The sequence below is a fragment of the Quercus suber genome, unplaced genomic scaffold, assembly GCF_002906115.3.
Source record: "Quercus suber isolate HL8 unplaced genomic scaffold, Cork oak 2.0 scaffold_965, whole genome shotgun sequence".
NCBI classification, from domain to species: Eukaryota; Viridiplantae; Streptophyta; class Magnoliopsida; order Fagales; family Fagaceae; genus Quercus; species Quercus suber.
Window position 1 is genome coordinate 113,352 of NW_027070385.1, and position 72,089 is coordinate 185,440.

A 72,089-nucleotide genomic window follows, 5' to 3' on the forward strand; every position below is an offset into this window, starting at 1 on the left:
AAGCTCATCTTTCCTTCTGCTATCACGCGGATTCTACGCCATTTTTCTGTTCCCTTTCCTGTGTCCGACCACTTCACACACATATCTGCCATAGACGCCACTACCGTAAAACGTAGTGAGGCACAGTTCAGGTCGAGACAGCCAGGTGCCACTCCTCCCTCCCGTTCAGCGCCATCCAAATCCGCTCCATCTACATCTGCTCCTTCTTCCTCTTCGAGCGATGTCTCCCTTGGTGATATTATGGCGTAGCTGCAGCGCATGGACACTCGCCTTGATACACTCGCTGCTGAGTTGTATCAGGTGAATGTTCGTGTGGGTCGTATTGCACGACGGCAGGCGATCATGGGTGGATTTGCTCCAGAGGCTACTCCTTCACCATCTACTCTAGCAGCGTCAGATTCTGAGGATGATGAGGATGATGATGATGATGATGATGGGGATGCTAGCTCTGCCGATGAGATGTCTACATGACACTCTATCCTTTGTCACTCGTGACAAAAAGGGGGAGTAGTTTGGGCTATGAGAGTAGTCATCTTAGGGGGAGACTTAGTATAGGACATTTTTGATAGGGGGAGTGTTATCATATTTTTGAGGGATGTAGTGAGGCTCTATGTATTTTTTTCTTATCTCTTAGATACATTGGTCTTGTATATGAGGTCCTTTGACCATCTTTACATACATTGTACTTATCTTATCTCTTATATATGTTGATGTATGTTTCTTTCACCTCTCTCTTCATGTGTTGTTTCTTTTCTATCTTTATACACATGTTCTTTATTCTTGTATGAAATCTATTTATTTCTGTTTCACACAAGATGTCTTGATGAGTTTTGTTTAAAGTGTTTCAGAAATACAGGTTGTCAAAGTCTACTTATCATAAGCTCTCTTCTTGCAAAGTTTTTCAAGAGTTTGTGTTAGGATAGATTTTATTGTATTCAATAAGTGAATATGAGTTGAGTGTTTTATGACTTCTCTCATATGCTCATTTGTTTGTTGTGGTTTTGTCACGGATTGCCAAAGGGGGAGATTGTTAGGACATATATGTTTTAACTTGTTTAAGAACATATGTCACTTAGTTATGTAAATTGGCTAATCCTTTGACAAAATGCACTCTGCTTGTAATTGGGTAGTTCTAGGTATTTTTAATACTTCAAGAAACAATGTTTCAAGGTCAAGTGTTGAAGTCATCAAGTCTGTCCAAGAGAAAGCAAGTTGAAGTGCAGAATTTATAAAGCTCGACACCTCTCGACAACTACCTCGACACCTGCTATCTGTCGAGATTTAAAAAGTCAGATTTCCAATCTGATTTTTTTGGGATCCGTGAATATGTTTTTGGGCCTTCTTTTCTTCTAACCCTAAACATATAAAAGGATTATTTTAAGAGCCGTTTTGGGTGACACAAGTCGCATTAGCATTGAGCAATCTCTGTTTAAGCAAATTGTGATCAACAGACGAAGTTCTTGACCTAGTTCATCTTCCATCAAGAAGTTGCTATGTATTTGCACCATAGGGTTTTGTAACCAAGCATCTTCCTGCTATTCATCATAAAGGATGATCTGAAGAACTTTGCAACCAACCATTCCTTCTCAGTTGGTGTTCTGAAGTCGCGTACTTGGATCCGCGCATTGGTTAGTCACGTACTTGGGAGCTGTGCATCAAAGGTGGAGACTGTCACTACAGATCAAGTCCAATTGGGTATTGGGGTAAGGGTTCAACTGTAGGTTGGTAAGGTACTTGGGATTCCTTTACTTGTAACCGCTTGATTTGATAACAGTGGAGTTTCGGGAGTGGTGACCTGAAAATCACCCGGTGGGGTTTTTGCCATTAGGGTTTTCCCCATTCGTAAACAAATCACCGAGTTATTTATTTTCCGCTGCATATTTAGTTGATTGGTGATTTGTTTGTGCTTCCGTAAAATTGCATGATTAATTGATTAATTAAGTACTTGGCTAAATTAATTAATTAGGGTTAATCACAAGGGGTCATTCAGATTGTGACCTATCAGGGATAAGCCTCTTATATGTGAGGACTTCTTTTCTTTTATCCCACAATATCTTAGGGTATACCATAACTTTAGAGTCATCCCTTCTATTTTTATATCTTTTATTTGTCCTTTAGAATTAGGTGAACACATGGTCTATGGTTGAACAAACAAGAGATATATAAAGGGTATCCTTTGTGATAGGGTCTAGGATCTCTCTAGTGTAGGTAGGCTCCCTAAGGCTAAAGGGATAGATAAGTAGGTCACTCACAACTTGGTGGGCTATGATTCCAACCGAAGGCCTAAGTGGACCCCATAGTGGATTGGTAGCAAACCTTTAATGTACTCAATGCCCATTATAGGCGATGGCACTGATTGTGAGTTGGTGGGATAAACTTTGGAAGATTTGGGTTTGAATGGAGCCTTCCACCTTCCCACTCATCACCAACCAAGGTTAAGGGACAAAATAATAAGTGAATGTGTGTGCAAACAAGTATTGAAATTTTTTTTATTAAGGTTAAGAAACAAGACTCATAGAAACTAAACTCACAATCCCCAGCAGAGTCGCCACTGTGGATACAAGGGGTCGTTTTGGAGTCATTCTAAACTCACACACACACTAAACATGCATCTAACAAACAACGTGGCATCTTTAACCCTAAACAAGCATACTTATCTATCTACAAAGTAACAGAGAGCCAAACACACAAATGAAACCCTAGCATTCATCTAACATGGCACCAAAGCATATTCAAGGTAGCAACATGTATAATCAAATCAAGGCAGAAACATAAGCATAAGGAAAGATCCAAGTAACATGTGATTCATCCAAGCACTCATATTCATCTCTAACTCCAAAACAAGAACATGTCATAAATGCATGAACATTTCAGATGCATGACTTACCTTTTACTTACCTTTTACTTACCTTGCAGTAACTCAGCACCAATGGCATTATGTATGAGCATGTGAATGCATGTTCATGGCATTCAATTTTGAACAACCTTATGCACGCATGTCATAAGCATGTGTACACAAGTCAAATTTGGCCTATGTACGCAGGCCTCTGTCTGCATATGCAAGCATTTACCCAGGAACCCTAATTTGGATTTCTGCTTTGTTTGGTTGCTTATTTCACATATTTTGCCTCTATTTAAGTCCTTTTTACAAACATATCTGTATCTAAGTTCCTATTTCATATTTGGATTAGGGTTTTCTTGTTTAAGATTCTATGTACATGCATTCACATGCTCATACATGATGCCATAGGTGCTATATTACTGAAAGGTAAGTAAATGTATGTCATGCATTGGTATGAATATGCATTTGATGATGTATATTGTTTGAATATTTGTTTTATGTCTTTTAATTCCAGTTACATGCTTTATATAATTTTGTGATTACCATAATACCTTGCTGCCATGACTGAGTTGCTGCCTCGTTTTAGATGTATGATATAATAGGGTTTTCACGTGCTAGATGAATGCTAGGGTTTGTATATGTGTGTGGTTGGGTTCCTTATGCTTTATGAATGGATATGTATGTGTTTTGGGATGAATGATGCCATGTTGTATAATTAGATGTATGCTAGTGTGTGTGTGAGTTGGAATACAAGTGTTGAACATGATTTTATCAAGGTTGAGACGTAAGACACAGTGATTAGGGTTGAGCGATCTTGAGTACCTAACACCTTCCCAAGAACGTACCTAAACTCCAAACCCATATCTCTGTTAGTAAAACCAATGGTTCTTCCTCGAGAGGACACTATATATATAGTTCTTAGACCAATGTAAAAACTAGGTTAGCGACTTCAACACTCCTCCGTTGTGTCCATAGCTTATGCCTTAGAGAGTTGTTCTAGTTTCATTGCGTTACACTTACCCCTATTCCACACTTAGTTAAGCAGGATAAAAGCAATCTAGCCGTAAGTTTTAATTTGGGGGTCTAAACAAGCAATAGTGTTTTCACACTATTCTGTGCTTTCAAATTGATCGTAACTTTTTGGAATTGAGGATTTTCAATTATGTTTTGTTGGCTTTAATTCCACATCAAATTTGATTGTAATTCTTCAATCATTTCCTTGTATTTTTGTGGAATTAAATGTAATGAGTTCAGTGTGGAAATTGGTGAAAAACTATGAAGAACAGAGCATCTCGCAACTGACTTGCACTGACTTGCGACTATTGCAACTCGTAAAAGGTCTCGTGAGGAGCACATGTGAAAGTTCAAACGTCTCAAGTTTATTTTGCGAGTGTCTCGCGACTTGGCCAACCCACAATATGACTCGCGAAATGCACTGACAGGTGGAATTCTTTGTGTTTCCCTCATTTCTTTACCCACACTATAAAAGCCCACATTACCCACAAAATTGTAAGGAGAGTTTCATAGAGAAAACCCTAGAAATCCATTGGAGAGATAGAGATTGCATACCTACAATCCTCTACACATTTCTCTTAGTTTTCTTCACTCTCTAATTTCATATATTTTGAGAGGTTTGTTAGGACATATGTGATTCACTTGTTAGGAACAGATGTGACTATTTTATGTAATTGGCTAATCCTTTTACAAAGCACACTTTACTTGTATTTGGGTAGATCTAGGATAAGTTTAATACTTCAAGAAACTTTGTTTCAAGATTAAGTGTTGAAGCCATGCAAGTTTGTCCAAGAAAAAAGCTGAAGAATTGACCGTCATTAAAGCTCGACAGCTAGCAGCTATCGAGCTTAAGAAGCTATTCTAGCCTCGTGGCTCGACAGCTGCTCGACAGATGGCTATTTGTCGAGGTTTAAGAAAAACATATTTTCAGTTCTGTTTTAACTCTAATCCATGATTATGTGCTTGGGCTTTCTTCTCTCACAACCCTAGACATATAAAAGAATTATTTTAAGGGCCGTCAAAGAGGACACAAGCTGAACAACTGTTGAACAAAGTTTGTTCAAGCAAATTGTGACTAGAGACAGATTTTTGCTCTAGTTCATCATTCTTGTGAAGAAGTTGCTGTGTTTGTGCACCGTAGGGTTTTGTAACTAAACATCTTCTTGATCTTCATCGTCTAGATGAATTGAAGAACTTTGCAGGCAACAACCTTCTCTAGTTGGTGATTGAAATCGCGTACTGAGATCCACGCAATTCGTTAGTCACATACTGGGAACTATGCATTAAAAAGAGAGATTGTCACTACAGAACAAGTCTAATTGGGTATTGGGGTAAGGGTTCAACTGTAGGTTGGTATAAGGTATTAGGATTCCTTTACTTGTAACTGCTTATTTTGATAATAGTAGATTCTTGGGAGTGGGGACCTTAAAATCACCTAGTGGGGTTTTTGCCGTTTAGGTTTTTCACAAATCACCGTATCAATTTATTTTTCACTCACTTAGTTTAATTAGTGATTTGTTTGTGCTACCACGCTTTGCATGTTAATTTGATTAATTAATAAACTTGGCTAATTAATCAATTAATTAATCACAATGGGTCAATACGTTTTTGCCCTATCAAGGTTTTTAGCCCAAACACAAACCACACCTATCTTGAGAGTCATGAGTTGCTTTGGAGCTTCTAGGAAGCATTGGGTCATGCCATTCTATGGTGGATGCAATTGGTGATAATTGCGGGATCTAGAAAACTAGTGAAGACAAGGCTCGATAAAGCCCATAGGTAGCTGAGACTTGAAGAGTCTAAGTACAGAAGGTAGTCTACAATGTTTTTGTTAAGGACATATTTTATGTAATTGCCTAATCTTTTGAAAAAACACACTTTACTTGTAATTGGGTAGATCTAGGATGTGTTTAATACTTCAAGGAACATGTTGTTCAAGTCTAGTATTAAAGCCATGAAGATTGGACCAAGAAACAAGTGAAGAAAAGGTGTTCATTAAAGCTGGACAGATAGCTCGACACCTGCGGACAAATAGCCCAACAACTGCTCGACACCTCTCGACAGCTGACTATCTATCAAGCTTCTTAAGGTGTTTCTTATCACAATCTCGACACCTTCTAGACAGCTGGTGGATCGATCGAGAAAGCTCCTGTCCCCTCGACAGCTCCTCGACACCTAGCTATCTATCGAGGTTTAAAGCTCAACACCTCCTCGACACCTGCTATCTATCAAGGTTACAAAAATCAGAATTTTTAGATTTGATTTTTGGGCCGGGCTTTTGTATTTGTGTAGGGTTTCTTTTCTCACAACCCTAGACCTATATAAGGCTTATTTTAGAGGCCGTCACATAAGAGAATACAAGGATAACATATTCAAAAGGTGACTGATGCCTTATTCTCTCTGAAAAAAGTTACTGCGTCTTTATGCCTTAGAGTTTTGTAACGAAGTGCTTCTTGATCTTCATTGTTGATGAAGTGAAGAACTTTGCAGCTAACATTCTTCTTTCTCAAGTTGGTGAGTGAGTCACGTACTGGGATTCGTGCAAAGGAGTTAGTCACGTACTGGGATCTGTGCAACAAAAGGGTGACGTTCATATATTGAAGAGTTCAGAGGTTCTGAAGCGGTAGAAGGTTTTTGCTGTGAGTTCATCTACGGGGATTGTAAAGTCTATGGACAAAGGTTTTGTACTAGATCTGAAACTTCTCTTTACTATAGTGGATTGCTTTCTGGGAAGGTTTCCCCCCAGGTTTTTTACTGTGAAACTGGTTGGTTTTATTGGTTTTCGTAGGTCATCATATCTTGTCTTATTTATTTTTTCCGCTGCATGATTTTGACATGATATTGATGTTTGTTTGTTTTAACAAGTTTTATTCATAATAAATCTAATTAACAACTTGGGTTTAAAACTTGTTAATTCTATCAACCGGGGTCTAAATTTCCCAACAAGTGGTATCAGAGCAGGTTCACTCTGATTGGATTAATTTCCTGAGTGTGATCCTTGACCCCTGTTGTCATGAATTGTGGACAATCTCTTTTAATTAAAAGTTTTTTTGTAGGCTCTAGGTGAACAGGTATGGCAAGCTGTTGAAGTTGGCTAGATTAAGCCAAAGGAAGCGCCGGTGGATTGGGATGATGTAATAATCGTAGTGGCGAATTTCAACAGTAGAGCCTTGAATGCTTTGTTCTGTGGGGTGACTAATGAGGAATTCAAAAAAATATCATCCACGGAAGTTGCCAAGGAAGCATGGGCCATTCTTGAGACCACCTATAAAGGTACCAAGGCAGTAAAGACTGTAAAGATTCAACAACTCACTAGTAGTTTTGAAGAAATAAGGATGGAGGAGGATGAGACCTATGATGAGTTTTATGCCAAACTCAAGGATATTGTGAATTCTGCCTTCAACCTTGGAGAATGTATTGCAGAATCCAAAATTGTGAGAAAAATCCTTAGGTCCTTACTTTAAAGATTCCATGCCAAGATCACTGCCATTGAAGAAGTAAAGGACATTGATCAAATTCCTTTGACTGAGCTTGTAGGGAATCTTCAAACCTATGAGATGGGATTAGACTCAATTGGAAAAGGTGGAAAGAGTAAAAACTTGGCTCTTAAGGATATAGAGGAAGAGATTGAGGACTCTAAAGATGAAGGTGAAAGTGAAGATGAGGATGAGGATCTAACTTTCATAATTGATGAGATTATCAAGCTTCTTCAGTTTAGGAAAAAGGATAAGGGCAAACCTCCTAGGAAACCTAAATCCTCTAGGAAGGGCAAGAATGAGAAACCCCTTATTCAATGCCATGAGTGCAAAGGTTTTGGTCATATGAGGATAGAGTGTCCAAACTATCTCATGAAGGAAAAGACCGAGAAATCAAAAGATAAAGGGTAGGTTGCTACCTGGAGTGATACTAAGGATGACTCTTCTGATGAGTTTGTAGATGAATGTCATCACATTATGGCCTTTGCTGCCACAACTGATAAGGTGATTGTAGAGAGTGCTAGTGACAGTGCGGATTCTTCTTCTGATGAAGTATCCAAGAAGATGACCCTTCAGGAAGCCTATGATAAGTTATGCACTGAATTTATAAAATCTGAGAAAAGTTCTCATCTTTATTGAAAAGAGCTTAATGAGGTAAAAACTGAGAAATCTGATCTATTAGTCAAACTAGATGAGACTACAAGGTTAGTTAAGACTCTTATTGTGGAGAACACCTCATTAGAAGAGAATGTCAAGAATCTTAAGGTTGAGTTTAGTCAAGCTAGAACTCAAATAGAGAGGATGTCTAGTGCAAAGCTTGGTAAGGTCTTAAGTGCTCAAAAGCCTAGTTCTGATAAGACTGACTTAGGATATGTTGTTTCCTCCAGCCCCTCCTCGTCTATGGCTCCTGGATCAAGGACTGTCTTTGTGCCCCAATCTGAGAAAGGTAATAAAGGTATGAAATTCAAAACTGTTTTGGCTAATTCTAAATCTTTTGTTAAACCTCATGTTTGTCACCATTGTGGTGTGTCTGGACACATTCATCCTAATTGCTTTAAGTTGTATCCTCAAAAGCAATTATCCAAACGGTCACAAGTTTCCTCTCAAGGACCTACACCTTTGTTTGGAGATATATTAAAAGTCTTGAGCTTTTTAACTCAATTTTAGGAGAATTTTAGTTCTTCTATGTCTTTTAATAGACATACTAGGACACGTGCCTTTTCATCTTCACGGTCAAAGACTCATGCTGTGTGGATGAGAAAGGAGCCTAAGACTTAATTGTCTTTTCTGTTTGTCCTCTACTTTGATTCATTCTATCTAAAGTAGGACTTCATTTGCTTGATTTCTTATCTGTTTTTGGAATCATGTTTTCATGCATCTGCATTTTTCTATCATGCCTTCATGCATATGCATTTTTCTTTCATGCATTCATGTTGTTTATCTATTTTTGTTTGGTTGTTTAGTTTTTATTTTGTTTTGTTTTCAAAAAAAAAAAATACAAAAAAATACAAAAACAGTGTATGTGTACATTGGTACTTGTGTACCTTCGATGGCCATTGAAAAAAAGTCTTCTAAACTTTGTAACTTTTGTAGCTTAGATGAGCATCTTTATGCACAACTAAGCAAGTTAGCTTTGTGACTCTTGTTTGTAATGAGTAAGATTAAGTTATCTCTTGGACTTAACACTCATATCACTCTTTTTGACAGATAGGACTAGAAAATCTTAAGAGAAAGGCATAAATAATCATCTCACCACTGTTGCCCGCCAATCATGAATGACATTTGTATGCTTCAGCATAGCAAAAGTGCAGTGTCATAGACACTTGTATGCTTTGGCATAGCAAAAGTGTAATGTCTATGCTAAACATGTTGGGTATTTCTTTTCTATCTTATATATGCCCATGCATGATATGCTTAAAAGAAAATATGCAAAGAAAAATAAAAAGCAAAAAGATTAAAAATGCTTTAAATATGATTGCAAGCGTGTTTTCTAGGAGATGTGGGAGTTATAGGCTGTACCTCAAAGGTGATAGTCCCCATCAAACATTTATGATTGTGTGTGAGTTAACGTTATTTTCTCATATCCCAGATCGTCATAACATGTATACACATATGCAATCTTGCGATGTTTTTCACACACAACACACAATATTCTTTGCTACTCTTGATACATGTGCAGGTACAATGTGATTTGGCCATCACAAGTGTTTATATATGTTAATGTATGCTCACTAAACTGTCTTGACTTGTTTTTGAAAAATAAAATTTCTTAGACTTGTTTAGTGTGTGTATGTGTTTTGGGATCTATGTGCTTAACATTTTTCTTGTTGAGAGATTTTTTTTTCACACGTTTTGCATCCTTCTTTTATTTTTTCATCCATAGCATCTTGTTTCATTACATTCATGCATTTATATGGATTTCTTTGTGCCTCCTTAATCATCCTTGATCATCTTTATATTTCTCTGGTGAAGCTTTCTAACTTCTTGTACCCTTTGTCAATCATGACAAAAAGGGGAAGAAATTGTGGAGACTTTGTGGTTTCTATTTAAGATTCTACAAGTTAGGGGGAGAAATACATTCCTTTGTTAGGGGGAGATGTGTTTTATCTTGTTAAGGGGAGTACTTACTTCCTTCTTCTTGTACTTTGGGTCTTGTGACCATTGTTTACATACATTGAACTTATCTTCTTTATATGTTAATGTATGTTTCTTTCACCTACCTCTACATGTGTTGTTTCTTTTTTATCTTTATACATATGTTTCTTATACTTGTATGCAATCTATTATTTCAGTTTCACACTAAGATGCCTTGATGAGTTTTGTTTAAAGTGTTTCAGAAATACAGGTTGTCAAAGTCTACTTACCATAAACTCTCTTCTTGCAAAGTTTTTCAAGAGTTTGTGTTAGGATAGATTTTGTTGTATTCAACAAGTGAATATGAGTTAAGTGATTTATGACTTCTCTCATATCCCATTTGTTTGTTGTGGTTTTGTCACGGATTGCCAAAGGGGGAGATTGTTAAGGACATATTTTATGTAATTGGCTAATCTTTTAACAAAACGCACTTTACTTGTAATTGGGTAGATCTAAGATGTGTTTAATACTTCAAGAAACATGTTGTTCAAGTCTAGTATTAAAGCCATGAAGATTGGACCAACAAATAAGTGAAAAAAATGTGTTCATTAAAGTTGGATAAATAGCTCGACACCTATGGACAGATAGCCCGACAGCTGTTCGACAGCTGGCTATCTATCGAGCTTTTTAAGGTGTTTCTTATCGCAATCTCAACACCTTCTCGACAGTTGGTGGATCGATCAAGAAAGCTCCTGTCCCCTCGACAGCTCCTCGACACCTACCTATCTATCGAGGTTTAAAGCTCGACACCTCCTTGACACCTGCTAATCTATCGAGGTTACGAAAATCAGAATTTTCAGATCTAATTTTTGGGCCAGGCTTTTGTATATGTGTAGGGTTTCTTTTCTCACAACCCTAGACCTATATAAGGCTTATTTTAGAGGTTGTCACATAAGAGAATACAAGGAGAACATATTCAAAAGGTGACCGATGCCTTCTTCTCTCTGAAAGAAGTTACTGCGTCTTTACGCCTTAGGGTTTTGTAACCAAGTGCTTCTTGATCTTCATTATTGATGAAGTGAAGAAATTTGCAGCCAACATTCTTCTTTCTCAAGTCGGTGAGTGAGTCACGTACTGGGATTCGTGCAAAGGAGTTAGTCACGTACTGGGATCCGTGCAACAAAAAGGGTGGCGTTCATATATTGAAGAGTTCAGAGGTTCTAAAGCGGTAGAAGGTTTCTGTTGTGAGTTCATCTACAGAGATTGTAGAGTCTAGGGACAAAGGTTTTGTACTAGATCTGAAACTTCTCTTTACTATAGTGGATTGCTTTTTGGGAAGGTTTCCCCCTAGGTTTTTTACTATGAAACTGGTTGGTTTCATTGGATTTCCTAGGTCATCATATCTTGTCTTATTTATTTTTTCCGTTGCATGATATTGATGTTTGTTTGTTTTAACAAGTTTTATTTATAATAAATCTAATTAACAACTTGGGTTTAAAACTTGTTAATTCTATCAACCGGGGTCTAAATTTTCCAACAGTTTTGAACATAAAAATCATGTGTTACACAATAGCTTGTTTGAATCTAATTCCTTGATTAAAAAATATAAGAGAAGGAATAGACATTTGTGTAATAAGCTTGATAAGCTCAAAAGTAAGTTTTACTCAAAGGATTCACATGAGGATAAAAAATTGAGTGAATCTTGTTTTGAAAATCAAGAATTCCTTTCACATATGTGTCTTTTTGTTCATACTGCTTTGAAAGTCTTTAATTTGTGGTACCTTAACAGTGGATGTTCTAGACATATGACCGGTGACAATTTTCTCTTCAAAAATCTTAAGGAGAAAGAAGATGGATATGTTACGTTTGGTGATGGTAGTTGCTCTCAAGTACTTACGAAAGGAACAGTTGAAATTCTAGACTTAGCTTTGTTGACCGATGCCCTTTATGTCAAAGGTTTAAAGGCAAATTTGTTGTGTATAACCCAAATCTGTGATGAAGAATTATTGGTCCAATTTTCAAAGAAAGGATGTGTAATCTTAAATGAAGGAGTTCAAGTCTTGATGGGTCTTAGAACTATCGGCAATTGCTATGGTGTGGTTCCTAAGCTAAATGTGTCATGTCGGAGTGCCCGTGTTACTTTGATGGAATTATGGCCTCAACATCTTGGCCATGCAAATTATAAGCAAGTGGAAAAAGTTTCAAACTTGAAGCAGTTGTTGGGTTGCCAGAGTTTGGTAAAGTTGAGAAGACTATTTATGGTCCATGTTAAATGGGAAAGCAAACTATGACCAATCATCCCAAAGTGAATATCATTGTCACATCTCATCCTCTAGAACTTCTTCATGTTGATCTAATAGGTCCTACAAGAACTGAAAGTTTGGGCGGGAAGAGGTACATTATGGTTGTTGTTGATGACTTCTCAAGATACTCTTAGGTTGAGTTTCTTAGAGAAAAGTCAGAGACATGTGAGAAGATGGAGAAACTTTGTAGGAGGCTTCAAGTGAAAAAGGAGTTCCCATTGCCAAAATTAGAAGTGATCATGGAAAAGAATTTGAGAATGCTAAATTTGAATCCATTTACAACGAGAACGAAATCATGAAAGAATTTTTTGCCCGAAGATGCCTTAATGGGGTTGTAGAAAGGAAGAATTGTGTAATTCAAGAGATGGCTAGGGTGATGCTTCTAAACAAGAACATACCTCGAAAGTTTTGGGGTGAAGCCATGAATACATCTTGCCATATTGGAAATTGAATCTTCTTCCAAGCGGGTACAGAGAAAACTTCATACGAAATATGGAAAGGAAAGAAGCCTAAAGTGAAATACTTTCTAGTGTTTGGAAGCAAGTATTTTATTCTAAATGATTGAGAAAATCTTGGGAAATTTGATGCCAAGAGTGATGAAGGAATCTTCCTTGGGTACTCCTTGAATAGTTGTGCAGAAAGAGTGTTTAACAAAAGAATCAAGACGGTTATGTAGTCAATCAATGTTGTTGTGGATGATACTTTTCCCAAGAAGGCTATTGAAGATGGTGGTGATGCTACAAACTCCATGAAAAATGATGATGATAATTCTTCTCAAGATGGTGGAGCAAAAAAGGAATCACCCTGAAAAAGAATCTTCACCGATTTCATCTAAATGAGAAACAAGATCAACTCAAATGTGATCAAGTCTCCTCACTTCATTGATTTAGCCCCCACTATCTCGTGATGACAATTCAATCACAATCCCATCTACCTTAAAAAGACTATCATCTAGAGTAAAAAAACTTGATTCATCCTACAAGTAACATAATTAAGGATATTCAAAGGGACTTTGTATTACAAGAGGTACAGTGAACCATGTGACATACCATTGTTATCTTGCTCAATTTGAACCCAAGAAAGTTGAAGAAGCCTTGCAAGATGAAAATTGGGTGGACTCTATGCATCAAAAGTTACATCAATTTGTGAGAAATGATGTGAGGGAACTTGTGCCTTTTCCTAATGATACCAATGCTATTGGTTAAGAATGGATATTCAAAAACAAGACTGATGAGGGTGGTGAATTTGTGAGAAACAAGTCTCGATTGGTGGCTCAAGGCTATACTCAAGTTAAGGGCATAGACTTTGATGAAACATTTGCTCCCATAGCAAGCTTAGAGTCGATTCAAATTCTCTTATCTATAGCTTGTACCATGAATTTCAAGCTCTACCAAATGGATGTAAAAAGTGTCTTTCTTAATGGAGTCCTTCTAGAGGAAGTGTTTGTTGAGCAACCAAAAGGATTTCAAGATCCTTATTTCCCGAATCATGTGCTTTTCTTGAAGAAGGCCCTATATGGGTTGAAGCAAGCCCCTAGAGCTTGGTATGACTAACTCACTACATATCTTTTGGAGCATAATTTTGAGAGAGGTCAAGCTGATCACACTCTTTTTGTAAAATGGAGTTTAAAGGCTTTTCTAGTAGCCCAAGTGTATGTAGATGACACTATGTTTGGTTCAATTGTTGATTCTCTTGCTCATGATTTTTCAGAAGAAATGAAGAAGGAATTTGAAATGAGCATGGTTGGGGGAGCTTAGCTACTTTCTTACTTTACAAATGGGGGGAGCTTAACTACTTTCTTACTTTACAATTGGGGGGAGCTTAACTACTTTCTTACTTTACAATTGAAACAATGGAAAGATGGAATCTTCATATCTCAAGCCTAACTTCTTGCTTGGCCAGCTTTGCCCCTAGGTTTGAGCATTTTGTTTCTCGTATGCCTCCTGTTAAGGTTCTCACTCACAATACCCGTGCAATGTGGGTGAAGAAGGGTACTCATGCATGATCCCTCTAATACGACCATGCATTAATTCTTTCCATGAATAGAGACATAGTTTCATGTATACTCATCTATGCCTTTCTTGCTAGAAATGTGATTTTGTCGTCATGCTTTTCCTTTAGCATGTTACTTTTACTTGCTTTTTTTAAAAGTGTTGCTTTTTATCTTACTTTCTTGCATTTTTTTTGTATGTGTAAAAATCCAAAATCACGTAAAAAATACAAAATCCAAAAAGTTTGATCATATTTGTTTAAGCACACATCATGTAAAGTTTAGCCCTAGTGCCTTCGTACTAATGGCATAGTCTATTTACGATCTTAGTCTTGTTATGTATGCACATATATTGAATATGAGTGAAATCTAGAAATCTATGTTTGATTGTTGTAAATAGATCTTCAAGCTTGTCATGCATGTTTGACCAATATTCTTGATTGATCTTGACACATTTGTAGACTTGTTCTTATATATCTCCTCACATTTAATTTTCTGTCAAAAAACTCTTCAAATGCCAATCTCTAAAAGAAGAAAGAGCTGCAAAAGCCTTGCTTCAAAAACTAGTTAGACTAGGAAAAGGTGGAGCAAAATGTATTCAAAAATCATGATACCAAAGCCAAAAGCTTATTCTTCAAAGAAATATAAAAAATTTCAAGGCATCATTACTCAAAAAGTGAGTGTATTGTTAAAAGTATGAAAATTGAAGCCAAATGAAAAGCTTTCAATCAATGCAAACTCTTTCGTGAGGGGTCATATACGTTCATTTCTATTCATGAAATATGTCTCTTGACTTAGTGCCATTTGTGTATGACTTGATTGAATTGATCATTGAAGCTTCATGCTAGACTATGGACAAATTCTTACTTAATATTCACACATAATACACAAGTCAAACGTTCAATGAATATCTATTTTATTTGTGTGATTTTACGTGTTTGAATTTGATGTGTGTGTGCTTACGATTATCATGATTAAATCAAAAAGCATTTTGTTGGCTTTTAAGTAATTTGGAATTAATGTATTAGAACTCTAATTTGTATTGTTGGCAAACCATGATCAAAACAGATGTTAGTCTTGTTTTTACTTTCTCAAAGTATCGGTCTTTTATGTAAAGTTGGAATCGAGCTGTTGCAGAATTCATTGTGCAATTCGGTCTGGCTCGATCAATCGAGAATTAGACTCGATCAATCGAAAGTCAGCCAGATTGTTTTTTCTACAGAATTTCCAACTCAGCCTTAAAGCCCATATGACGTGTAGGGTTTTATGTTTTGCCCTAGGTATAAAAGGCAAAACCCTAGCCACGTTTTAGAGGTTGCTCTATTTGCTCTATGTGTGAATCTCTTGTGAGATTTGAAAGGTGCTTGCCTTCACACATGCTTAGGATTATCAAGAAGGAGATTTCTTCAAAAGCTTGATGATCATACAGTTGCTGCCATAAGAGCTTAACGATACGCAAGCGAGAGTGCTTGTACTTGCTAGAGAATCCAAGAAAGAAGGAGTCTGTGGTCTCGAAGCTTACACATGGTCGTGTCAGTAAGTTTCTACTGGTGGGTAGCATGAGGATGTTAGTGGTCTAAGTCGCTATTGTAAAATTTCGATTCATTCATAGTGGATTCAGGTTTACCTTGAGGATAGCTAGGTTAAATCCTCCCCAGGTTTTTTACCGGTTTGGTTTTCCTGGGTCATCATATCTTTTTGTTCTTTATATTCCGCACTTTACATTAATATGATTATATGATTGTGTTAACCTAGATTTAGAATTTGGACTAAGTAATAATTTGATTTATTAACTAGGTTAATCCAATTTTGTTTTAAGGGGTCTAAAACCAAACACATTTTTTATCATTTTTTTTTGGAAGTGATTTGAATCACTTATGTTTTCCAAAATTTTTGTGCAAAAATTTTTTGTTTGGCTGTTCCACGACTCATTTTGCGAGTGCTCCAAGTCCCAGCCAAGCTGCGAAAATTTTTGGTCCAAATCTCAATTTTTTTCAAAATCTTAAACAGAGAGTGTCGCGACTTGGACCTAACCCGTGAAATTTCTTTTGAGAAATTTTTGTTTAGCCTGTTTGGCAAGTAGATTCGTGACTCACAAAATGCGTGAAAAGACAATTTTTAAAGGCTCGAAGTTTCAATTTTTCAAAAACTTTGTCTTTTAGTTTCTCACAGCTCCCACTCCCCAAATCCTTGTTTTTCATTAAAACTCAATCAAAATCTCTTGGATTTCACTTCTTGGACTCTCTAAGGTAATTTCTGACATCTTTTCACTTTCAAATCCTTAGTTTTTGTCTAGATTGCTTAAAAGCTAAGGCTGGGTTTATTTTTCAATGGGGGTTAGGAAAACTTAATTTTTTTGGTCAAATTTTTTATTGGGCTTTGTCCCATTTGTGTTTGTGTTGTGGTTGTTGGCCCCTTATGGCATTTGGATCATGTATTGAGGGCATATTTCACTATGTTCATGCATTTCATCACACATAGGCTGCGTATGTGCATGTTAGGTGTTGATATAATGCCTCTATGGTATTGTTTTCACTCATTTGAACTCTAGTGAGTACCAAACTTTGGGGTTTATCATGTTTACTTATTTGTAACATGTTTGCATTATTAGTTGCGTATTCTACACACTTTGCTCCTCATGTGCTTGTTCATGCATCGCACTATTACACCGTTTGCACACACCCTTTCACCCATGCCATGCCATGTTCTAATTCATACTCTTGCACCTTTTTGATCATCTAGCATCCATAACATGTCATTTTACTTAATTTATGCTCTTTAAACTTAGTTTTTAGGGTGTTTTGCTATGTTTTTGTACTAACTTGCATTTAATCAAGTTTGTTGCCATTTTGTATATGGTCTGTGTTGGTGTGTTTGTTTTGTACATGGCTCCTAAAACTACTACTCAGAAGAAGTCCACTACAACTAACTTTAAGAAGTGTCTTAGACAAACATTTGACCATGTCAAGTATAGAAATACAAACGCATATGTTGCATACACTAATGTATACAAGGAGGCTATGATCTTAGTGGAAAGGGAAGTGGATCTTGAGTCACTCTTTTTGACCTTCATTTTGGAAATCTTTGTAAACTATTGATTTACAACTATGTTTATGTTAGCTTTATTCCATGATAAAAAATGTTGTAATTGCTTTAATTTTGTTCCTTGTATTTTGTGGGATTTTATTATATTGGATTTAGTATTAAGTTGGTGAATTCTCAAGCTTAATTGAAGATCAAGTGGATTTCACGAGAAGCTCGCAAGAAGCTAACCCGCAAAGTTGCCATGTGAGAAGCACATGACTGGAAGCTGAAGAGCTGTGCCAAGTTGTCAATTTCGCGAGTATTTCGCAGGTAAGGCCTTTCCGCGAGATACCCACAAGACACTCTGCCTGGAAGATTTTTAAGTGTGATTTTCTTACCCTTCACCCATACTATATATATACCCTCATTACCCACAAAAATTGTAAGGAGGCTATTCAGAGAGAAAAACCCTAGATAAGTTTTCTACAACACACATACCCATCTTTTAGAGAGAGAGCTACTCATCTTTAGTGAGAAATCATTCTAGCATCTTCTCCTTCCCTCTCCCATTGTCATACCTTGAGAGAAGATTTGTACCCAAACACAACCCACACCTTTTTAGAGTGTAAAAAGTGTTTTGGAGCTTGGGAAGCTTTGGGGATTTGCCAAAAGAAGCCAGTAAGGCTTGGCGGATGCAATCATGCATATTACAGGATCCGAAATGCTAAACAAGACAAGGTTCTAAGAAGCCTTATTGGAGTAGGAGCTTAGAGGGCTTAGGTGCATTGGGTAGATTAGGCTTGGAGGGTTGCTTATTATTCGTGTATCCCAACTTATTGTCTAGTGGATCGATTTACCGCTTTGAGGGTGGTGGAGAGGTTTTCGCTGAGTTCTACAGTTTCCTCTTTAATAACACATCTTGGTGTTATCTTGTGGTTGCATCTCTTTTCCCTTACTCTTGTGCTTTACTTTTATTATTTGTTGTTCATGTTTACGCACCAGAGTATTATCGGTTGATTGCGCTTCGTTTACTCTTGTTTCCACACTTAGATAAGTTAAAGTAAAAGCAATATAGCCGTAATTTTTAAAATTGGGGTCTAAACAGCTCGTGTGGTTTCACACATTTTTGAGCTTTCAATCTTTAGGACTAAAGATAGGAGTCCACTTCTGACCAAGTTTGGAGATGTCTATGATCCTTTTGTGAGAGAGTTCTTCTCCAATGACATTGCACATGAAAGGAACTTGGACTGTTGGGTTAAAGGAAAAGAGTTTCAAGTATCTCCCACCTCTCACAAAGATCTTCTTCAGATTCTTCTAGTCATACTAGAGTCTACAATTTCGTATGCTGAACAAAGAACTTGATAGCCACTATAGTAAAGGACCTTGGTGGCAAACAAACCACTCATGTTCAAACAATGCACACTGTCAACTTCACTCCAAAAGTCAGAGATCCTACTTATATTATGATCTTCAACCTTTATCCTATCAAGAATTTGATAAGCTTGAAGCAAGCAAGAACTCTATTCCTTCATGATCTTTTCAAGAAGAAGGAAATTGACATCTGTGTGCATATCTTCTACTTGCTTGCCCACTATGTGAAGAAGAAGAAGCAGAGGATGACTCTTCCCCTTACTAGATTGATAATGAGGATTCTCATTAAGAACAAGGTTCAATTCCCTACTAAGTGGACTTCATTGAAGAGAGAGGATCCAATCACCGATGCAACCATGTTAAGGAGTAAACTTTGCCTTTTAGGTGCTGAAAAGCAGTCAAAAAGGAAGAAGTCTTAGGCTGGAACATCTACAGCTGAAGGAGGCAACACAAAGAAGAGATTGATCAGTTCACTCTTAAAGGAGAAGATATTCCTCCTCTCTCACCTCAGCCATAGCCATAGGCTTCAGATCTCCTTGATCAAATTCTTGCAAGAATGGACCAAATGCAGAGGTCCATTGATGATAATGCAGCTTAGTCCTGAGATCAATTTGATTACCTCCAACAGCAAGTTACTTCCATTATAGATCACTTTAGAGATATAGGTGGTCCTGAAGTATAGCATCTTTGGCCATTCCAGTCAAAAAGGAGTAGTATTAGCTTGAGGGGAAGTAGAGGAGTGGAGTTTCTTAGAGCTGCCATTCCATTTCTTTTCTTTGGCTCTATTTGTTTTAGTTGTTATGTTTTCAGTACTTTAGTTTAACTATGTTTACTTTAGTACAGTATTTATAGTTTTTGTACTTGGTTTTTATAACCTTTTTATGATGAATTCAACTTTTCTATAGTTTTCTTGCTTTAGTTTGCTTTATTGCATCATACTCTTGTTGGACATGCACTTAGTTTTGCTATGTGCCTTATTGCTTGCATGTCCAGATGTTCATTTACTTGTTAAATGTTCATTGTAGTCATTTCTTAATAATTATTCATGTTTGATCAAGTTGTTTCTCATTTTATTCTTTTGGTATCTACTTGATTGCTTTCTTTACTTGTTCTATATACTTACCTTGATTTCTACTTGTCTTAATTGTAATGAGTTTACTTGTTATATGCAAGTGTTTCAGGTTACAGGTATATATGTTTTAAGTTCTTCACAGGTTTTTGAGTTAGGTGTGAGTGATTTTTGTATTTGTTCCCAATCTCATATTTTAAGTCTAGAGTTTGTTTAGGGGTTTTGTCAAGGAATAGCCAGAAGGGGAGATTGTAAGGTTGTGATTTTCAATTTTGTTTTGTTGACTTAAATTCCATGTCAAATTTGATTTTAATTCTTCAACCATTTTCTTGTATTTTTGTGGGATTAAATGTAATGGGTTCAATGTGGAAATTGGTGAAGAACTGTGAAGAACAGAGCATCTTGTGATTGGCTCACGACTGACTTGTGACTAGTGCAACCTATGAAAGGTCACGTAAGCAGCATATGTGGAAGTTCAAACATCTCAAGTGTTAGGTGTATTTCACGAGTGTCTCGCGACTTGGCCAACCCATGACATCACTCATGAGATGCATTGACAAGTGGAATTCTGTGTGTTTCACTCATTTCTTTACCTACACTATAAAAGCCTATATTACCCACAAAATTGTAAGGAGAGTTTCAAAGAGAAAACCCTTGAAATCCGTTGGAGAGTTAGAGATTGCATACCTACAATCCTCTACACATTTCTCTTAGTGTTCTTCACTCTCTTCCCTCTCTAATTCCATATCCTTTGAGAGGTTTTTAGCCCAAACACAAACCACACTCATTTTAAGTGTTGTGAGTTGCTTTGGAGCTTTTGAAAAGCATTGGGTCATACCATTCTATGGTGGATGCAATTGGTGATAATTGTGGGATCCGAAAAACTAGTGAAGACAAGGCTCGATGAAGCCCATTGGTAGCTGAGACTCAGAGGGTCTAGTATAGAGGGTAGTCTAGGCTTGGAGGGTCTAAATTGTAATCCTTGTACTCCAACTTATTTAATAGTGGATCGATTAGGCTTGGAGGGCCACAGAGAGGTTTTTACGTCGAGCACTTCGGTTTTCTTCTTCAATAACACATCGCAGTGTTATCTTGTGTTTGCTTCTCTCTTCCATATACTCCTTGTGTTTTCTTAATTTTTAATTATGTATGCCCATGCACTAGGTAGTAGCCTCAGTTGATTGTGCTTGTATTTGTTACATCGAGCTTTTAGTTGTGATAAAGAAATTTTTTTTATTGACTCATTATATAGTTTGAGTAGGTTGATATCATGATACGTTGCGACTAAACTAATTTTTGATATTTCAAAATGTATATGTTTTTTTTACTCTAATTAGTTTATTTTTCTTTATAATATTTGTACAACATTCTCCAAAATTGTCTTACATAAAACATTATAAAATTATCTGTGCATCGCACGGGTAACTTACTAGTATATTATAAAAGTGGGATAAAAAAAACTAGTGAATGCCTATTACAATGACACTTATTCATTTTCAAAACATATTATAATGACACGTGATAACTTCTTATATTTAATTGGTATGATTTGGACAAACAATATATACCACATATCAAAAAAATATTTGTACATGTTTATATGTTTGCCATAATCTTATACAAATGGCATATAATTTAAAATTTTGAATGAAGTGAATGCATTTTTTTAGTTTGGTATTTAAGTTCACATTTTTATTCTTATTTATCACCATTAATTCATAATTTGTCATTTGTCTATTTATTTTCCTAACAATTCTCCTTCCAAATGCTATTCAAGTATTTTGGTCTAAAAAATATTATTTAATTCAATAATGTTAGATTTTAGATCCCTGTAAACTAGATTGTTTAACCTAATTAATTAACCAAGTGAATACTTAGGTTTATTATTTAGATCTGGGTTAAAACAATAAAATCATATCATGTAAAGCAACAGAAAATAAAGAACACAATGATAAGATCATCCAAGAAAACCAAACCAGTAAAAAAACCTAGGGAGGATTTAACTTAGCTATCCTCAAGGTAAAAAGCAAATCCACTATAGAGAATCAAAGTTTACAATAAAACTTAGACCACTAACATCCTACTGCTACCACATGTAGAACTTACTGACACGACCACGTGCAAGCTTCAAATCTATGTACTCCTTCTCTATTAGGCCTTTGCAACCCAAGCACAAACACTTGTGACTTTGAGACTCCACTCAAAGGTTTTGGATCTCTTTAGACGTTGATCTTGTATGCAACAACTTCTACAACACCGGATCTTGAGATTCTCCAAGGAATAATACCGATAGAAGACTTTAGAAGCTTTTGGGTACAAAACCCTAGATCTACAAAAGAGGCACAAGATGCACTCTAATCTCTCTAAAAAACTCTGAAAAGCCTCTATAAAAATGTGCTTAGGATTTCATTTATATACTAGTAGTGTTTTACTTGAAACCCAATACGTTTAAGCAGAGTTTGAGCTAAAATAAAATTCTGCAGATACATGTTTCGATTGATCGAGCCTATCTTTCGATCGATCGAACCAGGTAGTTTTTGAACTCTTCTTTCTGCAGCGTACTTGTTCTTGAATCTTAACTTGAATCACCTTGAGCACTATCTAATAATACCTATAGACTCTAAGATCTATATCTAGACAAGTTTTTGTTCATGATTTGCCAATTGTTCTAAACTTTTAGAACCTAAAAAATAATATATGTGTAATCTAATTATGTAAGATATTAGATATTATAAAAACTAGTATGTAACCCGTGGGATTGGATATATTATTTATCATAAGTTTATTCATGTTTAAAAGACTTAGTTAAGTATAAATTGATATTATTAAGCATAAAATTTGATTAACAAAACTTAGTAGTATGTTTTTATGACACTCCCAAAGTATTCAATAATTTTTTTTGTTTTATGGCACCAAAAAGAAAACAATCATTAAAGTTTTCTCGTTAAATTAGAGCAATGTTAAATGATTCAAATTTTTTGGGATGAAAATGAGAGGGTAGATGAAATCTTAAAACGGAATTTTTTTTTTTTTTTTTTTTTTTTTTAATATTCCATGAGACGTAATGACAAACTTTTGATAATCACAAGGATAAGGTTTATCACACTTTGAATTTTCCACAATCGATAAGCATTCGTTTTTGCAAACCATGAAGGGAATCATAATTGTAAAACTTTTGCCAAGCTTAACAAACAATTAATTAGAAAACAGAAGATTGCATCTTATTATTTAAGTGATGCTACAATTAGGGAAAAAAATAAAATAAAAGAGAGTTAAAGTAGCCTATGCACCAACTTAAAAATTTCAAGGTCAATTAAGCATCTTTTGCACGTAACAACAAATTCTTCATAACGGTAAGGATAAGGTTCATCGCGATTCCAATGTCCCATTCCACTTTTGTGACACGCTTAAAAGTTTGGAATTTTATACAGGGTGGTTCCCGCAGCAAGTAGTCGAAGCATCTTCCGGCATTTTAGAATCCAATGCTTCCCATGTTCATCATTTAAAATTTCCAAAAGGTTATTAACGCCTTTAGGATTTGACTCACAAAGTAGCATGATTCCATGAATATAAGTTGGAATAAAATTTTCACCTGGAAGAGTTTTTTCAATTAATCTTTTCCTTCAACAACTTCTTCATTCAAAAGTATTTGTAGGTTCTCACTATCAATAGCGCATCAGGATTTTCTGCTTCATAGCATGAAAATATTAGGATTTTTTCTTTGTCATGCAGTAGAGTTGGATGGGTGAAATATGGAGTCAGTTGAATTCGTTGGAGGACTAATTTGTTTTCCGTTAATTTGTTGAAGCATTTGCAACTAATTAAGAAAAAAGGAAAAATTAAATTAATAGACTACATAATTAAATAGAGTGAAATAAATAAGTAGATAAAAATTAAAAAAAAAAAAAAGTTTTTGATATCTCAACTTAATGTTTCCCAGGTGTGTTGCCGAATCTTTGCCCACTTTTGAAAAGATTTCAACCAATATGTCATTAGGAAGTTTTTTTAAAGTATTCATTTTTTTTTTTTTTTGAAATAGTGTTATAACATTTGATATACTATATATAAGAAAATGATTCTTTTAAGGTTCATAGTATCATATTTAATAACAATACATAATAATAATGTGTTTTAGAATTTTGAAATGATTATACATGAATTTGATAGTGAAGTGGTTAAATTCATATAGAATTTTGTGTTGTCATTGGTTCTTAATGAATTTAATTATTTCTATCTGTTAATGAATGTAAGACAAAGCAGTTCAATGAATCAAATCAAAACGAAAATAAATGTAAAACATTGAATCTTAATTGAAACTCATGTTGAAAAGCTATATGAGACATCATGGTTCTATTCATTTGGTCTTTTATTACCAGAAGAGTGGGAGGTACTAAATTCATTCACGTACTCCCAAAACTTTTAGGATTACTTAATTTTGTTCCCACGGAAAATTAAAAAAAGAAACGTGGAAAAGACTCAAAAGTTTTCCTTCTGGTGTATGGATTAGTGCGGTTCTTAGAAGAGCATGTCCTTCTAGTTAATGGAGAACAAAAGAGTCAAGGTTTTAATGTGTTGGTCGGGCTTTTCCTTAGTGGAACAAAGATTGGTACATGGTTACTTTCCTTTACTCATAGTATTTATCAAATTATAAATAAATAAATAAAGAGAATATAAAATTTACTAAAATTCAAACTAAGGGTAGTCACCTACATAAGTGCAAGTTGTCACCATAAGTTAGGTTGGAAGCATTAATTTGTGGGTTCAAATTATAAAAGTTTTAATGGTGTGCTTAAGGCACAAATGCTTATTGTTAGCGGCTGGGTTATTTTTTATAGCAAGAAGTGACATTCAATCTACCAATGCCACAATGTTGTCGTCTTGTTGTAACTTCTTTTGTAGGAGGTTTCCTATTATCAATCATCTTTGTGCGTTGGGAAGTTTTGGATTTTGTTTTTCATTGTAGGTTTAGTTGTATAAAGTCAACAAAAACATAATTGTACTTAATAATTGTCACAAGTCCAAACCTAAGATACCGGACGTAGTTGTGATAAGAAAGTACCATATAATAAGACTATGATCATGTGCTCCACAGCTACCATTTACCACTATAGCTTCTTTAAAATGCCATCTAAATTATTTAATAATAGTAGTGGTAATAACTAATAGAAGCAAAGTCAACCAAAAAAGTTCTTGCAGGTTATTGAGGCATAATACGTTAGAAGAACATTCTTTTTATTATTAGCTCGTCTATCACAAGGTCAAACCTAAGATATCGGATGTAGTTGTGATAAGAAAGTACCATATAATAAGACTATGATCATGTGCTCCACAGCTACCATTTACCATTATAGCTTCTTTAAAATGCCATCTAAATTTTTTAATAATAGTAGTGTAATAACTAATAGAAGCAAAGTCAATCAGTTGGTATGGTAGAACTTAGAAGAAGTTGTAGAGAAAAAGTTCTTGCAGGTTATTGAGGCATAGTACGTAAGAGGAACATTCTTTTTATTGTAATTAGCTCGTCTAATGGTAGGAGGATATTCGCTGTTTGTTTTTTATGGCCGGTTAGATTACCCTCTGTGAAGTGTGAACTAATTGCATGTACCCTTTCCTATGAATAATTAGCATTTTGTGTTCATATCAATTAGCTAAGTGTGTTCCATAAAACCAAAAAAGAAAAAAGAAGAAAAAGATCGCTGTGACAATTAATGACCAATGATTTGAATTATAAAGTAGTTAAATGCCAATTAATCCAAAATCTATGAAAGAGACATAAATGGATGAGTCTAAAGTGTAAACCGTTGCACCTTGCAAAATGGTTTTTTTTTTTTTTTTCCCTTAACAACAGGTTCAGATATTCTTTTACTGATGTGGGATTATGGTACTGAAGGACCTATATACCATTTTTATTATTGTCATAAAAATGATATGGATGCATCGTAACACCTCCGAAATTTTGCAGGTGTTGCATAAGGCTATGAAGGGTTTGGGGACTGATGACACCACCCTTATAAGGGTAATTGTGACAATGACTTAGATTGATATGTAGTACATAAAAGCTGAATAGCTAAAGAAATACAAGAAGACATTGAATGATGTACCTGCAATTACATATATGTACTTACATATTTGTATTGTAAGAATTCCAATTAAAACAAAGTAGAAATTAATTATAGTAAAAAGTTTCTTCTATATGTGATATAAAATCAACTGAAATGTAAACAATCATAATGCATCATGAAATGGTACAGCTGAAATTCTGTGAAGTTCAAGCAACTTATAAGAAGCTGTCCAATACATAGGAAACACAAACACATTTAGTGCTAAACAACCAGTGCACTGTTGGTTATATTTGGTTTTGTATCTCATACAAAACACATAGCGGAAGCAATAAACAAAAATCTATTTCATTCATGATTGATAACTTGCATTATGTAAATTTCAGAATTTGCGTACCTTGGTGCGGTGAAATTCAAAACAAAAGATTATAAGTCCTTGGGAACGCTTTTAATCTTCACTCCAATTCCACTTTACGCCCAAGAAGTGTGGTCTCTCAATCAATTACCAAGGGAGAATAACTGAGTGGTTTCACTCGCACATACACACCACTTCACAATGGTGTCTCACTTTTTCTCTAATCACTAATAAAAAAAAACTGTATGCCTCTCCCTTTATATATAATTGATTATCTAATTGGGCCAGCCTATTGGGCCTTTCCAATTGGGCTTTAATGTGTGGCTTGGAGTGGGACCAAAAGGACCAATAAGACACTAGCTCTAATGGGCCTTGGGCTTTTCTGTCAACTCTTGACCAGTCCAAAGTTACCATTAATTATATTTAATACCACTATATAAATATAATTGCACTCTAGGCCTTATTAATAAATTATATCCCAAAACTTTATTATACATGCAACCCCTTCATAAAATATTCGTAGTAATTCAAAGTCATAAATATAAACTGTCACTTTGAAGATTACTACGTCTTAATCCTTGAGTACCCGATTTAATCCTTTTAAGTTATTCATTATATATTTATGAAATCCAATTTCATAAATATATACTTTAGTAATTTCTTACCAAAGTGGTTAGGCCTAACTCTCTGAATAACTAAACCCATTAAACTTATCTCAAGGGAATATTTTAAATCTCTGTTAAGAGACTATGAATTCCATCTTGAGAATATATGTTCCATCAACACGCAATGTGACTGCCCAACATACTGAGGTTTTGACCGTTACTTTAGATCTCACTCCTGATATATCAAAGCAACCTACACTTCATGATTAGGTCCATTATTCTCTCAGGATTAAGAGTTCATGCAAATATAAGTCGTGAGATTTATTATTCAATTGACAATCGTTAGGAGAATAATAAATCTCATAGCGGTCCAGTTCAATATGTCTTAACTCTTAAAACATATTAACACATCAACTAGAAGTCTCCACTTCCATGATCAAGACAAATCATCTTAGTTGATATGTTATAATCTTCGCAGATGAAATGCCCAATTTCATCACCGACTATGAACTAAAATTCTGAGTTTACAAAGAATTTGTGACTTATATCTTCTATGACTAAATCACATAAATCACATACTATGCATCTCATGGACTAAATGATAATGTCCGAATATTCATGTTACCATTATTTTAGATAATAATAAAACAACTTTATTCATCACAACATTAAGTCATACATAATGTCATACATAGCATCATACAATAGGATTTAAGGGCATTAATCCTAACATGCACCATTCCAAGTCTCTCCAAATCATAATCAAAACAAAATCCACCACCATTGTTAAGTTATAGTAACTTAGTTTATACAAATGCACAACTTAATGCACAAGTTTTATTTTTCCATATCTATTAGATAATAGAAGTAAAATTATTAGGACATATGATATGCAATCACTTCTTCTTCTTATTCTGGGAGCTGCCTGTGTTGTTGTTAGAAGTTTGCTTAGAGGTTCTTTTTTTTTGCAAGATCTTTCTGCACAGTAAGGAGAGAATAGATTTTTCAGATTCATTGTTCGTTGTGCATAAATGTTTAAATTTCTAATAAGGATAACAAAAAAAATTTATTAGTAAGAAAGGTTATGATCAAGCAATTAATAATGAGTTTGTCTTCTTACCAATTGTGTTTTTTCAAAGACTTCATCTATTAGGTTGTCATCAGTTACATCCTTCAAGCTTGTAAGTAATTTAATATCTGAAGCAGCAATAGGATTGTTTGCAATAGGTTGGTGATGGCTGAACAGTGTTTCTGATGGTTTAATCTGAATGTTGTCAGCAACAATATTTTCTGAGTGTTTGTTAGACTCAGATTTAAAGACACTTGTGACAGTGTAAACTTCCCATCCCTCTTTGACATTGTAATCATCGACTTTTATTTGGAATGTATAAGATTTTCCAAGCAAGTTTTGAATTTCTTGAGGCACTTTATTTGGCTCTTGATTCTGCACAATATGATGAAAAGCCCATAAATTGTTAGCATAATAAAAAGATTAGGTTTAAGCATAAAATTGAAAGTGGTTAAGATTAGATTTGATACTTTTAAAGAAAGTTCCATAGCAGTTTTTTGAATTATTTTTTCTGCATCTTTATCAAAAAGAACAAAAGAAGCTGTCCCAGTATGATCCTTCACTTGGATTTGTAGTTTGTAACTATATATAATAATGAGAGAAGTTAGAAAGTGTAATAAGGTCATTTTTACATTTATAATTAAAGCAATTATCATTTTGTTTTCCTATGCAGTCATTTGAACAGTTATATGGTATAAACAATGAAGAATTTGGTCACCTAGGCATAAGGAACTGAGATTCAGAATTACAACTATTACACCAAAAAATATTATTTTGTTGTTTTACTTTTCGCTTGCAAAGTTGACATGAGATATAATTCCACCCAAATTCTGTTTCTATGTTTACAATATCAGCATAACAGGTAAAAAATCTTTCCTGCATAATCAGTCATTCTAGTTAGTTTCAATTGAATAATAAAGATTTAGATTTGAAATAGTTCAAAATAAAGAAAACCTTGACTCCTTCCACCCATTCCAATGCTTTAATTTCTGCCAATGACATCATAGTTTGCAATAGCAATTCTGATTTAGATTTGGGTTTTTTGTCACGTGCTGGAATAGATCGAACAACATTATCGTATTCATTCTCAACAACTTTATATCTGAAGAAAGCAAGAGATCAAAAAAAAAAAAAATTTAAAAATGCATTCATAATCCATCATAGAGAATTAGTAAAGTAAATGTTTATGAACCTGTCAATGAGCTCAGAAACCTCTGTAATGTCCAAATTGACGTAAACTTTACTTGCACTTGTGGTGTTAAGATTCAGTTTACCTTTAAAAAAAACCATAAAACACATTGAAGAATTTGTTATACACAAATTTTTTTTTATTATTATATAAAAAGTATTATATATACATATACTACCTATCTTTCGATACCTTGGAATGCTTTTACAGTTGTTGAAGTAACAATAATTATATAAGGACCTTTATCTTCTTTGAAGTCATTTTCAATAATTGTTTCAGCACTTTCATCCCACAATGATATTTTTAGCTCTTTGTCCCTAATGGTACATTACAGCATTCAAAAGACATTAAAAACTGAGATTTGCTACTATTCATAATTAAATACAGTAGTTAAAATAGAAAAAGGCTACTGCTAGTCTGACTTATGCCCAGAGTTCAGAGAAGTCATCAACCAGATCAACTACCAGCAGGCCTCAACAATCCTAGTGTTAGTAATTCAAAGGGTGGAAAACTTGAAAAAAACGAATAAGCAATCCACCTATATATTTACACAACCATATAAATAAGTGATCACATAAAGCAATTGGGAACATTGTTAAATAATTTTCACATTTTTAACACTCAATAGCATGGTTTCATGGCAGGCCTGCCAAAATCACATGCCATAACCAATACCTATTGTAGCATTGAGTCCAATATTACTTAAACCATCTCTATTAAATACTCATGGGTTCAGAGACTGATATAATAGGTTGAGATGACAATTACTTCTTATTGATTTTATCAAACTCAGCCATAAATGGGAGGAAAATGAAATGTTCCTTACTTAGGTAGTAGAATGTGAAGATTTCTTATATTTGTAGAGCCGCTGTCAAAGTGAACTTGTTCAATGGGTCCAACAGCAGTAAGTTTGCCAATCAGATCTGCAAGTATGTACACGTAAAAAATAATGTTTGAAGAATGAATTCTGATTAATTAAAATGGGGAAGAGGTGAAGTAAAACATAATTTACCTGTTAGGTAAGAATTGTCATTCAAACGATTGTTGATACAATTATATGTTGCAAATTCAAAGGCATGCATAGGTATGAGTTCACTTTCTTCATTGCACTCCTTAACCGAAGTTGTTAAGAGGAAAATGATGTTCAGGTCATTTGAAACCGGTCTATACCCTTTATTTGTCACGATTACTTTAAAGTTTGAAATGATAAAGGTTCCTCCTTCATGTAGGATGGCACTAAATTTTTGAAACACGTTCTTTCTTACAATTGCATGCATTAAGTTTTCCTGTAAAAAGGAAAATAGAATTCAAAAGTCAGCTTATATATTATATAACAAATACAATGAATAGTTGAAAGATTGAAGCATTTTATTGTTGTCAAGTATGATAACCTTTTCATCGATAAAGATCATGTCAAGACTAATGAAGTTATTTCCGCTTCTCTTATTCACTGCTTTCCACATTCTGCATATTCTCACTCTAATTCTCCTTGTTTCCTTAGCATCAGATATTTGATCAAGAAAGCTTTGTCCTTTGGACATTGTTATACCAGATAGCTGCAATAAAATATAAATGTATTAGAGATACTATTAAAAATGATAATGGAAGTTTTACTTTAAAAACATTGTAAAATAAAACCACCATGTCTTTGTAGATCAATTAAAGTTTAGAAATAGGATATCATATACCTTTTGGTAAATTAGAAAATATTTCTTTGTACACTATGTTCTTAACTAAGAACTGTGTTCGGTTCTTGTCATTTACTATCAAGATTTTAAGACCATTTCTATTAGTGACTCTGGATATTGCAACATATAGCTGGCCATGAGTGAAAACAGGCTGTGGTAAAAATAGCCCTACTGTATTTAAAGATTGGCCTTGGCTTTTGTTTATTGTCATTGCAAATGAAACAGAAATTGGGAATTTTCTTCGCTTCAGAATGAATGGCCACTTCGATTCTGTAGGGGACAAAATAATTCTTGGAATAAAGACTTTAGAGCCAATATTTGTCCCAGTTATAATCTTTGCCTCAATAACCCAATCAGCAAGCTAGGTGACAATCAACCGTGTTCCATTACATAAACTTGAAGTTTGATTAAGGTTTCTCAATAACATTATAGGGATTCCAACTTTCAGCTTCAGTTCATGTTTGGGAATTCCAGGAAACTCAAGTGAATTCAGAAACTCTACTGGATACAACATGTCTAAATCAGTAATGCTATTAGAACTTTTGCATACTGTATCTGAGCTAAGATAGACACGTTCTTCTTCATCAACTAAAGAAAGAATCTGATCATTTATTCTGTTAACAATTTCATTTGTTGGTGCTAAAATTGCTCTCTATTGCAGGTATTGTGAGTCTTTCATCTTATTATGCATATCAGGATATGTGACTTTAATGATATCAGCTATTGGATCTCTGGTTGGTTTTATTAATAAATCCTCTGGAATCTCAATCCAGCTTTCTCCATCTACATTCTCAAATTCACCATTTCCAATCCTTAAAATCCAATTCCCAAGTCTACAATAGATTGAGCATCTTCCAAATTATTGAAATTTTGATTGAGCCTCATATTTTCTGTAAGCATAAATATTTCACAATGATTCCAAATGACAGATTTGTTTATGGTCGATGCAACAATATCTTGTCTTCTACCCTTTGGTATTACTGGCAAGATCTGTCTGAAATCTCCCCCAAGAATAACTGTGATACCACCAAAAACTTTATTAGGATCAAAGTTACTGGAGAAGTGCAATATGTCTCTCAATGTTCTATCAAGAGCCTCAAAACAATGATGATGTGCCATAGGAGCTTCATCCCAAATTATCAATTTTGTAGCACAAAGCAATTCAGCAAACTGTGTTTTTTGTTTAATGTCACACACTGAATCTTCATTCACACATAATGGGATACGAAATCTTGAGTGAGCTATACGTCCACCTGGCAGAAGGAGTGATGCAATTCCTGAAGATGCCACTGCTAGAACAATTTCACCACGGGATCGGAGGAAAGGCATTATTGTTTTATACAAAAAAGTTTTGCCAGTTCCACCATGGCCATACAAAAAGAACATCTTTCCTCACCTTTCAGAATAGCTTGGACAACCCGATCAAATACATGTTTTTGTAGAATGTTCAATTTTGTATATGATGAGGCATACTCAACAGCCAATGCTTCCTTGTCATAACTCAGTTCTTCTTCAAGGAGTCTATTATTCCTTTCCCTAATAAGAGACATATCAGGTAAAGGCATAGGTGGGTAGTCTTTCAATGACTTTCCAGCTTTAATCAAAAGCTTTTCAATTTCATATAAGGCATAATTTCTCAATTGATTTTCAGAAAGCTGAAGTTGATCAAACCGTAAGATTCGCCGCTGCCTAAATAAAATATCTTCTGAAAAATCTTTCCAATTCAATTCCCATATCTGTTCTGGTTGTGAAACCTCACAAAAAAGAAGTATAGTCACAAACAATTCTCGAACTTGTTGTCCAGTAGCCCAATTTGATGTTCTTTTATAGCATCATTCCACTCTCTATCTCCATCCAGTAGCCCAAGAGCAAAACATGCAGCTTTAAAAGAAGGACACAATTGGCCATTAACAGTTTTGATTTCATCAAAACTTGTAGCACCTTTTACAACATTTAATAGCATTCTAAGATAGAACCGTTCTCCACTTGAAGGGTGTGCATAATAGATTCTACCAATGGACCGACCTGACTTTCTTCTCCTCCATTCTTTGTTTTTCTTGTCCCAAACCCATTTTGTTGGAAAGTCTTGGAAGGTTAGTTGTCTAGCATCTTCATACAGTCGATTTGCTGTCATCCACTCTGTAAATACAGTTTTGTCAATTCCTGGTCTATTTACCACATTATCCAAATATTCATAATTAGAAAAAGTGACCTGATTTTCATTTTTCATATGAAAGTTCAATCTTTGAACAGCTGGTTCATGGTAATGAATCTCAAACTGGAAAATTCTCCATGATGCTTCTGATGCTGATACATATCTACAATCAAGATATGTTTTTATTTCGTCTTTTTCTAATATAGATTCTATTCCATTATCTGAATTGTAGACTACATTTTCTTCCAAGACAGTAGTAACACGATCTGTGCCTTTATTAATGTATTTAAAAAGATACTTGATGGCCTTTGACCGATTACACCATTCAACATTTAAGTGCGACTGATACTTCACCAGCAAATCAATATTGTATGGGACTACATATCGATTATCTAATTCAACACTATTTTTCACCACAAAACGACCATCTTCTCATCTTCTATAAGTTGGAAAACCTTGGTCATCAATGATGGTTTCATGGACAAAATGTTTAGGGAAATGCTTGGTACAATTGTTATCAACCATGCAAGGAGAATTTGGCCTAGCTGCACCACATGGCCCATGCATCATGAATTGCTTTACAGCTTCATGTCCAATCGAATCTTCCAAAGAATCTGGAATTTCAGCACTGATTATGCTATCAATATCTTTAGGAACTGGATATTTATCATCAGGATTCAAAAATATCAATATATATGCATGTGGAAGACCTCTTTTTTGGAACTCAATCGTGTATACAACTGCATAAAATATAAATGAGGAAAGAAATTAAAATAAATAATGCGCAAGCTTGGATTTTTCAGAAAATGATGGTAATTATTGAGGGGAAAAATGTATCTTCAATTTGAATTACCTGCAAGTACTTTACCAAAGTGCTCTCCTTTCTTTATGTCTTGCAAAAGTGCATCCAATTTTATTTTAAAAGCTCTTGCAACAATGTCTGGTCGGTCTTCTGGCTTTTGACCAGGAATCAATTCTAGGAAAGAAATGATCTCTGGCCATTTAGGATTGCATGTAAAAGTAAGGAAGAGGTCTGGATAGCTTGCCCACCGACATATTGCCATGGCATCTTGATAGTTCTGAATCATGTATCTTGGGCCACCAGTGAAAGAAGATGGTAAAACTATCCGTTTACCAATAGATGCTCGAGTTGTGTCTCCTCGTAGTATTGTATCTTTAAGGCCACTGTATATCTCAGCTCTTAGGTAGTCTTGTCTTTTTTGTATCCACCTCAAACGAATTCCTTCAATACAACAGTAAGCATCAACAACAAATTGCAGGAAAAGTCTACCACCAGAAATTAAAGTATTGTCTTCACTAAGTCGTCGTTGAATACGGAATGCGTAATATTCTCTCATCGTGACAGTGGAATTTTTGCTTTCTTCCATTGAGCCTCTTAATCTTTTTGGTATACCAAGAGAGAAGCCATCCTCACCATAAGGGAAAAGCAGAGGATATTGCATAGCCATAAAAGCTGGATGGATTTCACTTATACGCCGGAGCCCATGATCACGATCCTCAACAATAATATCACGATACCCATTATTAGGGTCAAAATCATTCACAATAAGACCAGCAACTTCTGAGGCAGTAGGTAGATTATACTGTGAGGATCGATTGGTACGAAAATTAATGAGACACAACTTCTGAGGCAGTAGGTAGATTATACTGTGAGGATCGATTGGTACGAAAATTAATGAGACGCAATCTAATATCTGCAGTATTACATTTAGTGTAGCGATCTCTTGCCATTCTGAAAACCTTAACCAAAGCATTGTTTTCATCAAGCATATGTATTAGAGAGTTAACAATTTCAGGATCAATGCCATCATTTTCTTCATCAGATGAAATCGACCTTATCCTATGCTGCACTTCATTCTCTGTATCAAATATGTAAAGTTGAGCAAACTTTGGTTCCGATCCTTCAAATAGTAACAAAGAGCCAATCAGATGATGATTCTGTCCATTTAGCCTGAACACATAGGGACCATTTCCATCATTTACAGTTCTGTCAACTTTTCCACCCATTGATGTTATTGCAAACATTGAATTATATCGCCGATGGTTGTCATGGAAATGCACAAATGAAGGGCCATCGTAATTCAGTAATTCTTCAAGAATTGGAGGTGCGTGTTTTAACAAAGGCAAATAAATTAGTCCTTCTGAACAGCACAATGAAAACTTTGGTTGTGATGGTCTTCTTGATTTCACATTCCTCTCTTCATACCACATAATAGCCCCACAGCTCTCACAAGTTTGTGTTGGCTTGCCAAAATTCCATTGTTCAGTGAATTTACCTATTACAGTCAGCAATATCGAATGGGAGTTAGATAGCATGAACGACGATGTCAAATATAAATTTCAAAGGAATTGGAAATAATCAATAAAAGGGAACTTACGCTTCAAGGGACATTCAAAGTATTAACTTCAGTTTGTGTATCTTGTTGAGTCAATAAATCTATCAATCAAGAGATGTGGCATGAGAAGGAGGCCAGTTAAAAGAAAAGGGTACAAAACCAACAGTGAGCACAACTAAACTAATTACCAACTAATTAGAGAAAGTAATTTTTAAAAAGAGCATAAATAATTTCTTTAGCTGGCTTTCTTTAAATTTGAAGAATCTAGAACAAAATCAAGTTTTAGTTAGAATGTCAAATATATAATTGGTAGCTATTGGAACCAAATTGTTTAGCTTTACAATTAAATAGATAAATCTGAACAACTGCTAGTGGAGTTAATTGAGAGAGTCTTATTGTTGATTTTAATGCTAGCGGGCAAGAGGAAAAAAACAACCAGCTATTTATTTATTTCAGCTACTTAGGTAGTTGGGTTTACTGATGGAATAATGGAAACAAACTGGATATCAACTGGTTTTTCAAAGATTCATATGCATGTATTTTTATTTGGATGTCCATACTTATAGTTTTAAAAGGCATGTGCACAATAAAAACTTTAAAGGGAAAAATTAAGTTCTATTCCATTCATTACCTGTAGGGGGAGCAACATCGGCAGGGCTTATCACGTGGATGAAGTGCTCATTACGAACATCATCTGCTAAATTTAGCATTATTAGTAGTGCAAAGATAGATTCCAAACAGCCATTGCACATTATTAGTACAACAAAAGTCTAACCTGATATAGTATTGGATTCATGTGAAGTGCTCCCAAACATAGTACTCGCATTATTTGGAATAAAATCAGTTGCTACCTCTTCTACCATCACATCCACAGGAACATCTAATAAGTTGTCATCTATAACTTCTTTGTCACATCTTTGGAGGATTTCGTCATTCAATTGAGAGAGCACCAGTGTATTTTCCACATTACCAGAACCATACGAAATAGGTACCTCAAATAGATTTCCATTGCTGGTTTTACGTTGAAGGGTAGAGGTACCAGGACCATACGAAATAGGAACATCAAATAGGTTGCCATGATCCACTTCACTTCTACAACACATCTCTACTTGAGTTCGGATAGCTCTTTTTTTATTTTAAATCAAATGCCTTTTTAACCTTCTACCTCGTGCTTCATCCATAACTATCTCAAATAATATACTTGTATTATCGGACCACTAATACAATATTACCAACCATAAACTAATAAACTAATAATATCACAATCCAACCATAAAGTTCAAACTAATAATATACTTGTATTATCGGACCACTAATACAAAACCCAATTACCAAATTGCAGTAAGAATGTATTGAGCATTATGTGTTCAGCCATCATATCAAAAAACTACCATAAAATAAAAATTAACACTTGCTCATAGTTTCTTCACTAAAATCAACCAAGACCCAGATAGGGAAATTGCACAATAAACTAATAATATCACAATCCAACCATAAAGTTCAAACATTTATGAGGTGGGTATTAAAAAAATTTGATTTTTTTTTCTTTTAACAAAAAACCCACAAAAAAAGTATCCATTCCCAATATACCATTTTTAAAACACCAGAAGTACCAGCGGAACTAATAATATCACAATCCAACCATAAAGTTCAAACATTTATGAGGTAGGTATTAAAAAAATTTGATTCTTTTTTTCATTTTAACAAAAAACCCACAAAAAAAGTATCCATTCCGAATATACCATTTTTAAAACACCAGAAGTACCAGCAAATTTTGGTGAATAAGAAGAAGGGAATAAAAGTAAAATTCACTGCTTAGCTAAAATCGAAAACCCCTGAAAAGAAAATTGTGAAAGCATGATTGGGAAAAAGGATTTTTTGCGTTGTGTACGGATGAATAAGAAGAAGGGAATGATGAAGGTGGAAGTTTTTTTGTGCGACAAAAGGAGAAACTAATGAAACAGAAAATAGTGCGACAAAAGGAGGAACTGATGAAACAGAAAATAAACATGCAACATCAATCATAGGAAAACAAAAAACTTATCTAATGAAAGGAAGGAAAGCATAGGCAGATGAAAGAAAGGAGAAATCATACCTTAGGAAGAATTCGTTTTGCAGAGCATAAACCAGGACCATTAAAATTGTGAAGAAAATCGAAATAGAGGCAGGACCTCTTCCTATATAAGATAGAGAAATACCCAAAGGCATGCATCATTGATACTGAGATATTCTTCTGAAATTCCATAGCATTCATTGAAGAAGAGGGGAGATGTATATTGAAGGAGACGAAGGATTTTGGGTTTTGAGAAGGGGAGCTGAACCTGAAAAGAAGCGAGTGTAAAGAGATGAATGTTAATTGGGTTTGTAAAGAGCTGAATGTAAAGAGCTGAACCTGAAATTGGAGTGTACACGTGTGTTGCAATTAGAGATCTAATTGGTTTGTACACGTGGCACACAATTAGAGTTCTAATTGGAATTCAATTTCACACTCTCTCTGCTTCATCTATTATTATATATATAGATATATAGATTGGATCCCAAAAGTAGTGGATACACAAAGTGATGACATGTGCCTCTTTACCAATGCATATAACAATAAATAGAGTAATCTTTAAGAGTGTGAATATTTATAATTAATTATAGAGTAAAACTTTCTCCTAAAATTACTATAAAAAAAGTAGTTACATGTTGAGGTTAAAAAAATAATAATAATAAAACATAAAATTCGACCAATCGGTTCCAAAAAAAATGCCATAGAAAGGAGGGAAAAAATCATAAATATTTCGTTTGTTTCTACACTTACCCGTCATTTATTATTGATAATAACTATGGATATAAAAATCCTACTAAAATGCACAATTAATTTCTTCACTTTTTAACGATATACATAGAAAATGCAAATAAAATGTTCCTAACATTTAAGATTTTTTTAAGAACTTATTTTCGAACCATAATTAAATACATCATAATTAGAAAAAGAAGCCTAAAAGTCATTTTTCCACTTTTTCAACACATGAAATTAAAATTGTACAGATATAACAATAAAATGTATACAACATTCTCCTAACTTTCAGATTTTGATATTTCTTTTTTTCAAAAAAAAGGTTTGTTTTTTTAATTTACTTTGGGTCTTGATAGGAAGGGTTTTTGCATTTGTATCACACCATTATTTTAGCAATTACAATTACATTTACTTCAATTATCTACATGTATAATGTTTCATCTTTTTCCCTAACCTTTCATCTTCCTCATCCCTTCTTTATTAGTGAATAAATTTTTTTCCCCTTCCCCTATATAGTTTTAGATATAAAAATGTTCTCTCCTTGTCCCTCTTGTAACCAACAAGCATAGGAATTTCGACAAGAAATTTGTTTTTGTTATCCACTATTAGAGGAAAAAAAAAGGTATCTCTCTCTCTCTTGCACACACACACATACACATTTTTCTATTAATCTCTAACCTTATTCTCTTTTTTGCTTTAATACTTTTCATTTTACAGATTGTATGTTTTTTGTATATGAAAGCTCAATTAGTGTGAAAACATTAAAGCTTGTTTAGACCTCAAATTTTAAATTATAGCTAAATTGCTTTTACTCTAATTTATCTAAGTGTGGAACAAGAGTAAATCAAGCGCAATAAACCAAAACACTACTCTAAGCCATAAGCAGGTACAATAAGCGATAAATGTAAAGCTTAAAGAGTAGGAAAGAGAGATGCAAATACAAGATAACACCAAGACGTGTTATTGAAGAGGAAATTGAAGTACTAGATGAAAAACCTCTCCACGGCCCTCCAAGCCAAAATCGATCTACTAGTGAATAAGTCGGAGTACACGAATATCAAAAAGACCCTTCAAGCCTAATCTACCCAATGTACTTGAGCCCTATAAGCTCCTACTACCAACAGACTTCTCGGAGCCTTGTCTTCACTAGTTATCTGAATCCCACAATTCCGCCCAATTGCATCCGCCACTTAATGGCTTCTTCCAATACTTCCCATAGGCACCAAAACTTCTCTCAACACTCAAAATGGGTGAGGTAATTGTTTGGGCTAAGAACCTCTCAAGAACGTGAGATGGAGAGGTGGGAGTAGATGGAAACTTTAGAGAAATGATGTGGAGGATTGTAGGTAAACAATCTGTAACTCTCAAGTGTTTGGCTAAGGTTTTCTCTCTCAAAGGTTTCTTGAAAATACTCCTTCTTCTTGTTACATTTCATGGGTAAGGAGGGTTTATATAGTGTTGGCAAAGAATGGGAAAAGACACACTCAAAAAGTAATCAGGCAGAGAGTTTTGCGGGTCACTTGCGACTTGGCCTAAGTCGTGAATGACTCGCGAAATCCAGCCTATCAAGGACTCTTCAAATTCCAGCATGTGCTTCTCACATGGTCAGTTTCGCGGGTCAACAGTCATGAGCAAGTTGCAAAATCCACATCTTCACAAATTCTTCACCAAACTCTCGCACATAGCACTTACATTAAATCTCACAAAAATACAGGAAAATGATTGAACAGAATTACAATCAAATTTGATACGGAATTAAAGCCAACATAAAACATAGTTGTAAATCACAACTTTACAATATATAGAATTCAAAATTGAATGATATTTGAGGAAAAATATTGTTTTTTGTATTTTTATTGTATTAAAATTGTTGTTATTATTTTGATGTTAATGTGAAGATTTTTTTCTTTTGCCGTTTTGATTAACGAGTTTTTTTTTTTTTTTCTTTTTTGTGTGGAGAATCAACTTGTGGGTGATATTCAATTTTGTTATTTCATATAAGTTAATGGATCCTCTAAGGGAATTGGTTTATGAAATATTTTTAGAAACGTTTATGGGAAAAGGAAAAAGTAATTGATTTTTTAACAATTTTTTATATTTCCTATGAAAGTAATATCAAAGCTTTCCTAAAACTAATTTTTGACCTATGTTTCGTACAATTTTTTTTTTTCATAAGAACATAAATTTATAAAATTTAAGATTTTTATTTGTATACTTATTGTTGTGGACAATAATCACATGTTAATTGTTAATGTAACTTTTTTTTGGAGCATCAACATATATATGATTTCTATTATATTAAAATCATAAAGTCTAAGGCTGATAAGGAAATACTTATTAAAGCGGTTGCTCAGTCTATTCTTACTTACACCATGAGTGTATTTCAACTCCCTTTGAAACTCTGTGATCATGAATTAAATGCAATGTGTGGTAAATTTTGGTGGGGTCAAGTGGGGAATGAACGGAAAATTCATTGGCAAAGGTGGGAAAAGTTGACACTATCAAAGAAGGATGGAGGAATGGGTTTTAGGGATCTAAGGGCATTTAATTTAGCTATGTTAGTTAAACAAGTGTGGAGGTTGCTGCATGACAATAATTCTTTAGTATATCAATGCCTTAAAGCAAGATTTTTTCCAAGATCTCATTTTTTTGATGCCAAGGAGTCCCCAAATTGTTCCTTTGTGTGGAAGAGCATCGTGGCAGCTTTACCTATTTTGAAGTCTAGGTGTTGTTGGAGAGTTGGGAGTGGCCATTCCATTCGAGTTATAGGGGATAAATGGATATCAAATTATCCAACAAATGCGCCTATGCATCCCGTCAAGGATGAAGTTAGAGAGGTGACTGTTGCCGAATTGATTGATCAAGACTTGTATGCATAGAGGTCTGAATTCATCATGGACATGTTTGAGAAAGAGGATGCCGAAGCTATTTGCAGAATCTAGCTAAGCCGAAGATAGGTGGAAGACCTTATGATCTGGTTGCATCACAAGAAGGGGCTGTTTACTGTTAAGTCAGCATACAAGGTGGCGAAGGAAGTAATGAGATGAGGAAGTGTGGCCAAGAGCTCAAGGAGTTGTGTTGGGAAGAGACTTTGGAATGCACTTTAGAAGCTTGGAATTCCAAATAAGATTAATGTGTTTGGGTGGATAGCTTGCAATGATATTTTGCCAACAAAGTTGAATCTGTCAAAGAGAAGAATAATTGATGATATGGTGTGTCCAATATGTTTGAGATTTCTGGAATCAGCTATCCATCTTCTTTGGGAATGTGAAGGGCTAAGGATGTTTGGGTTGGAAGCTTGAAAATTCTGCTGAAACGAGCTTCGGGTATGACTGATATGATTCAATTAATGGAGTACTTACTGGATCAGGTTGAGTCACAAGAATTGGAGGTAGTGTTAGTCCAAGCATGGTTGATATGGAATCAAAGAAACAGGTTTGTGCATGGAGGCAAGTTTCATGATCCGGGTTGGTTGAACAACCGTGCAAGAGATTTTCTAGAGGAGTATCGGATTGCAACAGATCAGATGGGAGCTAAACCTAAGCTGTAGCCTAATCGGGATACCTGGCAGCTCCCTCCACAGTCGATCTTCAAGCTCAACTTTGATGCAACAATGTTTTCGGCCTAAACAGATCCTGATTTAGAGCAGTCATATGAAATGAAAAAGGTGAGGTTATGGCAGCCAAGGGACCTAAGGTGTTTTGTAGTGAGGAGTCCGAATTACTTGCATGTAGAAAGGCCATTGAGTTTGCTGTGGATGCTAGCATCTCTGAATTAGTCATTAAAGGGGATACCAGTTCTACAATGAAAGCTATTTCAACTCTGAAGGATAATCAGTCAATGCTTGGGAATGTGATAGGTGATATCTAGCACTTGAATAGGAATTTGCAAAGGGTAAGTATTGATTGTACTAGGAGAGAGGGGAATAGGGTGGCTCATGTCTTAGCTCAATTTGCAAGGAATATTATTGATGATATGTATTGGATGGAAGATTTACCTCCAATAGCTAGGGAAATTTTGTATCAATATGCTAATTTTTTAGATTAATTGAATGGAATGCTTCTGTTTCCAAAAAAAAAAAAAAAAGTAAGAAACATATTCAAAGAGAATAATTTAATAATATTCTTTGTTTTCATGTACAATCCTTTGCAGGATTGAATTTTTTAATTGTGGTTTATGAACTCCTTTTCAATTCCCTCACCTAATCTTAAGAGAAGCATGCACAATTGAATACAAATAGGAGATAATATTAGCAAATTCAATATATATATATATATATATATATAGACACATGCATTGATGAGGTCCATATAACAATTTTTTCAAGGGCATATTGGTGGAGTTAAATAGTGAACACTTAAAGACATATTTTTGTGAACATTTAAGGGCATTTTCTTTCTATTTATTATTGACAAATGTCAAAATATTTGACATGTATAAATACTTATTTGACATGTGGATTTATTTATTCATATAGTACCAATTAAATGGATGAAGTTGCCACATGTCATAATAATATGTTTTGAGAAAGGAATATGTGTCATTGTAGAATGTATCCACCAGTTTTGGGATCCAATTTTTATAATATATAATAGATATATTAGATAGATAGATAGATGGTCCATTTACAAATGCTCTAAAGAGACTTGTTAACCGGACCCATTATTTTTTACTTTCAATTCTTTCTAGTTTTTAGCCATTTGGTGGAAGCAAATAGAACCCCTCCCCCTTTCACATGACTTTGTTTCCCTTTAACAAATGGATATTAACGGATTATGGAGTGATGGACACCTTGTCCTTTTTCATTACTATTAGGCTAAAATGCAAAGCTCACAATTTATGTTTTACTATAATTTATTTCAGTCCTCTAACTTTGTTTTCATTCGTTTTAGTCCTCTAAATTTTAAGTTTATTCAATTAAGGTCTTTCTATCAACTTTTGTTATATGTTGCAGTTAATTGACCAATTTTTTAATTTTTTTTCTTCAATTTTTTTAAATTAAAAGATCCAATTAATAATTAAAAAGTATTTTTCAGATTGTTTTTAGAAAATTTATTAAAAAAGGTTGACAAAGAGGCTTTAATTGAATAAGCTGTTAACTTGGATGACTGAAATGAACAAAAGCAAAATTAGAGAACTAAAATAAATTATGAAGAAACTTAGAGGGTGGGTTTATTATTATTATTAGTAGTAGTAGTTTGTAACTCCATGCATATTCATGGAATACAATTACAAATAAATATAACTAAATGCATATAAGCGTAATAAAATTTTACCAATTTTATATAATATATATAATGTTTGTATATTTGAAAATATAAAATAGCTACTAATAAAATAAATATAAGTCTATTTGAAAGAAATGAAGAAAAAAAATCATTTATATTGTTATCCATGAAATTCTCAAGTTTTGTCTAACCACTATTTGTAATAATAATAATAATAATAATAATAATAATAATAATAATAATAAGAAAAATGAATCAATGATGGTGATTTTTTTTAAAGATTTATTTTTTTTTGATTCTATAGTTTTCTCACTTAATAGCTCATTTAGCATAAAAAAAAATTAAGAAAATTAAATTGCATTCCTCAATTTTTGTAGTGTAGTAAATAGTTGCACCAAAATTAAGAAATTTAGATGGAACAAATGACATTAATTAGACTCCACTTCAAAATTTAATTAAATTTTAACTAGATCTTAGCCATTCCGTGGAAGTCAAAAAAACCCCTCCCTACTTTCAAGTGACTTCGTTTCACTGCGAGTAAATATTAATGGATTATGGAGTGATTGACAACTTGTCATTTATTATTATTATTACTAGTGTGTAACTCCATGTATATGCACAATCACAATTGCATGGTTCAAATTATACTTTTTTTAGAAGAAATTCAAATTATACACGGTATTAGTTTATACATTTTTTAAACCATACATTTCTAAAATATGTATATATAATTTAAAATTTAATTGGATTTTGATTCTTTAGCTTTTGTACCTAACAATTCACTAGCCACAAAAATTAAAAAATTAGATGGAGACCTAGCGCAAAATTAGACTCCAATTGAAATCCAATTTAGAATCTAATTGAATTTGGACTCTTTAATTTTTACACTTAATAATTCACTTGGCACAAAAATTAAATGAGACATATGGTACAAAATTGAGAATCCAAATGAAATCTAATTGGATTTTCTTTTAGTTTTAACTTTAATATATATATATATATATATATATATATATATATGAGTTGGGTTCAATTTACACATAGTATAACTGATCAAAGTAATATCACACTACTCAATAACTTGTTATAAGATTCATATTTCGAAATTCCACCATTGAATTACATGTTCTATATGTTTTTAACATTCATGCCAATTTTCATGTCAATTAGATGTTATTTATCATTCAATTCATAAGCTCATCTTTTATGTATTATTTTAAACTACAAAAACGTAAATTTAAATAATTGATTGATGACATGACTTTTAATCTTTGATTATCTTGAAATTTTGCAAGTATAAAGAATATACGAAGATAATGTAATTTAACAGTGGATTTGTCAAAATTCGCATCCAATTAAAAAATATTGAGCGATATAACATTGCTCAAATTAAAAACTAAGTATAACTTGAACTCAATCATATATATATATATATATATATATATTGGTAGTCTCAATAATCAGTTCTCTTATCCAAACCAAAATAGTTTCTACTACGAAATTGACTCACTTGGCCTCAACCCTCACACTTTTAAAAGGCATTAGGTAGTGATGTGGGACTTAGCTAGGATTTAGATTTCTCTCACCTCGCCCCACTTAAGTATTTCTATGGGTCCACTCTATACCATTCAGTCAAGCTTCAACTCATCGTTAACATGATATTGTCATCTTTAGGGGTGACACAAAACGTCTGTCTCATATTTTCTTTTCTTAAGTTGAGAGAGATGTAAATTTTCTTTGAAGAAGGACTCTCTTGACATTGTACTTCCAGGTTGCACTTTCCTAGTTGGCATGAGAAGACTAGTAAAAGAGGGACTAAATTTTCTCGAACTGCCCGCAGCAAAAACTTGATTTAAAAGAACTTATCTTTAGTTCAACAAAGAAAATTGATAATTGATACATTCAGGTACAGTAACAAAATGGATTAAAGTGAAATTTTAACCTCCGGAATGAATTGAGAGGAGCAAACAAAAACACTCTGGATTTTGTTACCGATGACCCAGGGCTCTGATGCCTGAACCACTCTGGATTTTAGACCTTCTAGTTTTAACTGAGCCGTACAAATAACCTGAATCAATCCCCTGTAAAATAATTTGAAAAGGCATAAGTATGAAGATGTTCAATGTGAGAGAGAGAGAGAGAGAGAGAGAGAGAGAGAGACCTTCGTTGCTGCTTCACGCAAGTGGCCCAAATGTTCGCTTGTAACAAAATGAAGAAAATTGAATCCTTGTGGCGAATTCCACGGAACCACTTCATCTGAATAATTTTCTAGTGACGTACATCCCCTTACGTTTACAGATACACATGATGGAAGATTTGGCAAGGATTGAAGCCGGGTACAATTTTCCAAATGAAGACACGTAAGCTTAGAAAGTTGAGAAATGCTATCAGGGAGGCGTGTGAAATTGTTTTTGTTCAATTTCAGTACTTCCAACGAAGAAAAGCAACTAAGATCATCGGGGAGAGCTCCGTCTGATAAATTGCAGTCACTGAGATCTAAAGATACTAAGGAGCTTAACCCAAATAACATAGGCAACGGCAAGTTGATGGACTCTTGTTCCGGACATGGGGCAGGGAAGAAATAATCTATCCCCAAAATAAGTCGAAAGATTTGGAAGATTCCATGTGAATGCCAGAAATTAGGTTGTTGACCCTTACATCCTGATAGATTGAGAGTTTCAAGAGATGGCAAATTGACTCTTGTAGAACACGAAATGTTTTTGCAATCTTTTAGGCTCAACAAAGTTAGGCCAGTCAAATGCTCAATTGATAATGGTAGTTCTTCTAGGGCAGTCCCGTCCAAATAAAGCTCAGACAAGCGTGTCATATTTGTTCCAATCTCTGAAAATTTCTTGAGCCTTACACAGCCAGATAAAATAAAAATTTCTAGAGATTTCATTTTGATCTCAAGTGGAAGGCTATTAAGACTCTTGCAATCTTTCAGATTTAACAAAGTAAGCCGTTTGAGAGCTCCAACAGATGGGTGAAGGTCATGCAATCTTGTACAACCTCGAAAAATCAGCCTCTCAAGACTTGGCAATCCAACAAAGTTTGGTGTCTTGATTAAGTTTTGAGAGTCACTAAGATCCATCAGTCTTAACTTGGCCAAATACTGTGATAATAAATAGATATGGACAAATTAAGTAATCAAGAACTTAATTGATATTTATTATAAATTCTATATATATATATATATATATAAATAAATAAATAAATAAAAGCACCAGCATGCCTTAATGGAAAACTTACACCAAATCCCTCCGGTAATTGCTCAAGGTGGCTACGAGGCATGATGAATTCAACAAGATTGTGTGGTTGAAAACTGTTTGGCATGGATTTCAAAGGATAATCACGCCATTGCATCATTCGTAACTTATTAGAAAGAAAATTGAGGCCTTCAGGAAGGTTCACATTAGAAATTTTAAGCAACCTTAGATTTATCATATTTGAGAAGGCTTCGCCATTCAAGTTTTCTTTATGTGGATGCGAGTTTAGCACCATGCCTTCTACAACTTCAGTTCCCTGTTAATCAAGAACAATGAAATTAGTGTTGGGAAAGATATAGCAAAAAAGTTGCTAGAATTACACAAATACACACTTCTCTAAGTTTATATCTATATACTAATCCACTTACAGTATTTTCCTTTAGCACATGAAACACATCTTTACACAGCCACAATCTACTGCGTATTCCAGGCTGCCAAGGTGATTCACGATTAACAACTCTCCAAGCCATCTCTTGTATTAAATAATTCATTTGTAATTTTCCCCCAAAATTGGTAATGAGAGATTTGTCCTTGAGAGTTTCCATATTCTTGTAGTTATCAAAACCTACAATATGTGCCACTCGATTTTTATCCTCCCCTTTGAAGAAACACGCAATATCCAAAAATAGATTTTTCTCTATTTCAGTCAATCCCCTATAACTTATTTCAAGTTTATCAAGAATTTCTTCTTCAGGGATTTCTTCTAATTGATGCAGGTAATCTTCCCATACCTCTCTTGGTCTATCAATCATGGAGGAACCCAAAACTTTAAGAGCTAAAGGAAGCCCTGTAGCATACTTCACAAAACCATTGGACAAATCCTCAAAATATTTTTTAGGATAGGTTTGGTTAAACACAGTCCAACTGAAAAGCTCCAAGGCTTCATCATTATCTAATCCATTAGCCCTATATACAATAGTATCCCGGTGATGCTTTATTAGCAAGTGCTTATCTTTACTTGTGATAATGATCCTACTCCCTAGGCCAAACCAATCACAACTCCCTGCTAATGCCTGTAGTTGTTCAACTTTGTCAACATCATCAATAACAATAAGAACCTTCTTATTGGATAATCTATCCTTTATGATTTTCATCCCGTAATGATAGTCCCGTAAGTTTTCTTGTTTTACCTTCAAGGTCCTAAAAAGAAGTTGTTTTTGTAAATTAACTAGACCATCTTTTTCAACTTTTTCTCTAACATCATGAATAAAGCAGCTAGCTTCAAATTGATGACAAATTTTGTCATAAATGGCATGTGCTAGAGTGGTTTTACCAATCCCAGGCATCCCCCAAATCCCTATGAAGTGCACATCATCTGACATTGTACTAAATAAGTTCATCACTTCCTTCACACGTGAGTTTATTCCAACAAGGTGCTCAGAATCATTTGATAATTCATGATTCAATTCATCAAGTATGCTTTTTGTGATTTCCTTAATAACTTCTGATTTGGGACTGTAAAAAAATAAAAAAAATAATAAGACAATAATTTTGATGAGACGTGTCGCTAGCCACAAAGAGACAATACATCAGTAAATAATTTTTAAAAAATCTTATATTACAGAAGCCAGGAAAAATAACCTTATGTTACCCAAGAAAAGATAGAGTACAACTTTTTTTTTTTTCCATGCCTTTCGATACTATAAAAATCTTATATTACCGAAACCAGGAAAAAAAAAAAGTTCAATTACTTTTCCTTGTAATAATAGCATCCGGTACAAAGTACAAACTATATGAGTCACTCAATATGCCTTCAGAACATTTTAAAGGCTTCCCCCACTAAAATAGCAGTTCTTCCTCCCCCTAATTTGAGTAGGCTCACTCAATAGTCTTAAAATAAAATAAAATAAATGCCTAAATGGCCTAGTGATTTTTAAGAAAACATAGCTTCTTCTTCTATCAGATAAAATTTTTGGACGTGTATTTTAGAAGATTTTATAGGTTTCATCGGAATTTTTTTATTCAAGTTAGTAGGTTATCTAGTAATTTATATCACAAATAAAATATTTTAAAATTTTCACAATAAATTTTTTCTTAGAAAAATTTCACTGTAGAAATTATAATAGATGAATTTTATTTTACGAACATAACTTAAATTGGAGATAATAAGTTATATATATATATATATATATATATATATATATTTTAGTCCAGAAGTAATAAGTAAAAGCTCCTCAAACTAGTGTCGAGGACTGAGTTACTGGCTTAAATCCGTACTTGTTTTACTTTTTCATTTCTTAAATCATTTTCAACTATTGTTACACTATCTAAGGCCCAATTCTTCTATCCACTCTCTATAAATTTATTGTATTAGGCTTGTTGGGCTTGAGTCCACTTATCCTCAGGGCAAAGTGCTCAAATCCGGCCCCTACAATAATTATTTATTTATATTTGGTATTTAAAAAAATTGTATATATTGGATAGTAAATGGGCTGAGGTATAGAATATCTTGCATATTATATATTTATGTATGACAATTGTAGGTTTTTTTTAGATAAAGACAATCAATTGTTTAATTTTTTTTGTTCTTTTCATTACATCTAAACAGTAGTTTACACTTTTGGTTATATGATTAATTTATTAAAAAAATTAACTACTGCTAAATCTACTGTTCCAATTATGTCCAACCCTAAAAAAGGGTTAAAAATGTGAAAAAGAGATAATTAGAAACTTAGTTCATAATCAGTCATAAATTATCTAAATACAATGAAAGAACGTAAGATACAATTTTATAGAGTTCAGAGTTAATTCGTTCAACTGGCAAAGCCAAAATATTTGTCTTTGAGGGACCACGCTAAATATAATATATATATATNCTACCTTCATCCCCCATCTCCACCATCCACGTGCATGTCAGATCTACCGTTGTTGATCTTTGTCACATCAACCTTCCCCCCAAAGCTCTTAGGTAGTAGCTGTAAGTCTAAAAAGCCACTGCTCAGGTATCACTTCCACATTTAATGTGGCCAGAGTGTTAGTTGTGGAGCATTTAATGTGGAGGCCGTGACTTTTTCTGGAATTGCTCTACTGCCATGCTCCATAGTGCCTGCTAGCTGTACTTATATTCTTCCCTAGGGTACTTTAGAAGGTTATTTTGGTTGGTAAATCTCTTTATATCGTCCTCGAACTTGCTAGCCTAGGACAAAATTGTCCTCGGCACAGCTTCTTGGGCTACCATGATTTCCATTACCTTCTTCATATGCAATTATGGGTCTTATCATAGGCTCCAGGCCCAAAACAGAAGGTGGATGCATATTATTGGGCTCTATGGCCCCACAATAGCCCCTCAAAATTCTGCTGTCTGGCACCTCGGACAGAAAGAAGGATTTTGATCTTCTCGGGCGTGCCTTGGGCTTATCACATCTTGTCCTTCGCCAGCACTAGTGTCTTTTTAACTGCCCAAGGCATGCTTCTAATGCTTTGGCGCTTGTAGCGTGCTTTCATTAAATTCTGGCGGTTGGTTGTTCCCCACATTCTACGATGCAATGGCAATCCAATGGTGGAGATTTATTTTCCACTCATAAGCGGGAAAACTCCCGCTGTTATTTCGGTCTGGGTATAAATACCCATTTGAATCAATTTGCCCAAATTACTATTGCATTCAAGAGCTCCTGCACACATACACTGAACCTATCAATATCTCTCACTCACTCGTGTCCTTTCAAAAGCCTGTCAATATCTCTCACTCACTCGTGTCCCTTCAAAAACCTGTCCGAGGACACTTTCCTCATCCCTGTAAGTTTTTCCAAACCTTTCACACTTTCTTTACTTTCCTTTCTCTATGTCTTTCTTCCTACACCTCTATTTTCCAACTTTCTTTAGATTCTTTGGATTCTTCCTGGGGATGGGTAGATTTAAGGACTTGGTAGAGTCCAAGGAAGGGATGGAGAAATTTAAAGCTGACTACAGGATTCCATCCAACGTGGGCCTGAGATATTGCAAGGAGGGTGAGTGGCATTTTCGAAGGGAAAAGGGTGAGGTGGTAATATCTATGATTGCTTTTATAGAAGGTGGCGTGAGAATCCCTTTAGGACCAATAATGAGGGATTACCTTAGGTTCTTTAGGCTAGCCCCCACCCAGTGTGCCCCAAACGTCTTCAAAATACTAGGGTGTGTAAACGCCTTAAACGAAAAAATGGGGTTGCAGTTAACCCATCACGATGTGAATTGGGTCTATAGCCTTCATTAACTAAAAGGAAAAGGGTACTACTTGAAAACAAGGAAGCCTGAAATCAGGCTTATACACTGTCTCCCAGAGTCTAGCAAATGGCTAAACAAGGATTTTCTGATTGTGTCCGGAGAGTGGCATGACGGCATCCCTTGCCCAATGGAAGAAGGCCAACCAGGTAGGGCTCTAGGGATAGGAGTAGGACCTGCTCAATGCCTTAATGTGGCTTGTGTCGTTAGGTTGCTGACACTTTGCTTTTTATGGTTCTACAGACAGGCGCGCCATCGAGCCACATTTAAGTCTAGTTAACAAGGAAAGCATGGACAAAATTCTTAAAGCCAAGGTGTTCGTGAACGAAGACAACGATCAACTTCATGCAGCTCATTTGATATTGGGATACACACCAATTTCCTGTGCTTTCCAAGCTCCGAAGTGTGTAATCAAGGCCTGCGATCCATGCCTCCATAGGATCAACGTTGCAGTGGAGGGTTTCCTGCTCCCTAAGGGTGCTTCGGTTCCAGAGGGCATACCCTTAGCCGGCTCTTCTTCTTCTTCCTATCCCGAGGTAAAGGGAGAGGAAGAAAAATCAGAGAAAGAAGGTTAAATCGTTGAGCTAGGTTCCTCCGAGGACAAATTTGAAGTGTTCAACCGAGTTCAATCACCTGAGGACCCTTCTGGTGGTCTCGACGATCCAGACTATACCAAAGCAGGCTTCCCCTCGACAAATACTCTTTCAGAGGAAGACATAGGTATCCAGAGGTGATAGCAGACGAGCTTGCTGGACTTAATAGAGTCCTAGCTTGAGAAGGAGACATAAGGGAGACCTTCTCAGAAGAAAACTCCTTCCCCTTCAAAAAACAAGCTCCCTCCTGCTTCACCCAAGCTTCCTCCTCCTCTTCCCAAGCCGAACTTGCCGCCGAGGCCCGAGCCTTCCGACCCTAAGTGAAAAAGGGTCTCAAAGGGCAAAGAGGTAATGGAGGTAGAGAGATCTCGCCCCACGCTAGAAGAGGAGGCCCAGCGGGCAACCAAACAGCAAAAGGTTGTGCCCAAGGGACCTAAGAGGAGGGTCACTCCTCCGCCCGAGCTCTAGGCTTGGCTTCCAGCCCCAATGCTTGATGGGGCCCCCCTAATGGACAATGCTTCCATCAGGGATTTCCACGGAGGCACCGGCAGCCATGTAGCCGATGCTTTGGAGAAGGCTCTATTGTTACCCTCGAACATGGCCGAGTTGCGATTCTTCAGGAGGCAGGAGGTCTTCCTCAGCCTTAAGCATATCTAGGGATGGTAAGATTTCTAATTTACTTAGTCTTTCTTCTCTGTTTACCTTGCACTTTTTTTTTTTTTTTTACCTCTGTTTTCTATTTGCTTTGCACTTGTTATCTTTTTTAGGCTGTCCAGGCCACGTTCAGGGTGAAGGAGATGGCCAACAGCTGCAACAAGCAACTCGAGGATAAGAGGGCCTGGCGTGTTGCGGCTGTAAAAGCTGTTAACATTGCTTTCCAGTCCTCCCAGGACTTGAGGAAAAAAATGCATGACGAGGAGAAGGCCAGGAAAAGCACAAATGTGGCTTTAGAGGGCGCTCAAAAGCAAGCCGAAGACCAAAGGCTACTCCTTCACAAGGCCGAGGATCAATTGGCTGCTACTAAAGGACAGATTGAGTCCTTAAAGAAAAAATTAGAAAATGCAGAGAAAACCAAAGCCTCCGTGGAAAAAGCCAAAGACGAGGCGGTGAAAGCTCGGGCGGAGGCAGAGGATGCTAGGAAGGTGGCAGAGGAGACCAAAGAGCAAGCCAAGCAGGATGCTTATGAACTAGGAGTAGCTGAGACTAAGACCAATCTCAAAGTCCAAGTTTCGAGGGTATGCAGGCTCTACTGCTCCCAAGTTTAGGTCGAGGCTCTCAACCAAGTTGGGGTTGAGGCTTCCTCTAAACTTAGGAAGGCCGAGTGCGTGTATTACCCCCCGCCATATGAGTGTCTGCTCTTGCCAGCTTTGAAGCTGATACTACCTCCGAAGCGGCAGAGACAGGTCAAGACGGTGCTGCTAATGCTTCCACTCCCCTTAACAAGCCTGCTGAGGAGGCTGAGCATCCTAGGGTGTCAGAGAAAGAGAAAACTAGTAACAAGGAAGTACCCCAGGATGTGACAAAGACTCCAGCTAACCCTCAAGCCCCTCCTGCCGAGAAGGAATTAGCCCTGGCTTCCCTTACCGAGCCCCTCAAAGTCATTCCTCCAGGCCAAGGTTTTGAAGCCCCTGACATAGCCATCCAGCAACCTCCCAAGGACAAGTTGACCATAAAACTGAAGAAATAGGCTACTTCTGCTTATTTGTATTTCGTTTTCTCTTTTCTTTTCTTTTTTTTTTTATTATGGGTGCACTTGACTTTTTTGTAATGAAACTGCCCCCTTTTTTTTGTAATGAAATGTCAGCACTTTTTTCAGTGATAAGGCCCTTTGTCTACATGATTCGTGTTTTTACTAACACTTGAATGATCCTAGTAATGTGACTCATCTCCCATTGGATGGTCAATCAAAAAATACTAAGTCCATGACGTAAATTTCAACTTAGGCTTTAATGGAGAATCGATTAATCTTGGTAAGGCAATTTGCCACAAAAGAATTTAAGTTTGTAATGCAAATCTCACTCCTTCTGGATTGGTTACTACAATGGGCTAAAGACGTTAAGCTCACAGTATTTATAAGGATAAAACTCTAACTTTTAGGTTCATTACAATATTGACTATAAAGAAATGCATTATAGTATGGACTATAAAGGATAAGGTAAGCCCAGCATACCTTGAAATGCTTTAACTGATGCTCATGGAGCTAGGTTCCATTTTGGGCTCTGTGTATCGCTTAGATAAAGGTCTAAAGCAGTTTATCACTTCAAGGGCTGTGGTTCGAGGATCCATGCAATAACCTGGTTCTGCTTAACACTGGAATAGGTGCCAAAAGTTATTACTTTCCCCAAGACTTGTGGTCCGAGGAGCCATGCAAGACCTTGGTTATGTCTAACACTTAGATAGATGTTAGAAGTTAGTAGTTTCCCCAAGGTTTGTGGTCCGAGGACCCATGCAAGACCTTGGTTCTGTCTAACACTTAAATAATTGCCGGAAGTTATTAGTTTCCCCAAGGTTTGAGGTCTGAGGACCCATGCAAGACCTTGGTTCTGTCTAACACTTAAATAATTGCTGGAAGTTATTAGTTTCCCCAAGGTTTGAGGTCCGAGGACCCATGCAAGACCTTGGTTCTATCTAACACTTAAATAATTGCTGGAACGTATGACACGTAATTACAATAAGTCAAAGTACAAACAAAACTGTTTTCATTAATAATAATACCTTCTTAGGTTGTTTACATTCCATGGGCGAAGTACAACTTTTTCATCTAAGTCTTTTAAATAATAGGCACCTATTCCTGCCACTGAGGCGACGTGATATGGTCCTTCCCAGTTGGGCCCCAACTTTCCCGAAGATGGGTTCTTGGCGCTACCTAAAACCTTTCTCAGCACCAAGTCTCCAAGTGCTAGTGGCCGTTGTTTTACATTGGCATCATAACCTTGTTTAAGTTTCTGTTGGTAGTAGGCTAGCTGGATCATTGACTTTTCTCTTCTCTCTTCGATTAAATCTAAACTCTCTCTTAGCAGTTCGTCGTTGTTGCTCGGAGTAAAAGTGCTCGTCCTCAGCATTGGGAAGCAAGTTTCTATACGGATGACAGCTTCAACCCCATAAGTCATGGAAAAGGGGGTTTCTCCCGTTGATCGATGTGGTGTAGTCCGATATGTCCACAAGACGTGTGGCAGTTCTTCCACTCATCTTCCCTTCGCATCATCAAATCTCTTTTTTAGCCCATTAACTATGATTTTGTTGACCGCTTCGGCCTATCCATTTCCCTAGGGGTAGGCCAAAATGGAATATCTATTTGTAATTCCCAAGTCACAGCAATACCTCCTGAAGGCGTTGCTGTCAAATTAGAGGCCGTTGTTTAAGATGAGGGTATGAGGGACCCCAAGTCGAGTAACAATGTTCTTCCAAACAAACTTCTTAGCATCCACATCTCTGATGTTAGCCAGGGGCTCGGCTTCGACTTAATTGGTGAAATAGTCTACGCTGACTAGAAGGTATCTCTTATTTCCTGCTGCTTTAAGAAAGAGGCCTACGATATCTAAGCCCCACTAAGCAAATGACCATAGACTGGAGATAGGATTGAGGACCCCTCCTGGTTGGTGGATGTTCGGAGCAAACCTTTGGCACTAGTCACATTTCTTGACATACTCTTTGGCTTTCTTCCGCATTCCCGGCCACCAGTATCCTTGAGTGATGGTTCTGTGAGACAGAGATCTTCCTCCTGTGTGGCTCCCACAAACTCCTTCATGCAATTCCTTGAGCAGTAATTCTGATGCTTCGGGGTGTATGCATAGTAGATACAACCCAAAATAGAAGCACTTGTACAACTTGTGATCCTCGAACAGCCAGAAACGAGGAGCTGTTCTTCATATTTTCTCTGCCTCTGATTTCTTTTCAGTTAGTGCATCATCCTTAAGGAAATTCACTATAGGATCCATCCAGCTCGGACCCACACTGGCCTGATGGATCTGGATCATGTTCACCTTGACTCCATCTGCCCTGCACAAGTCCTCGACTAGGATGGTTCGAGGTAAACCCTGGGCTGAGGAGGTGGCAAGAGTGGCCAATTAATCTGTGTGCGTGTTTCCACTCCTAGAGACATGTGACAAGTCGAAGAAGTCAAAATCCGATTGCAAGCGCTTGACCTAACTCAGATACTCTTGCATTCTCACATCTCTGACCTCTAACTCCCCTTTCATCTAGCCCACAATCAATCTCAAGTCCGAGAATACTTCTACTGCCTTTCCACCCATTTTTCGCACCATGGTCATTCCTTGCAGTAAGGCTTCATATTCGCTTCATTGTTTGTGGCTGAGAACCCTAATCTCAAGGATTTTTCTATGGTAATCTTCTCAAGAGATACTAAGACCAACCCCACTCTGGACCCCCTTTGGTTTGCTGCGCCATCAACATATACTTTCCAGAGTAAGGGTCCTTGTGTAGAGATTATGCCAACCAAATTTCCATCCATGTTTTGTTCCTCTGTTACCATTTCTATCGGTGGTTCGGCAAATTCGGCTATCAAATCAACGAGGACCTGGCCTTTGACAGAGGTTCAAGGCATGTATTTGATATCAAAAGCTCCTAGGATTGTGCTCCACATGGCAATTCTCCCTATGTAATCGGCACTTCGAAGCATAGATTTGAGTGGAAGTTGAATTAGAACAACCACTGTGTGTGCTTGGAAGTAATGGAGGAGCTTTCGCGTGGCATGCACTATTGCCAAAATCGCCTTCTCTAGTGGTAAATAACGCACTTCAGCTTCATGTAATGATTTACTCACATAATATACGGGCCATTGTATGCCTTCATCAACTTGTATCAACACCAAGCTTACAGCATGAAGAGCCACCGCGATGTAGGTGAATAAAACCATGTCGACCTCAGGGCTGGACATGATGGGTGGCTGTGTATGTATTCCTTAAGTTATTGGAATGCTAAAACGCAATCCTCGGACCACTTAAATCATTTCCATTTGTTCACCAGGAGGTAAAATGGTCGGCACCTGTCTGCAGATCTGGAAATGAATCGATTCAAGGTTGTGATTATTCCAGTGAGTTTCTGAACTTCTTTGGGATTCCGAGGAGGTTGCAAATTGTGGATTGCTTTGATCTGATCTGGGTTCACCTCAATTCCTCTACAAGTCACCATGTAGCCCAAAAATTTTCCAGACCCGACACCAAATGAGCATTTAGAGGCATTGAGACATAGTTTGTGTTTTCTTAAAATGTCAAAAATAATTTCGAGGTCTTCCACGTGCTCGGATGTTACTTTACTTTTTACCACCATGTCATCTATGTAGACCTCTATATTCTTGCCCAGTTGTGACTCGAACATTTTAGTCATCATCCTTTGGTAGGTAAACCCCGCATTCTTCAAACCAAAGGGCATCACTTTGTAGTGGTAATTTCCAATAGAAGTCACGAATGTTGTTTTCTCTTGATCACTCAGGGCTAGCGATATTTGATGATAGCCTTGAAAGGCATCTAGGAAGCTCATCCCAGGATGGCCTACGGTTGCATCTTCTAGCTGGTCTATTCGAGGCATGGGGAACGAGTCTTTTGGACATGCTTCATTTAAGTCTATGAAGGCTACACAAACTCGCCACTTCCCACTCTTCTTCTTTACAACCATGGTATTAGCCAACCACTCACGTCGTAGCCCCCAATCCGAAGAGCGATTACTAATGCATCGTCGTGGGGTTGGATAGTCCCGATTTTGTCTTCCTCGGAGAAACTCAAGACCGGATGAGGATATACTTTGGGTTTTTTTAGCTCCGGGCCAAAGTCATCAGCGGGCAGCCAAGCTACAGACATCACCCTAGAAGGGCATGAAACCATCCTTCCCGGAGCGGTAAAGATTACGTTAATTGTTCCTATGGGTGGTCTTAAGGAAGTATCTCTCTTGGACTCTTGGATTGCCTGGCCTTGATGGCCACTAGAAGGATGTAAAAGGTGTTTTAGTTTCCCTTCTCGAACCAACTGATCCAGGTGGCTTTAAAGGTTCCTACAGTCTTCTGTGGTGTGTCTGTAATCCTGGTGGTACCAAAAATACAGGTTCTGATTGTGTTTCATTGAGTATCCAGCCATCTTGTTAGGCCACTTGAAGAATGGATCATTCTTTATTTTCTCCAAAACCTGATGTACTGGCTCTCTGAATACGGCATTGACTATCCGCGCGTTGGCTATTCCAGATTGCCCCATGAAATCTCTCCTCGGACGGTCATTACTGTATCAGTCCAACCTGAAATCCCTATTCTTTGGAGGGATAACCTTATTTTTTTCCCTTTCCCTTGCAGCTGGGCTTCCTCCACTCTTTTGTATTTGTCAATCCAGCTCATAAGCTGACATACACTGGTAACAGGCTTGCCAATCAAGGATTTCCTCAAGCCGTGCTCGGTCTGGAGATTGCTTTTGAAAGTGTTGATGGCGACGTCATCAAAGTTATTGTCCATCTCATTATACATTTCCCAATATCTATCCGAGTATGCCCTTAGAGTTTCTTCCTCGTGCATGGATAACGACAATAATGAACTCAGAGGCCGTGGAACCCTGCTGTTCGTAATGAAGCGAGAGCCAAAAGCTTGAGTAAGCTGCTTGTAGGAATCTATGAAGTTCGTTTTCAAGTCGTTGAACTATCTCATCACTATAGGTCTTAGGCTGGACGGGAAAACCTTGCACATCAAAGCTTCATTCTTGGAGTGGATAGCCATTCTTTGATTAAACTGGCTCACATGCTCCACGGGGTCCATTCAACCATTATAAATGGTGAATGTAGGCCGATGGAAACACCGAGGTAACCTAGCCCCTTCTATCTTATGTGTGAAGGGTGACTTAGAGATCTGATCCAGAGCCTTGCTCATGGCATCATTACCCAGGCCCCTGTAAGACGGGCCCTTGTGTTTTCATCTATGGTGGTGTTCGTTTTCATACGAGAAGGTCTCGCTTGGGGGAGTTCTTGATCTCTGCCTATAACTGCTGTCTTTTTCATCGTTAGAGGATACACCAAAACTTGAAGGGGACCACCTCTGCTGTGCATGATGTAGTCTCATTTTCAAGTCATCTATCTCCTGCTGCATGGCTTGATTATCGTTTGGTTTCTGGGATATGCGACTGCCCACTTCCCTCTCGATTCCTTTCGTTCTCCTGATTTTGTTCATGTTCAGACCAGGAAAATTACCCTACAGCTGGGATCCCAGGGGTTCTGTCCTTTAGGGACCTAATTGGCGTGGGTTTACTTGATGTGGACCTGAGCCTACCATGTCTAACTGTTGCACTCACGAACGCACAAATTCTTCCCACAAATTGTGCCAATTGTAGGGGCTGGATTTAAACACTTTGCCCTGAGAATAAGTGAACTCAAGCCCAATAAGCCCAATACAATAAATTTATAAAGAATGAGTAGAAGAATTGGTCCTTAGAAAGTGTAACAACAGCTGAAAATGATTTAAGAAATGAACAAGTAAAACAAGTACGGATTTAAGCCAGTAACTCAGTCCTCGGCACTAGTCCGAGGAGCTTCCACTTATTACTTCTGGACTGATAGTGACAAAGCTAGTTCAGGTCGCTATAACGTTTCTTTTGACAAAATTACGATCCCTTTTTCTCAGAGCTCCTTCCTCCTTGTATACTACCTTCATCCCCTATCTCCACCATCCACGTGCATGTCAGATCTACCATTGTTGATCTTTGTCACATCACCTTCCTTCCAAAGCTCTTAGGTAGTAGCTATAAGTCTAAAAAGCCACTACTCAAGTATCACTTCCACATTTAGGGTCCATTTGGATATAGCTGAAAACTAAAAACTGAAAACTGAAAACTGAAAAACACTGTAGCAAAGTAATTTTTAAATGTGTGAATAGTACCATGGTACACTGTTGCTAGCTGTACTTATATTCTTCCCTTGGGTACTTTGGAAGGTTATTTTTGTTGGTAAATCTCTTTATATTGCCCTCGGCCTTGCTAGCCAAGGACAGAATTGTCTTCGGCACAGCTTCTTGGGCTACCATGATTTCCATTACCTTCTTCATATGCGATTATGGGTCTCATCATGGGCTCTAGGCCCAGAACAGAAGGTGGATGCATATTATTGGGCTCTATGGCCCCACAATTATAAACAACATTAATGTATATTATATATTATAATATTTTTTATAAGCATTTTTTTTAATGGGTTTTGACTTTTGATAAGCATTATATATTATTATATGACATTAAACTTAATCACACTATTATTTATCATCTATTGTTATATATTCTTTTAGTTAAAGAAGCAACTAAATTTTTTTTTTTAAATTATTCAAAAGATACAATGGAAAATGAGGGATTTAAAATAAAAACAAGACATTTCTAATGGAAATGCCCCATTTGAGCTACAATCTCTTGGCCTTCTTTGTTAATTGAGCAAGTTACAACTTACATACCTTTAAGTTGGTTGAAATATAAATTGCCTACCTGTAATTTAAAATTTGATAATTTATCCACTCGAGGTTTAATCAAAATTTAAATTGCCTACCTATGATTTGAAATTCAATGATGCAAGTGTTCCACTAGATTCACCTTTTATATTATTTAATCTTGTATTTTTATGTTTTTTAATGTTTTCAGAGGAGGTAAACATAAAAATGAAGCAAAATCATATATTTAGCCATGTTTTTAACCTAGATGGGTTAAGAATGTTAACGTGTGTGTTGTGGGCTTTAGGCCCAACTAGATTACTTGTACAGCACATATTCTTTTACTATACTCTTACTTGTACTGCACTCATATGTCTCCTATATAAAGGCACTCATGTATATTCTTTCACTATGAAATATAAGACTATTGCATTCAGTATTTCTAACATGGTATTAGAGCCATCGCTCTGGCTTTTTCTTTGCAGTCTTGTCTCTTATTAGTATTATTCTAGACTCACAATTGCTTCCGCTGTTACAACTGCTACTGCAGCCATTCGCCATTAAACCTTTAACGCATCTAAATCATAGTCTCTAGTTCCGGACCTACAGCCGCCACCGTTCAGAGACCATTGCCATACCGTCATCGTCGTGATCCTTGCCTCGATTGTGTTTTTGCAAGTACCACTAAGATCGTCCTCTACTGATCTACTATTTAGTGGAAACTTGATAGTCATCGAAGGCCCCATACCCCTTCACACGCCACCCAAAGTTTCGACGAGATTGATCCATGCACCCCACATGCCGATGGGTCACCTGTTGACGTCATCACTGCCACGTCAGCATCCACTTAAGCCCTAGATGACGTCATCACTCCACGTCATTTCTTACATTAGAACATGTCATCACCACGTCATCACTAGTCAGCCGCTTACGTCAGCAAATGTTAGCTGCTTACGTCATCTTGCTAACATCATCACTATGAGTTGACCGTGTCGTTGACTGTTGACTTTTCCCAGAGTTGACTTTTTGCAATCTAAGTGCTCCTTACCTAGTTTTTCGCGTAGATTTCATTTTTGCGGTCCGTTTTTGCATATTTTGCTTCTAAATAAAGAATAAGGACAGGTCTTCTTCTTGTTGCAATAATCGTCGCCGATAATCCAGCAAACGTTTTTGCAATTTTTGCAAACGTTTTGGCCATAATATTGAGACTTGCTATCATCGCAACAAATCAGTTGTTTCAATTTCTGCTGCTACTGTTGCTAACACTGAAAGTGTCCAACCAATGGCTCCCGTCTCTATACAGTCTAAGTCTTCAAGACGCACTTTCACCATGTCCACAGATGACCTTAAAAACAACATCGCTAATGTCATTCGTATGATTGGTAATGCATCTTATTCCTCTTCTCTCTTAGCTTTATCTGGTATGTCTCCTTCCTCTTGGCTTATGGATTCTGCTTGTTGCAATCACATGACACCTCACTTGTCTTTATTTTCTTAACTTAAACCTACACCACACCCTCTTAATATTCACACAGCAAATGGTTCCACAATGTTTGGTCATAATATAGGTTCTGTTTTGACCTCCAACCTCTTAGTTCTTGGGGCCTTTAATGTTCCTGATTTTTCTTACAATTTATTTTTTGTGGGACAATTAGCTGAGTTGGGTTATCACATTATCTTTGATTATTCTTGGTGTATTGTGTAGGATCCAAGGACAGGACAAGAGCTTAGAACCAGTCCCAGAGTTGGGCATATGTTTCCCGTGGACAACCTTCATCTTCCACTTGTTGCTCCTATTCCTGTTGCTGTAGCTGCTGCTATTTTTTCTATTCCTTCCCTTGCACTTTGGCATGCTTGACTTGGTCACGCATCTTCCTCTCAGGTACAACAATTGGCTTCTAGATGTTTGTTAGGTTTAGTGTCTACAGAAAATTTTGATTGTGTCTCATGTTAGTTAGAAAAACAACCAGCTTTTCCTTTCAATTCTAGTGAATCAATATCCACTGATATCTTTGACCTTATTCATTCTGATGTTTAGGGGCCTTCCTTTGTCTCTGGTATTGGTAGATTTCGATATTTTGTTGTCTTTGTTGATGATTACTCTCGCTATAGCTGAATTTTTCATATGAAACATCATTCTAAATTATTGCAAGTATATTCTAATTTTGCAAAAATGGTTGAAACTCAATTTTCCAAACGTATCAAAATTTTTCGATCTGATAATGCTCTTGAGTACACTCAATATGCTTTCCAAGCTGTTTTGCATTCTTATGCATTGTTCATCAACTAACTTGTCCAGGTATCTCTCAGAAAAATGGTAAAGCTGAACGAAAACTTCATCATATTCTTGATACTATTCATGCTCTCTTTTTCTCTGCCAAAGTTCCTACACCTTCTTAGGGCGAAACTGCTCTTCATGCTGTTCATGCTATTAATCACATTCCAAGTCCTGTTATCCAAAATCAAACTCCACATGAGCGCCTTTTTAGGTCACCTCCAGACTATCACCACCTTCGCTCCTTCAGTTCTGCTTGTTTTGTTCTTCTTCATCAACATAAGCATAACAAACTTGAGCCCCAATCAAGGTTTTGTTGTTTTCTTGGCTATGGCGAAACTTCAAAGGGCTATCGGTGTTATGATCCTGTCTCTCATCATCTTCATATCTCCCGTAATGTTGTCTCTTAGGAACATCGCTCCTTTGTCAAGCTCTCTCACTTCCGTGCCTCCCTATCTTCCTCCTCTGTCTTAGATCTTTTTCCAGATGAGGCACATAATCCTTCTGTAGCTGCTCCTGATCCTCCTGCAGTTGCTCCTAATTCTCCTGTAGACTTCTCTGTCCTACCACCAGATATCCTTAATCCCTTTCTTAGTTCACCATTTAATGAACAGGTGGAAGATGAACAGGTTAAAGACGAGCTACCAAACCCTGAGCTTGGGTCTCCTACTCCTGCTCCACCTGAAGATCTTGCATAAGACATTCCACCTCATCACTCAACTCGAGTAAGATCCATTCCTGCACATTTACTTGACTATCATTGTTACACTGCCCTTGCTACATTGCACGAGCCTCACACCTATCGTGAGGCTTTCACTAACCCTTTATGGTAGATTGCAATGAAAGAGGAACTTGATGCATTATCTAAAAACCATACTTGGAATTTGGTGACTTTACCTATGGAAAATCTATGGTTGGTTGTAAGTAGATCTACAAGATTAAGACTTGCTCTGATGGGTCCATTGAGCGCTACAAAGCTCATCTTGTTGTAAAAGGTTTTACACATGAGTATAGGATTGATTATGAAGAGACTTTTGCTCCGGTTGCTCGTATCTCATATGTTCATGCCCTTTTAGCTATTGCTGCTGCCAGTAAATGGGACATTTTTCAGATGGATGTCAAAAATGCATTCCTTAATGGGTTAAGTGAAGAAGTTTATATGCAACCTCCTCCTGGTCTCTCTGTTGAATCAAACAAGATTTGTCACCTTCAACGTGCACTTTATGGCCTTAAACAAGCTCCACAAGCTTGGTTTGCCAAATTCAGCTCTACTATCTCTTGCTTAGGTTACATGGCTAGTCATTATGATTTTGTCTTATTTCTTCTTCGCACTGACAAAGGTACTATTTTACTTCTCTTGTATGTGGATGATATGATCATAACTGGTAATGACCTCAGTGGCATTCAAGAACTCAAGGATTTTCTCAGCCAGCAGTTTGAGATGAAAGATCTTAGACATCTTAGCTACTTCTTGGGTCTTGATATCACTCATTCTATAGATGGACATTATATTACTCAAGCCAAGTATGCCTCTGAACTCTTGTCTCGAGCTAGACTCACTGATAGCAAAACTGTTGTAGTGACCCAAAAAAGGGGTCTTGCATTTCATGGAATCCCACATTGCCTAAGGAAGCACATAGGGATGTGTTTATAAGGATGCCATCCCTTGTCGTGTGTGAGGCCTTTTCCCTAATGCAACTTGGGAACCTGGGAAAGAACAAAACCTTGAGAGACTAAGAAAGCCTTCGGGCCGCCCAAAGAGGACAATATCATGCACACGGGGGCGGGGCGTGACAAATGGTATCAGAGCCATGCCCTAGTTGTAAGTGTGGTCCCCATACACGTGGACACGTGTGCCCTTAAAAAGGGTGGATTGTAGTGACCCAAAAGGGAGGTCTTGCATTTCATGGAATCTCACATTGCCTAGGGAAGCACGTGGGGATGTACTTATAAGGATGCCATCCCTTGTCGTGTATGAGGCCTTTTCCCTAATGCAACTTGGGAACCTAGGAAAGAACAAAACCTTGAGAGACTAAGAGAGCCTTCAGGCCGCCCAAAGAGGACAATATCATGCACACGGGGGCGAGGCGTGATAATAGCAACACAGCACATCCTTGGATAGGTGGGCAGACAAAGGTGTGAATAGAACTCTAGGGAATTTAATTCGTAGCATTTTCCAGGATAAGCCAAAGCAATGGGATAATGCAATTGCACAAGCTAAATTTGCCTATAACAATGTTGTCTATAGTTCTACTATACGATCACCATTTTCAATTGTTTACAGGAAGGTTCCAAAGCATGCACTGGACTTAGTCAAGTTGCCTAAATTTCTAGGTTTGAGTGTTGCAGCAAATTATATGGCAAAACAGGTTCAGTCAATTTAGGTAGAGGTGAAAAAAAAGCATGAGGAAACCAATGCAAAGTATGAGGCAGCAGCTGATAAACATCGAAGGCACAAGGTGTTTCAAGAGGGGGACATGGTCATGGTTTTCTATGCAAGGAGAGGTTTCCAATTGGCACCTACAACAAGTTGAAGCCAAAGAAATACGGCCCTTACAGAATTCTCCAGAAAATCAATGACAATGCGTATGTGGTTGATCTTCCTGGTGATATGGCAATTTCAAAGATTTTTAATGTGCCTGATTTGTATGAGTACTACTATCCACTTGGGGAGCCATTGCGTCCGGAGATTAACTCAAGAGCGAGTTCTTCACCAGTGGAGGGGATTGATGCAGAACAAGTATCCCTAGATTTTCTTGAGAAATAGGATATTCATAAATCAAGGCAAAGGGGCACGTGATTGATTAATTATTTATATTTTTTATTGCTTATTTTCAGACCAATGTTTAGTTATTTTATTTTACCTATTTTATTTGGGGGTATTTTTGACTTTTATGATGTCGTAGGAAATTTAAGGGTAGTTTTGTGATTTGTATTTTTAGGGAAGCCTAATTGAAACCCTAAAGGACTCATATAATTATGTATTTTTGTAAGTTTAGTTTTAGGCAGATGGAAATAAAATACTTCTTTGAGGTTCTCTCAAATTTCTAGTGGATTCTAGACTTATTTTTTCTTGATTCGTCAAGGGTTTGTTAAGCTAGAACGAGATCTAGCCTACTATGTTTTCCGTTCTACGTTAAAATGCAATATCACCCATGTAGAATATAAAACCAATACTACTTTTTTTTTTAGTCATGTCTCCAATCCAATTATTATCACTATAGCCAACACATTTAAACTCTTTAAAAGGTGAATATAACAATTCAAAATCCATTGTACCTTTTACATTGCAAAGGATTCTATTGGATGTCTTCAAATGAGCCATGATTTGTGCTTCCAAGTAGTGACTAAAAAGTCCAACGTCAAAGAGAATGTCTTGTCTTGCACATGTTAGGTACCTCAAGCTTCCCACCAAACTCTTGAAGCATGTTGGATTTATTTACTCTCCATCATCATGCTTTGAAAATTTGACTCCACATTCAACAAGGGTAATTATTGGCTCGCAATCTGACATCGCAAATTTCATGAGGATCTCCTTAGCATCATATCCTTCTTGGGAAATGAATATTCCATCATCCATATGCTTCACCTCAATGCCAAGATAGTAATACATAAGCCTAATATTTGTCATTTCAAACTCACAAACTATTGTTTCCTCAAACATTCTTGGATTGTTGCCAATAAAAATCAAATCATCTACATACAACACACAATCAAAATACCTCCATTTTTATGCACCTTACAATAAAGTACGTGTTTATGTGGGCATATGGAGAATCCTTTGTTCTAATAGTATCTATCAGTTATATTGTCCCAACCTTTGGTGCCTATTTCAAGCCATATAGAGCTTTCTTCAACCTCAAAACTTTGTCTTCTTGCCCTTTAACAACATAGCCTATAGGCTACTCAACATAAATTTCTTCCTCAAGATAACCATTCAAAAAGGAAGATTTTACATCCATTTGAAAATTTCTCATTTGATTCTAAACTACTAAAGAGATTAGCAATCATATAGTTTCCAAATGAGCAACTGGGGCAACCACCGCATCATAATCAATACCTTGTTGTTGGCTATAGCCTTTCACCTCTAATCTCACCTTGTATCTCTCCACCTCTCCTTTTGAATTCTTCTTCAACTTTCACACCCATTTTACACCAATCGCCTTCTTTCCATGTGGAAGAGTTGCTAGCTCCCATGTATCATTCGTTAAATCCTATGGGTTCACAGTTAGCAAATAGATAAAGTAGATCATCTGTATTCTCTATTGAAGCATAGAGATCCTGGAGACTTCTTGTTCTTCTTGGTCTTTTGCTAGATTTCCTTCTAGTGATGATAACAAGGATGGACTTCAAGAATGGGAGATAATGGTGATCGTGATGGAGCTAGAGTGGCAGGCACTTCTTGAACTTCATTCACTTGCTCTTCCTCTTTAAGTGAAGGAAAGAAATCATACTACTTTTCTTCTTGGGTGCTCCAATCCCATGTGCCTTCTTCATTGAATTCCACATCTCAATTGACAATAACTCTTCTGGGGCTCAAATTATAGAGCTTGTAGCCCTTAGAGGTTGGATCATAGCCAATGAACACATAATTCTCTCTTATCATCTTGCTTAGGCCTCTCTTGGTCCAATTCATGTGCATATGCAATGCTCCCAAAAACACATAAGTGGAAAATTGTAGGCTTCTTCCTACTTCAAGCTTATTATGGGGTTTTTCCTTGTACAGTTCTTGAGGGACAATGATTGGACAGATAGATTTCATAATCAACAGCTTCATCCTAAAGTTCTTTAGGCATTATCTTGCTCTTCTACATACTTCTGGACATGTAAAGAATCGAGCAATTCTTCCTTTTTGCTACAGTACCATTCTATTGTAGTGACCTAGGAGTTGTTGAGGAGTGACAAAGCCCATTTGTTTCACAAAATTCTATAAATACATTTGATGAGAATTTTCCTTCTCTATCTAATCTCCAAGCGTTAATTTCATGGCCACTCTGTTTTTTTCTATAAATGCCTTAAATTTCTTTAAAGCACCAACACTTCAAATTTTTGTTTTAGAAAATTAATCTACATTTTTCTACTAAAAATCTTCATTAAAGAGAAGGAATAATTATTTTTTACCAAGTGATGATGGTTTGATCAATCCACACACGTCAGTATGAACAAGTTTCAATAGCTTGGTTGCTCTTAAAGTAGTTTCTTTTAGAAAGATCTTTCTTGATTGCTTGCTAAGGAGACGTCCTTCACAAAGCTGGTCAACTTATTCAATGTGTTGGGCAGAGGCCTAGTGGGCCAAGTCTAACATCGTGTAGAGGTGGAAGCTAGGTTGGGCTAAGTCTTTACGAATCCATTGGTGCTGGGCTGCCACCCTTTAAGGGAATAAACTTGCGCCCTTACCATCAGCTATAGCTTTTAGTGCTATGGGTAAGCACTTGGTCCTAACAATTGGTATTGGAGCCAAGTGTTGGGGGTGGGATTTTTGGGTGGAGGCCTAGTGGACTAACAATTGGTAGCAAAACCATGGCACAAGTTTAACTCCCCTACTGCGCATGTGCAGGTGTTAGGGGTGGGGCTGGGGGCCTAATGGGCCAAGTCCAATATCTTACAATGACAAAGGCTAGATTGGGCCAAGTCTTAGTCAACCTGTTGGTACTAGGTTGCCACCTTGTAATGGAGTAAAATTGTTGTGAAAATAAACTCACTTACGCAAGATAAAAGAAGAGAGATGAAAAATAGACAAAAAATTTACGTGGTTTGGCAATATGCCCACATTCACAAGTGGTGATAGAGAAATTTCCATTATAAAATAAAGAGATTACGATAGTAGCACGCAAGCACTCTTACAAGACCCAAGCCCCAAATACACCCTTGACTCTCTCACACAAATAATAGAGCACCTTATTGTATTTGCACTAGTCTTGTACTATTTCTCCTGTTCGCCAACCCTTTCTCTCAATAGAATTAATAGACCAAGCCATATAACAGCATATATATATATATATAATATGCTAGGTCAATTACTACAAGTCCTAAACCAACTAGGACTTGGTTTGTTTGTGCCATGATGTATAACTTCAAAACCAAGTAGGACTTGGTTTCTAATTCCATTAGAGTAAAGTAAAGCCACCAACTTTGCCAATTACCCAAAGGCTCCTGAGGTGATTCACGACTAACAATTCTCCAACCCATCTCTTGTATTAAATCATGCATCCGTAATTTTCCCCCTAAAATGGTAATGAGGAATTTGTCCTTGAGAGTTTTCATATCCTTGTAGCTACCAAAACCTTCTTTATGTTGCACTCGATTTTTGTCCTCCCCTTTGAAGAAACATGCAATATCCAAAAATAGATTTTGCTCTACATCTTTCAATCCCTTATAACTTATTTCAAGTTTATCAAGAATTTCTCCTTCAGGGATTTCTTTGAATTGATGTAGGTAATCTTCCCATAACTTTCTTGGTTTGTCAATCAAGGAGGAACCCAGAACTTTAAGAGCTATAGGAAGCCCTTTAGCATACTTCACATAACCATTGGACAAATTCTCAAATTCATTGCTAGGATAGGGTTGCTTAAACACAGTCCAACTGAAGAGCTCCAGGGCTTCATCATTATCTAATCCATTAACCTTATGTATAGTAGTACCCAAGTGATGCCTTTTTAGCAAGTGCTTATCTTTATTTGTGATAATGATCCTACTTTCTAGACCAAACCAACTAGGGCTCCCTGCTAATGCCTTTAGTTGTTCATCTTTGTTAACATCATCAAGAACAATAAGAACCTTCTTATTGCATAGTCTATTCTTTATGACTTTACTCCCCTCACGATGGTTCCAAATGTTTACTTTTTCCATCAATGTCTCAAAAAGAAGCTGTTCTTGTAAATTAACTAGACCATGTTTATCTTTTTCAACTGTTTCTCTAACGTCACAAATAAAGCTGCTAGCTTCAAATTGATGACAAATTGTGTTATAAATGACATATGCTAGAGTGGTTTTACCAATCCTAGACATCCCGCAAATCTCTATGAAGTGCACATCCTCTGACAATGTGCTAAATAAGTTCATCATTTCCTTCACACGTGAGTTTATTCCAACAAGGTGCTCAGAATCATCTAATGATTCATAATTCAATTTATCAAATATGCTTTTTGTGATTTCCTGAATATCTTTTGATTCGTGACTGTAATTAAAAAAAAAAATTATGAGATAGTGTGCTAGCCACAAAGAAACAAAACATCATTAAATGTAAGATGTTTTGCTTTGTTTCTAAATAAATAAATAAATTTAAAAAAAATTTAAAAGGAAGGATGTTTTGCTTAAGTAGAGAAATATGAGCCATGTTTTACCGGTCAAAACAACCCCGGAGAAGAAGAAGAAAGGCAAGATGTCCAAATAAAAAACCTATTCTTTTATACTTAAGACAAATTAAACCATATATGGCTATATTTTAATTGTGTTAATTTAAGCACTACAACACTTTCGTTAACTACCATGACAACCAAAACCCTTGTCCCAGTCCATTAAATTTTGTGCGAGAAATCTAACACCAATACACACAAAAAAGGTACTCTCTATTCAACCTGTATAGCCCATCATCAATTTATTTTCTTGCATGAGAGAGAGGAGAAAGCTTTATCAAAATGGGAAAAAAAATAAAAATAAAATAAACCACACACACATTAGGATACCGTTACCCCTCTCTCTCTCACAACTTAAAACGTCACCCTTGTCTTCAAAAGAAAAATACCAGAAGGTGGTGGGAATAAGGGTTTTGATTGTCACACTAATGAAAATATGGAGTTTAAATTGAAACAATTAAATATATAGGATTTAATTTGTCACAAAAATGAACTTATAGGTTTTTTTTTTTTTTTTGGTAATCACATTCCCCTCCGTTGAGGTTTAGGAAAATGATACTCCACCTCAAATTTAAATGGAAAAAACACTTTTCCCCCTTCCCCTCTCCCTTGACATCCGATTGACCAAACTTTGTTAAATCAACATTAAAAATGTTGTATATTGACCTACCCTTTGTTCAATGGTAGGTTTCCAAAATTATCTTATTTCATAATTAAAATTTATTTTTTAAAACTTTTAATAAAAGTATATTTTAAAATATTAACCGTGAATTTGCTTTTTTTTTTTTTTTCTTTTTTCAATGGGTTATGGAGAGATTTGTTGTTGCAAGTGTTTTGAGGGTTGTTAAATTTTTCATTTTTATTTTAAATTTATTAGTTATTTTTTTACTAAACATGGTTAACATTTCTAAAAATATTCTTATAAAATTTAGAATATTTCATTACTAATACAAATAAAAGAGAAGAATGTTAATTTCTTCAAACCTCAGAGAGGGAAAGTGTATTTTCCCTTCAAATTTGGGGTAGAGAGTCATTCTCCCAAAAAAATTTTGAATTGCGTTTCCTTGTAATAATTATATCCGGTACATACTATATGACACTCTACATGCCTTTAGAACTTTTTGAAGGCTCCCACACTAAAATAGCAGTTCCTCCTCCCCCTAATCGGAGTAGGCTCACTAATAGTTTTAAAATAATAATAAAAAAAATGGCTAAATGGCCTAGTGATTTCAAAGAAAACGTACCTTTTTAACTTGATTTTATTTTATATAGCTTCTTCTTGTATCAGATAAAGTTTGGGGTCATTTGTATTTTAGAATATTTTATAGGTCTCACTGAAATTTTTTATTCAATTTAGTAGGTAATCTAGTAATTTATATCGCAAATAAAATATTTTAAGAATTTAACTTTAGAGATTTTTTTTTTTTTTTAAGAAAAAACAAATTCATTGTAAAGACAATAATAGATTAATTCTATTCTATGAACATATCTTCAATTGGAGATAATAAGTTATATATATTTTATATTTAGCGTGGCCCTCAAGACAAATTCTTTGGCTCTGCCACTTGAACAAATTACCATTTAACTCTATTAAGTTGTATCTTATGTTCTTTCATTGTATTTAAATAATTTTTAATTGTATGAACCAAATTTTCTAACCACTTCTCTTTCACATTTTTAAGCCTTTCTAGGGGTTCAACATAGTTGGAACTTGGAACATAAGATTTAGCAATAGTTAAGTTTTTTTTTTTTATAAATTAGTTATATAAAAAATTTATATGAAAGAAAATTGTGAGTAACCAAGTGTAAACTACTGTTTAGATGTAATAATAAAAATACAGTAAACAATTAAACAATTGATTTTCTTTATCTAAGAAAACAGCTACAATTATCTTTTATATATATATATATATATATATATATATATATATATATATATATATATATAATATGGAAGATATTCTATATATACCTCAACCCATTTACTATGCAATAATATACATTTTTTTTTTTATAGATATGTGTTCAAGATACACACTTACATCTGGTGTAACTTCACAAAAGTTATACATTTTTTGAACCATTAATTATTATTAGATCTAAGATTGAAAAAACATTCATGGTTATGTCATTACTGTTATCTAGAAATTAGTAATTTAGGCATTAACTCTTCTTATTAAAGAAAAAATAAAATAAAATAAACGACGACGACAACAACAACAACAACAACAACAATCAACTCTCACACTCTCCTCCACATCATCATTTGCTTCCTTTCATTCTTGCACTATATATTTTTAGGACTCCACCATTGATTTTTTAACAGTATACATAGCCAAAGTCACAAGTGTTTTAGAGAATTATTGTTGAAATCGAGAATTACTAAGCATAAAAAAACTCATGGCCAAGTCAATTTGAAAAATTAGTGTTCTAACAACAGTCAACACTATCTCTCAGCTAAGAAGCACGGGTGCGTTTCGGGACTCGGGTGCGGGTGCGGGACTCGGCAATTTTTGAAAAAGGTGGGTGCGGGTGCAGCAGGACTCGGCGATTAAAAAATTATTAAAAATATTTTTATTTATATTTTTAATATATTGCTAAGCATACTTTTTCACATTATATAACATATACCAAATTTAATAACTAAAACATGATGTTCATAAATTAAATACAACCCACAAGATTGAATGGTTGTGTGGCTGAGTGGCTGTGTGTAGACTTTAGAGTGGCTGGAATGCAGGACTGAGTGGCTGGTTCAATGAAGGCAGCCTAGACAGCACAAAGAAGAGAGAAAGAGCGATGGAGTTGGAGTGAGGAGGCTGTTTTGGAGTCTCTGGACGAAGTGTGATGGAGTGAGG

General features: G+C 36.0%; 3 protein-coding genes across 7 annotated transcripts in view; all 3 read right to left on the reverse strand.

Moving 5' to 3' along the window:
• Positions 1 to 27,428: 27,428 nt before the first annotated feature.
• LOC111994371 (uncharacterized) lies at positions 27,429 to 37,504 on the reverse strand. 5 transcript variants are annotated; one of them, XM_065768575.1, is made up of 12 exons: positions 33,637 to 34,420; positions 31,179 to 33,523; positions 30,332 to 30,496; positions 29,953 to 30,226; positions 29,767 to 29,863; positions 29,133 to 29,257; positions 28,944 to 29,025; positions 28,706 to 28,853; positions 28,470 to 28,627; positions 28,222 to 28,333; positions 27,803 to 28,126; positions 27,429 to 27,660 (listed from the first exon to the last, which is right to left on the reverse strand). In XM_065768575.1, the coding sequence occupies exons 3-12, from the start codon at positions 30,479 to 30,481 to the stop codon at positions 27,631 to 27,633; spliced, it is 1,500 nt and encodes a 499-aa protein (XP_065624647.1). In that variant the 5' UTR covers positions 30,482 to 30,496; positions 31,179 to 33,523; positions 33,637 to 34,420; the 3' UTR covers positions 27,429 to 27,630. The 5 variants fall into 5 exon arrangements, with proteins under 5 accessions (XP_065624647.1, XP_065624646.1, XP_065624645.1 ...); XM_065768574.1 differs by having other exon boundaries at positions 30,629 to 33,523; XM_065768573.1 differs by lacking the exons at positions 31,179 to 33,523; positions 33,637 to 34,420 and adding an exon at positions 37,236 to 37,504.
• Positions 37,505 to 45,098: 7,594 nt separating this feature from the next.
• LOC112002107 (disease resistance protein RUN1-like) lies at positions 45,099 to 47,738 on the reverse strand. The gene is made up of 4 exons (XM_024034262.2): positions 46,785 to 47,738; positions 46,400 to 46,672; positions 45,312 to 46,262; positions 45,099 to 45,231 (listed from the first exon to the last, which is right to left on the reverse strand). Exons 1-4 carry the CDS (start codon positions 47,736 to 47,738, stop codon positions 45,139 to 45,141), a joined length of 2,271 nt encoding a protein of 756 aa, XP_023890030.2. The 3' UTR covers positions 45,099 to 45,138.
• Positions 47,739 to 65,315: 17,577 nt separating this feature from the next.
• Positions 65,316 to 72,089, reverse strand: part of LOC112002068 (disease resistance protein Roq1-like) — a 9,413-nt gene continuing 2,639 nt past the window's right edge. Inside the window, exons 2-3 of the mRNA XM_065768579.1 lie at positions 68,020 to 69,053; positions 65,316 to 65,572 (exon numbers count right to left, since the gene is read on the reverse strand). Coding sequence (XP_065624651.1) covers positions 65,316 to 65,572; positions 68,020 to 68,941 — 1,179 coding nt within the window. The 5' untranslated portion in view covers positions 68,942 to 69,053. The remainder of the gene's footprint in view (positions 65,573 to 68,019; positions 69,054 to 72,089) is intronic.

Excerpts from the sequence above, each read along its gene's own strand:
- LOC111994371 (XM_065768573.1), bottom strand. The coding sequence starts at position 37,394 with ATGAATGCTATGGAATTTCAGAAGAATATCTCAGTATCAATGATGCAT. Across the intron at positions 29,258-29,766 it reads CTTCACATTCTACTACCTAA|GGACAAAGAGCTAAAAATAT; the intron begins GTAAGGAACATT and ends ATGTACCATTAG. Across the intron at positions 28,127-28,221 it reads CTATGGAACTTTCTTTAAAA|AATCAAGAGCCAAATAAAGT; the intron begins GTATCAAATCTA and ends CATATTGTGCAG.
- LOC112002107 (XM_024034262.2), bottom strand. The coding sequence starts at position 47,738 with ATGTCAGATGATGTGCACTTCATAGGGATTTGGGGGATGCCTGGGATT. Across the intron at positions 46,673-46,784 it reads ATGTGCTAAAGGAAAATACT|GGAACTGAAGTTGTAGAAGG; the intron begins GTAAGTGGATTA and ends CTTGATTAACAG. Across the intron at positions 45,232-45,311 it reads TGCGTGAAGCAGCAACGAAG|GGGATTGATTCAGGTTATTT; the intron begins GTCTCTCTCTCT and ends ATTATTTTACAG.